Source organism: Salvelinus fontinalis, chromosome 4 (genome assembly GCF_029448725.1).
Source record: "Salvelinus fontinalis isolate EN_2023a chromosome 4, ASM2944872v1, whole genome shotgun sequence".
In the NCBI taxonomy this organism is placed as follows: Eukaryota; Metazoa; Chordata; class Actinopteri; order Salmoniformes; family Salmonidae; genus Salvelinus; species Salvelinus fontinalis.
In genome coordinates, this window is record NC_074668.1 from 1947420 (window position 1) to 2008367 (window position 60948).

Here is a 60948-nt window from a genome sequence, read left to right on the forward strand (position 1 = left end):
GCCAACACCACGCACCAGGCTTCCAGTGCGTCTCCAGAGCCCTGTTCCTCCTCCACGCACTCTCCCTGTGGTGCGTGTCTCCAGCCCAGTGCCTCCAGTTCCGGCACCACGCACCAAGCCTCCTGAGCGTCTCCAGAGCCCTGTACGCACTGTTCCTTCTCCCCGCACTTGCCCTGAGGTGCGTGACCTCAGCCCGGTACCACCAGTGCCGGTACCACGCACCAGGCCTATAGTGCGCATCGAGAGTCCAGTGTGCCCTGTTCCTGCTCCCCGCACTAGCCTTGAGGTGCGTGTCTCCAGTCCGGTACCACCAGTTCCGGCACCACGCACCAGGCCTACTGTGCGCCTCAGCAGGTCAGAGTCGGCCGTCTGCCCAACGCCGCCTGCACTGCTCGTCCGCCCAGCACCGTCTGTACTGCCTGCCTGCCCAACGCCGCCTGCACTGCTCGTCTGCCCAGCGCCGTCTGAGCTGCCTGCCTGCCCAGCGCCATCTGAGCCATCCGTCTGCCCAGCGCCATCTGAGCCATCCGTCTGCCCAGCGCCATCTGAGCCATCCGTCTGCCCAGCGCCATCTGAGCCATCCGTCTGTCCCAGCGCCATCTGAGCCATCCGTCTGCCCAGCGTCATCTGAGCCGCCCGTCTGCCCAGCGTCATCTGAGCCGCCCATCTGTCCCGAGCCGTCAGAGCCGCCCGTCTGTCCCGAGCCATCAGAGCCGCCCGTCTGTCCCGAGCCATCAGAGCCGCCCGTCTGTCCCGAGCCGTCAGAGCCGTCAGTCAGTCAGGAGCCGCTAGAGCCGTCAGTCAGTCAGGAGCCGCTAGAGCCATCCGCAAGTCAGGAGCCGCTAGAGCCGTCATTCAGTCAGGAGCTGCCAGAGCCGCATTCCAGTCATGAGCTGCCTTCCAGTCATGAGCTGCCTTCCAGTCATGAGCTGCCCGCCAGTCATGAGCTGCCCGCCAGTCATGAGCTGCCCGCCAGTCATGAGCTGCCCGCCAGTCATGAGCTGCCCTCCAGTCATGGGCTGCCCTCCAGTCATGGGCTGCCCTCCAGTCATGGGCTGCCCTCCAGTCATGGGCTGCCCTCCAGTCATGAGCTGCCCTTCAGTCACGAGCTGCCCTTCAGTCACGAGCTGCCCTTCAGTCACGAGCTGCCCTTCAGTCACGAGCTGCCCTCCAATCACGAGCTGCCCGCCAGTCATGAGCTGCCCTCCAGCCATGAGCTGCCCTCCAGTCATGAGCTGCCCTCCAGTCATGAGCTGCCCCTCAGCCCGGAGCTGCCATTAGTCCGGAGCGACCATTCAGTCCAGAGCTGCCTCTCTGTCCGGAGCTGCCCTTCAGTCCGGAGCTGCCCCTCTGTCCTGAGCTACCCCTCTGTCCTGAGCTACCCCTCTGTCCTGAGCTACCCCTCTGTCCTGAGCTACCTCTCTGTCCTGAGCTACCTCTCTGTCCTGAGCTACCTCTCTGTCCTGAGCTACCTCTCTGTCCTGAGCTGTCTCCTCTATCTAGGGGGGACCTTGGTGAAGGTTCCTAGACCAGGGTCGGGGGCGAGGGTCGCCACTCAAAGGACGCTAAGGAGGGGGACAAAGACAATGGTGGAGTGGTGTCCTCGTCCTGCGCCGGAGCCGCCACCGCGGACAGATGCCCACCAGACCCTCCTCTTGAGTTTTAGGGGTGCGTTCAGAGTCCGCACCTCAGGAGGGGGGTACTGTAACGTCCTGACCAGAGTTCTTATGTGTTGTGCTTGTTTTAGTGTTGGTCAGGACGTGAGCTGGGTGGGAATTCTATATTGTGTGTCTAGTTTGTCTGTTTCTGTGTTCAGCCTAATGTGGTTCTCAATGAGAGGCAGCTGTCAATCGTTGTCCCTGATTGAGAATCATATATAGGTGGCTTGTTTTGTGTTGGGGATTGTGGGTGGTTGTCTTCTGTCTTTGTGTTCTGCACCAGATAGGACTGTTTCGGTTTTCACATTTCTTGTTTTGTTGTTTGTAGTGTTCACATCTTCTTTATTAAATTATGTTGAACACTACATTTTGGTTCTCTCCTTCATCCCAGGAAGAAAACCGTTACGGGGGGGGGGTGGTATACACCCTGGTAACTATTTGAACAGAAAATGCATTGAGATACTGATCTTTCTTTACCAGGCCACTCATGACAGGAATACCGGCAATAAAAAGTTGTTTATAAATGTATGTTCTAACAGGGATGATGTGTGAAGTTGATAGGCTGGAATATGAGCCTTAGTCTCAGAGTAAGCATTGAGTTCAGTCATTCTACATTCGGGTTGGATAATTTATCAAATGTTTTAGTTGTGATTGGGATGCAGTGAGAGAGAACTGCTGAAGCACGATGAGGGGTGGGGCCCAGAGAGTCTCCAGACACTTATCTCTAAGTGGCATCGTGAGGGGAGGTAGTTTGTTTGGGGGAATCACTGGATGACAGCTTGGGACAACCATGAAAGTTTTTTTATTTGACCCTGTATTCAGAGTTTTTATGTTACATCTCATCAATGAGTGGTGCTAAGTTATTAAACATGTACTTTGTTTCTCTTTTCTTTTCAAGTCAATATGTTTTCAGGTTTCGTGGAACATGAGGGTGTTCATTGTTCCAGAGGAGGGAATGATGTATATTGACTAACTGATTTGAGAATGTGTTGGTATGTTTATAACTGTAGAAAATGCATTAGAGTATAGTGTGTTATGGGGTAGATGTAATGGTAGAGTATAGTGTGTTATGGGTTAGATGTAATGATAGAGTATAGTGTGTTATGGGTTAGATGTAATGATAGAGTATAGTGTGTTATGGGTTAGATGTAATGATAGAGTATAGTGTGTTAAGGGTTAGATGTAATGATAGAGTACAGTGTGTTATGGGTTAGATGTAATGATAGAGGAGTATAGTGTGTTATGGGTTAGATGTAATGATAGAGTATAGTGTGTTATGGGTTAGATGTAATGATAGAGTATAGTGTGTTATGGGTTAGATGTAATGGTAGAGTATAGTGTGTTATGGGTTAGATGTAATGGTAGAGTATAGTGTGTTATGGGTTAGATGTAATGGTAGAGTATAGTGTGTTATGGGTTAGATGTAATGATAGAGTATAGTGTGTTATGGGTTAGATGTAATGATAGAGGAGTATAGTGTGTTATGGGGTAGATGTAATGATAGAGGAGTATCATTCCCAGAGACTGTATATTGCTACAGGAAATAGCTCATAGAAGAGGGAGAGCAGCTAACTGTACACAATATGGGTATTTAGTTGAACATTACACACACCTAGATCATGGTGAGAGTAGAAGAGATACCAGTGGCATTTCAGACACGATGGTTAACCTTCAGGACACCTGTGAGTTTTGTTAGGTTGGATATTATTCCCAACTCATTCATTTTTCTACAATTTCTAACAGCCGGTGAACATTTGACAGATTACATGCAGGAGGTATACTCACGGTAGCTGTAGGGACAGTAACTGAAGGAGCTGTAGGGACAGTAACTGAAGGAGCTGTAGGGACAGTAACTGAAGGAGCTGTAGGGACAGTAACTGAAGGAGCAATAGGAACAGTAACTGAAGGAGCTGTAGGGACAGTAACTGAAGGAGCTGTAGGGACAGTAACTGAAGGAGCAGTAGAGACAGTAACTGAAGGAGCAGTAGAGACAGTAACTGAAGGAGCTGTAGGGACAGTAAATGAAGGAGCTGTAGGAACAGTAACTGAAGGAGTTGTAGGGACAGTAACTGAAGGAGCTGTAGGGACAGTAACTGAAGGAGCTGTAGGGACAGTAACTGAAGGAGCTGTAGGGACAGTAACTGAAGGAGCTGTAGGAACAGTAACTGAAGGAGCTGTAGGGACAGTAACTGAAGGAGCTGTAGGGACAGTAACTGAAGGAGCTGTAGGGACTGTAACTGAAGGAGCAGTAGGGACAGTAACTGAAGGAGCAGTAGAGACAGTAACTGAAGGAGCAGTAGAGACAGTAACTGAAGGAGCTGTAGGGACAGTAACTGAAGGGGCTGTAGGGACTGTAACTGAAGGAGCTGTAGGGACAGTAACTGAAGGAGCAGTAGGGACAGTAACTAAAGGAGCTGTAGGGACAGAAACTGAAGGAGCTGTAGGGACAGTAACTGAAGGTGCTGTAGGGACAGTAAATGAAGGAGCTGTAGGAACAGTAACTGAAGGAGTTGTAGGGACAGTAACTGAAGGAGCTGTAGGGACAGTAACTGAAGGAGCTGTAGGGACAGTAACTGAAGGAGCTGTAGGGACAGTAACTGAAGGAGCTATAGGAACAGTAACTGAAGGAGCTGTAGGGACAGTAACTGAAGGAGCGGTAAGGAAAGTAACTAAAGGATCAGTAGAGACAGTAACTGAAGGAGCAGTAGGGACAGTAACTGAAGGAGCTGTAGGGACAGTAAATGAAGGAGCTGTAGGAACAGTAACTGAAGGAGTTGTAGGGACAGTAACTAAATGAGCTGTAGGGACAGTAACTGAAGGAGCAGTAGAGACAGTAACTGAAGGAGCAGTAGAGACAGTAACTGAAGGAGCTGTAGGGACAGTAACTGAAGGAGCTGTAGGGACTGTAACTGAAGGAGCAGTAGGGACAGTAACTGAAGGAGCAGTAGAGACAGTAACTGAAGGAGCAGTAGAGACAGTAACTGAAGGAGCTGTAGGGACAGTAACTGAAGGGGCTGTAGGGACTGTAACTGAAGGAGCTGTAGGGACAGTAACTGAAGGAGCAGTAGGGACAGTAACTGAAGGAGCTGTAGGGACAGTAACTGAAGGAGCAGTAGGGACAGTAACTGAAGGAGCTGTAGGGACAGTAACTGAAGGAGCTGTAGGGACAGTAACTGAAGGAGCTGTAGGGACAGTAACTGAAGGAGCTGTAGGGACAGTAACTGAAGGAGCTGTAGGGACAGTAACTGAAGGAGCTGTAAGGGATAGTAACTGAAGGTGCTGTAGGGACAGTAACTGAAGGAGCTGTAGGGACAGTAACTAAAAGAGCTGTTGGGACAGTAACTAAAAGAGCTGTAGGGACAGTAACTGAAGGAGCTGTAGGGACAGTAACTAAAAGAGCTGTAGGGACAGTAACTAAAAGAGCTGTAGGGACAGTAACTGAAGGAGCTGTAGGGACAGTAACTAAAAGAGCTGTAGGGACAGTAACTGAAGGAGCTGTAGGGACAGTAGCTGAAGGATATGTAGGGACAGTAACTGAAGGAGCTGTGGGGACAGTAACTGAAGGAGCAGTAGGGACAGTAACTGAAGGAGCTGTAGGGACAGTAACTGAAGGAGCCGTAGGGACAATAGCTGAAGGAGCTGTGGGGACAGTAATTGAAGGAGCTGTAGGGACAGTAACTGAAGGAGCTGTAGGGACAGTAACAGAAGGAGCTGTATGGACAGTAACTGAAGGAGCTGTAGGCACAGTAACTGAAGGAGCTGTAGGGACGGTAACTGAAGGAGCAATAGGGACAGTAACTGAAGGAGCTGTAGGGACAGTAGCTGAAGGAGCTGTAGGGACAGTAACTGAAGGAGCTGTAGGGACAGTAACAGAAGGAGCTGTATGGACAGTAACTGAAGGAGCTGTAGGCACAGTAACTGAAGGAGCTGTAGGGATGGGATCTGAAGGAGCAATAGGGACAGTAACTGAAGGAGCTGTGGGGACAGTAATTGAAGGAGCTGTAGGGACAGTAACTGAAGGAGCTGTAGGGACAGTAACAGAAGGAGCTGTATGGACAGTAACTGAACGAGCTGTAGGCACAGTAACTGAAGGAGCTGTAGGGACGGTAACTGAAGGAGCAATAGGGACAGTAACTGAAGGAGCTGTAGGGACAGTAACTGAAGGAGCCGTAGGGACAATAGCTGAAGGAGCTGTGGGGACAGTAATTGAAGGAGCTGTAGGGACAGTAACTGAAGGAGCTGTAGGGACAGTAACAGAAGGAGCTGTATGGACAGTAACTGAAGGAGCTGTAGGCACAGTAACTGAAGGAGCTGTAGGGACGGTAACTGAAGGAGCAATAGGGACAGTAACTGAAGGAGCTGTAGGGACAGTAGCTGAAGGAGCTGTAGGGACAGTAACTGAAGGAGCTGTAGGGACAGTAACAGAAGGAGCTGTAGGCACAGTAACTGAAGGAGCTGTAGGCACAGTAACTGAAGGAGCTGTAGGGATGGGATCTGAAGGAGCAATAGGGACAGTAACTGAAGGAGCTGTAGGGACAGTAACTGAAGGAGCAATAGGGACAGTAACTGAAGGAGTTGTAGGGACAGTAACTGAAGGAGCTGTAGGGGCAGTAACTGAAGGAGTTGTAGGGACAGTAACTGAAGGAGCTGTAGGGACAGTAACTGAAGGAGCTGTAGGGACAGTAACTGAAGGAGCAGTAGGGACAGTAACTGAAGGAGCTGTAGGGACAGTAACTGAAGGAGCTGTAGGGACAGTAACTGAAGGAGCTGTAGGGACAGTAACTGAAGGAGCTGTAGGGACAGTAACTGAAGGAGCAGTAGGGACAGTAACTGAAGGAGCTGTAGGGACAGTAACTGAAGGAGCTGTAGGGACAGTAACTGAAGGAGCTGTAGGGACAGTAACTGAAGGAGCTGTAGGGACAGTAACTGAAGGTGCAGTAGGGACAGTAACTGAAGGAGCTGTAGGGACAGTAACTGAAGGAGCTGTAGGGACAGTAACTGAAGGAGCTGTAGGGATAGTAACAGAAGGAGCAGTAGGGACAGTAACTGAAGGAGCTATAGGAGCAGTACTAGTAGCGTAGGATGCGTTAGTTTGAGAGACACACTACTCCGTACAGTACCTGCAGTGGTTAAGATCGTAGTGTCTATGTAGCAGGGGGAGGGGGTGTTAGGACAGCATTGGTTTGAGAGACACACTAGAAACACTCTTCATGTCTCTCCCTGGGGGGGGGGGGGGGGGGGCATAGTTCTCACGTGAAGTGAAGTCCAGCTGCATAATGGGTGAGTGAAGACACCATGACACAGGAAGTGGAGAGAGAGAGAGACTAGATTCCACTAAGACGTACAGATGGGTTGGGTCTAGGAACTACTATAAACATCATAGTGAAGACACCATGACACAGGAAGTGGAGAGAGAGAGAGACTAGATTCCACTAAGACATACAGATGGGTTGGGTCTGGGAACTACTATAAACATCATAGCTGGTTTGGGGTTAGCAGCTTTATGGGTTAATGCATCATATGATAGAGGATAGAGGGGTAATTGTACTGTGAACAACATGTTGAAGGCATTGATGTGAAAGCATATACAGTGCTGAGTTACCTCAAGAGGATGTAACGTGGATTAGGGATACACACTTGCATATCAGGTGACGTGCATATCAGGTGAAATGGAGGAGATGGGGAACAAAGTGAAAGTGACATGACTTGGGAACACCTCTCGGAAGCTGGGGCCTAAAGGGGAAGACTGGGTGAAAGCATGAGGAAGCTTTTTAGAGCTTTCATTTCAGTGGAACCCAGCAGGAAAGTATCCTGGAGGCATAGAGTCAGGTGAAGAGAGAGTGGGAATTGTCATGGTCTCAGACTTTGGTTTTCATGCATATATAATAATGCATAGCTTATCACATTGTTAATACTGTTATGTTTTATGTATTTTTGTTGCTTTCCAAGTCTTGTGCTATCACTCTCCTAGGAACCACAAGGGGAAAGTGGAGAAACTAAAAGCTGCTCCATCTGCCATTGAAGGAGACAGCAGATTCAGCTGGAATGGCATTTTGTTGTGTGATCATAATTCAGAGGCCATAAGTCTCTGAATTTGTACACCTCACAGTGACTGTCTGTCCATTGTTTGTTCAGTTGTTTGTTTAATTCATGTTTTCTAATCATTATATTTTTTTATTCAGGTTTATTATCATTGTTTATACATTTATTAGTAATTTCCAAGTTTATATCCGTGGGGCGACGCACAATTGGCATAGCGTCGTCCGGGTTAGGGAGGGTTTGGCCGGTAGGGATATCCTTGTCTCAGTATGTAAAAAATGTAAAATGTAATAAAAATGTATGCACTCTACTGTAAGTCGCTCTGGATAAGAGCGTCTGCTAAATGACTAAAATGTAATGTAATGTAATGTATATGAATTGAACATTAGGATGCTACAGTTTGAACATTGAGATATTAAAGACATGATAGATTAGACACATAGTATATTAAGGAGTAAAAGAGACTGGGTCTCTGTAGAAAGACAGATAGCTGTGGAATGTGTTGGGGGACGAGAGGAGAGCAAAGTGTGAAACAGGGGAGACAGATGGACATCTGTGGATTAGAGGAAGGAGGGGTTGAGTTCAGGAGGTGAGGACAGGTCACCTGAAGGGAGTAATAAAGGTTTGGTATCCTGTTACCCTTTTTACTCTCTTCCTGTAGAACCATAAGATGAAAGGATTGAAGAGAAGGAGGAGGGTCTTAAGTGGGATATAAATATCTGGATGGGACAAATGTTGGGTTGTCTGAATTACAGCTGTACAGAACCTCTGGGAAGAACTAAACTTGGTTAAAGCTTCTCTAGTGTCCGTGGGTTATTTACTCTGAAAAATAAGAACCTAACAATACGTACTGAGATCATTTAAGATAAACTAATTAACTTGGTATTGGAATCGTATTTGAACAGAATCCATTGGCATCACATTGGCATCACATTGGCATCACATTGGCATCACATTGGTATCACATTGGCATCACATTGGCATCACATTGGCATCACATTTCCATTTAGCTCCAACTTGATACATTCCTGTTCCAATTCACTCAATGGTGGTTGAGATGGGAAGTTCTGCACTTCTCTTCTTCTTGTTGGTTCTGTAGAAAGAGATGGTCTGTGTTAAAGTCAACAGAAGTGTGTGTGTGTGCTCGTGTGTGTGTGTGTTGTATTTACCTTTGTAACTTGGCAATGACTTTGTTGATCCATCGTGCATCTGGAGTCACACAGACGATGGCTTTGTCCTTCTTGGTAACGCTGATGAATGAAGGGAGGGATATATATTACAGCGTCACCATGGTTACATATCATACACTGCAGAATAAAACCTATCAGAAAATGTCAATATGAACGTACACATATTTAGCAGATGTTATTACGGCTGTAGTGAAATGGTTGTGTTCCCAGCTCCAACAGTGCAGTAATATCTAACAATACACACACATCTGAGTCAAAGAATGGAATGAAGAAATCTATAAATATTAGGACGAGCAAAGTCTGAGTACTGTATATGTAAATGTATGTATAGATACAGTACCAGTCAAAAGTTTGGACACCTACTCATTTCAGGGTTTTTCTTTATTTTTACTATTTTCTACATTGTAGAATAATAGTGAAGACATCAAAACTATGAAATAACACATGTGGAATCATGTTGTAATCCAAAAAAGTGCTAAACAAATCAAAATATATTTTATATTTGAGATTGTTCAAAGTAGCCACCCTTTGCCTTGATGATAGCTTTACACACTCTTGGCATTCCTTCCACCTCATGGCTGGTTTTTGCTCTGAAATGCATTGACAACTCTAGGAACTTTATATAGACAGGTGTGAGATGTTCCAAATCATGTCTAATCAATTGAATTTACCACAGGAGGACTCCAATCAAGTTGTAGAAGCATCTCAACGATAATCAATGGAAACAGGATGAATCTAAACTCAATTTAGAGTCTCATAGCAAAGCGTCTGAATACTTATGTAAATAAGGTGTTTCTGTTTTTTAGTTTTAATACATTTGCTAAAATGTCTAAAAACCTGTTTTTGCTTTGTTATTATGGAGTATTGTGTGTAAATTGATGAGGACAGTTTTTTATTTAATCCATTTTAGAAAAAGGCTGTAAACATAATAAAATGTTGAAAAAGTCAAGGGGTCTGAATACTTTCTGAATGCACTGTATGTATATGTATACATGTGTGATTGAATGTATAGTCATTGTGGACAGTATGTGGATAGAATATATAGTATATATGTAGAATAGGTAGGATATAATAGTATATGTACAGCAATAGTTGAATAGGATAGCCTTGACTAGAAAAATGGATAAATCGAGTGATCCTACTGCGCTGGCCAATCGGATAGCTCAAATCACTGTGCCTACGACTTCCACGACTCTTGCCACAGAAAAGTTTGATACCAGCCTATGTAAGATTTCATAACTTTTAAAACCATGACCAGGGAGAAATGATCAAAGCAAACAGCTGCTGTTATTTTATGAGTGAGTTCATGTTTAAGTTTTCATTCTGCTCTGTCACTGTTTTTTAATTCAACACTATTACATAATATAAAACATGTTTCTCTCTACTTCCACTCACACTGTAATGAATGAGTAGCCAAGACAACTGTTCAAGACAACTGGAAACTGAAAAAAACGAGACCCGACTAGGAAGAATCGTTTTGAACGCTCATCCGACTTGTATTACGCATACTGTGATAATGTATTAGGTATATTGTGATAATATATTACACATACTGTGATCATGTATTAGGCATGCTGTGATCATGTATTAGGCAGACCAGGTAATGTATTAGGTATACTGTGATATGTATTAGACATACTGTGATAATGTATTAGGCATGCTATGATAATGTATTAGACATACTGTGATATGTATTAGACATACTGTGATAATGTATTAGGCATGCTGTGATAATGTATTAGGCAGATCAGGTAATGTATTATGAATGCTGTGATAATGTATTAGACATACTGTGATATGTATTAGACATACTGTGATAATGTATAAGGCATGCTATGATAATTTATTAGGCAGACCGGGTAATGTATTATGAATGCTGTGATAATGTATTAGGCAGACCAGGTAATGTATTATGAATGCTGTGATAATGTATTAGACAGACCAGGTAATGTATTGGGGCTACTGTACAAACCTCATTCATAGAGAACAGTTTTTATTAGGTTAATGTAACTAAGTCATGTTTTTAAAAAAAATGATATTTTAGAACTAGATGTTGGTTTGCTTGTTGACTGTGAAAGTGTTCTTGACTGGTTGTTAGGTGGTGTTAGTTGACTCACATGATCTCTGTTTGACGACAGTGGGCACCTGGAGGTAGGATCTCTATCCTGTGGAACAGCCTAGGAGAGATGAAAGCAGAGGACGTCCGGATGCAGAGACACTTCTGACATGCAGCACAGCCGTTCATGGGGAATGCTGCTGGGATGGAGACCGTGAAAATTACATACAATAACAATATAGTATTGTTCACATTTGGGGTTAAAGGTTAAGGTTTACGGGATAGAGGTAACACCTTTTTATCATCACTAAAAGTTGCACTTTGAAACATGTGAATGTTACAAAAACAAAACTGATTCTAGATCAGCACTCTTAGGGCTCTATTCAGTCTGTATCATCGCTGAAGTGTTACAGATCAAATCAAAGTTTATTAGTAGACCTTACAGTGAAATGCTTACTTATAGGCTTGAACCAATAGTGCAAAAAATGTATTAGGTGAACAATAGGTAGGTAAAGAACTAAAAACACCAGTAAAAAGACAGTGATTGCGTGACAGCAATGTAACGGTAATATCTGATTGAGCCGACATGCAGCGTTTACCGTGAATGCAGTTTCCGCTAAGGAACATTACCTTTAAATTTCACTCACGCTGCAACGCAGAACTTCTGCCATACGGATTGAATACTGACCCTACTCTGAGACACTTAAAACTGCAATGGATTGATTGTGATAATTGCAATTAAATTGTAAAAAAAAAAATTGATAATAGGTTTGGTTTGTCGATAGTTCAAGAGTCAAGTTGAACAGATTCATATATATATATAGATAAAGATGCAATATCTCACCTTGAAGAGCCACGAACCAGCAGAGAGTCAGGGAGACCAACAGGTAGTGTGGCTTGAAAGGCATCTTGAGTCTGTGTTGGCTGTGGTCGGCTGGTGTCTACTGAAACTGAATGATGTTGTCTCTGGGTTTATATTGCTGCAAAAAAGGAAGTGTGGGGGAATCCCTCGTCTTCACACAAAATGAGGATCAGACTTTTGGAGTTTATAAAAATTTCTATATATATTCACTATTTTAACTTTATCCTTCATTTATAGCCTAGTGATTCGTTATATTGAAATTAAACATGCCATATTGAAAATCTGTCTTGTTACAATTGTAAAGAGGATTTTAGGGATAATATAATCAAATAATACTTTAGCAATCTAGTCAAAACATGGTAAATGCTGGGTAGAACAAGTACAAATTCAGTGGTTAAGATTGGAAAGTGTTTAAAAACTGAATTTCTCATAGACATACGATCTTAGACCTGCTACATTAGGTTATGAGAATGAAGAACACATTGGGAGGGATCTTAGACCTGCTACGTTAGATTATGAGAATGAAGAACACATCGGGAGGGATCTTAGACCTGCTACGTTAGGTTATGAGAACGAAGAACACATCAGGAGGGATCTTACACCTGCTACGTTAGGTTATGAGAATGAAGAACACATCAGGAGGGATCTTAGACCTGCTACGTTAGGTTATGAGAATGAAGAACACATCGGTGAGGGATCTTAGACCTGCTACGTTAGGTTATGAGAATGAAGAACACATCAGGAGGGATCTTAGACCTGCTACGTTAGGTTATGGGAATGAAGAACACATCGGGAGGGATCTTAGACCTGCTACGTTAGGTTATGAGAATGAAGAACACATCGGGAGGGATCTTAGACCTGCTACGTTAGGTTATGAGAATGAAGAACACATCGGGAGGGATCTTAGACCTGCTACGTTAGGTTATGAGAATGAAGAACACACCGGGAGGGATCTTAGACCTGCTACGTTAGGTTATGGGAATGAAGAACACATCGGGAGGGATCTTAGACCTGCTACGTTAGGTTATGAGAATGAAGAACACATCAGGAGGGATCTTAGACCTGCTACGTTAGGTTATGAGAATGAAGAACACATCAGGAGGGATCTTAGACCTGCTACGTTAGGTTATGAGAATGAAGAACACATCGGGAGGGATCTTAGACCTGCTATGTTAGGTTATGAGAATGAAGAACACATCAGGAGGGATCTTAGACCATTCCTCTATAACAGAGACTTTCCAGATCCTTGATATCGCTTGTCTTACTGGAAGATCCACTTGTGGCCAAGTTTCAGACTCCTGGAGAAGGGAATCAGGTTTTCGGCTAAAATGGCCTGGTACTTGGCAAATTTGATGTCGTTGACCGTAACAAGGGCCCCAGGACAAAACAAAAATGAGCTTTTTGGTCTTCATTTAAGGTTAAGGTTAGGGTTAGGTTTAAAAATCAAATTTTTCAGAAGATGAATTGTAGAAATAGGCAGAGTTTATGACTTTGTGGACAACAACAAAAAGAACAAGCAAAATAGTCCCATAACATCAAAGATCCACCACCATATTTTACAGTTGGTATGAGGCTCCTTTTTAATGGCATCCAACAAATGTAAACACCTGCAGGTTGTTAAACGGAAACGGGCGCGATCGGAACCTATACCATGTTCAGATGACATGAAAATAAAGCTACTATGTTTCTTCTCATCTTTATCAAGGGTGTCAATAATTGTGGACCTTTATCAAGGGTGTCAATAATTGTGGACCTTTAACAAGGGTGTCAATAATTGTGGACCTGACTTTATACACTGCATATGCAACAACATCTCCTAGGGAGTTAATACAGTACTATTATTACCCTGTCGTATCTTTTCCCTGTCAGAATCATTCTGCCACACATTTATCAAGGCTGATAGCTTCATATCACTTGTGTTCTTTTCCCTATCAGAATCATTCTGCCACACATTTATCAAGGCTGATAGCTTCATATCACTTGTGTTCTTTTCGGTCCCTCTCCTTGTTCGGGCGGCGTTCGGCGGTCGACATCACCGGCCTTCTAGCCATCGCCGATCCACTTTTCATTTTCCGTTTGTTTTGTCTTTGTTTTACACACCTGGTTTCCATCCTCCAATTACTTGTTCATTATTTAACCCTCTGTTCCCCCATGGTTGTTAGTGAGTGATTGTTCGTATGTATACGGTCCGTTATCTTGGGCTAGTTTATTGTGTTGTATTTATTGATTCTTTGAGTAAATTACGTTTTTTACTCATATCTGCTGTCCTGCGCCTGACTCCTCCACACCAGCTACACACAGGAACTATTACAATATATTAACAGGCCGAATACATCAATACAGTACTATTATTACCCTGTTGTATCTTTATTTTTTCAGAATCATTCTGCAACACATTTATCAAGGCTGATAGGAAAAAGAACACAAGTGATATGAAGCTATCAGAATCATTCTGCAACACATTTATCAAGGCTGATAGCTTCATATCACTTGTGTTCTTTTTCCTATCAGAATCACTCTGCCACACATTTATCAAGGCTGATAGCTTCATATCACTTGTGTTCTTTTTCCTATCAGAATCATTCTGCAACACATTTATCAAGGCTGATAGCTTCATATCACTTGTGTTTAATTTAGATTCATTTCACTTGATCGGGTGCAAGGAACCCAGAATAAGGAACTGAAAATTCCAACAAGCATTAGGAAGCCAGACAATGTTTTTTCCATTAGCAGACTGATGGAAAGAGCTCTCTATTGGCAGTGGACTGCCCGGTGAAGATCACATCTAATTTTACATTGTGGTCATTTATCAGACGCTCTTCTCCAGAGTGACTTACATATAAGGCTTGTTCCCATTGGCAGTTTGAAATGACTCAAATCCACATTTTTTTCATATCCGACTCTATTCTGTTATTTTTCCTGCAGTCTGAACAGCAAAAAGCACATGGAATTGGACATTTCAAGTCACATTTCAAACCACCTTCATCGGTGGTTTAAAGTCAGATACAAATCTGATTCCTGGCCATGAGACTTGTGTCTGAACGGTCAAATCTGATTTATTTGCCCTCAAGTGGTTTTTAGGCTGTTGTTTGGCATATCTTGTTGCTTCCTAGCTACTCTGTTGACAGTTTGACAAGATCATGAGAGAGCTAACTAGCTTGTTAGTTGTTTACAAACAAATGAGTGAATGTGGTAGAAAAGTAAACAGCTAGCTAGTTGACTGCTGTGGCTAGCTAGTTGACTGTTGTGGCTAGCTAGTTGACTGCTGTGGCTAGCTAGTTGACTGCTGTGGCTAGCTAGCTGACTGCTGTGACTAGCTAGTTGACTGTTGTGGCTAGCTAGCTGACTGCTGTGACTAGCTAGTTGACTGTTGTGACTAGCTAGTTGACTGTTGTGGCTAGCTAGCTGACTGTTGTGGCTAGCTAGCTGACTGCTGTGGCTAGCTAGTTGACTGTTGTGGCTAGCTAGCTGACTGCTGTGACTAGCTAGTTGACTGTTGTGGCTAGCTAGCTGACTGCTGTGGCTAGCTAGTTGACTGTTGTGGCTAGCTAGTTGGCTGTTGTGGTTAGCTAGTTGACTGTTGTGGCTAGCTAGTTGACTGCTGTGGCTAGCTAGTTGACTGCTGTGGCTAGCTAGTTGACTGCTGTGGCTAGCTAGTTGACTGCTGTGGCTAGCTATTTGTCTGCTGTGGCTAGCTAGCTGACTGCTGTGGCTAGCTAGTTGACTGCTGTGGCTGAAAAATAATTTGTTTTGAAAGTTGGATCAACTTATCCTTTGAGGCTTTAAAGGTGTTCTGACACTATGATTTTGAACATTCAAAGTATGTGGGAAACATCCCTGGCAGGCATTGTTGTCATCTTAGCTTGCTACATAACTTCTGAGTGAGAGGAAGTAGGAGCACCAATCAGCCTACACCACCGCACATACACCCATTGTTACTATGACAACCAGCCATGTCATCAAATGAATGCTGTCTGAACACACACCCATCGTTACTATGACAACTAGCCATGTCATCAAATGAATGCTGTCTGAACACAAACCCATCGTTACTATGACAACTAGCCATGTCATCAAATGAATGCTGTCTGAACACACACCCATAGTTACTATGACAATTAGCCATGTCATCAAATGAATGCTGTCTGAACACAAACCCATCGTTACTATGACAACTAGCCATGTCATCAAATGAATGCTGTCTGAACACAAACCCATCGTTACTATGACAACTAGCCATGTCATCAAATGAATGCTGTCTGAACACAAACCCATCGTTACTATGACAACTAGCCATGTCATCAAATGAATGCTGTCTGAACACAAACCCATCGTTACTATGACAACTAGCCATGTCATCAAATGAATGCTGTCTGAACACAAACCCATCGTTACTATGACAACTAGCCATGTCATCAAATCAATGCTGTCTGAACACATACTAATCCGATGTGGTCACTTGTAACTTGCTGTTTGGACAGTGAGAAATTCCAAAACGGATTTGAAAAACATAACTGATTTGAGCATTAAGGCCTGCAGTGTGAGCAAGGTTTTAGTGCATTCAACTAGGCCTAAATTTAGCAGGGAGAACAACGACTTCCAGTAGTCCATTTTCAAAAAAGCAGAATTAGTGGCAGGAAGAAAAAAACACTGAATTAATTAGTCTCCTTGGAATTCCCATTCATCAAAAATAGCAAGATGTTTCAAATTTCGTCAGACTTGTTTGTGGTAAGCATGTATCTCTTCTTATTATCATCTAATAACAATTCTTTTTCATTTTTATTTTTATTTAACCTTTATTTAACCAGGTAGACCAGTTGAGAACAAGTTCTCATTTACAACTGCGACCTGGCCAAGATAAAGCAAAGTTGTGCGACAAAAACAACAACACAGAGTTACACAATAAACAAACGTACAGTCATGGGTTGAATATCATGGGTTGAATATCATGGGTTGAATAACATGGGTAGAATAACATGGGTAGAATAACATGGGGTTGAATAACATATGTCTTATAATAAAGGCTATTATGGTCAGATAAAATAGGATTAGATGAAGGCTAATACAAGTTTATAACAAAGTAATAATGTAATTTTAGCTGTGTTAGTATTACTATATTACCATACTTTAATATTCCCAGACTGACAGTGAGTCTAGTAGATAGGAGGCCTATTATATCAGTACCATCATTATAATACAGGTTTTATGGCTTTGCAGAACCAAAAAACTCCAAATCAACCAAAGGAGGAAGAAAGCACAGCATTTCACTTTCTGGATTTCACTTTCCCCTCTGAACCAGAATAGAAAGTTAGGCAATATAATGAAACTGAACACCGTGTGTAGACAACATGCAGCCAGCCCATGTCTGTGCCACCTTCTATGATCTGAGTATGATGAGCATGGTGGGTCAGTGGAAACCTGGGGTGTTTTCACTACCACTCAAACCCACACGGAAACCAGCAGAAGCAAACAGAAGGAAAAGGGGAGGGGACCAACCTGAATTTGTCCAAAAGAAACTTGAATTTTTATTGAAAAGCATGTTTTTGTTCCAAGTTAATGGTTTCCGTTACAAACTGTTTGCTACGGTTTTGTTCTGAATGAATAGACCTCTGGGTGTTAAGACCAGGGTCTCCCAATCCTGGTTCTGGAGACCCAAAGGGGAGCACTCACAAACCTGATTCAAATCAAAGGTTTGATGATGACTTGATTAGTTGAATCAAGTCTGAGTGCTCGCGCAAACAGCACTAACTGTTATATAGACATTATAACACTGTTATATAGACATTATAACACTGTTATATAGACATTATAACACTGTTATATAGACATTATAACACTGTTATATAGACATTATAACACTGTTATATAGACATTATAACACTGTCATTTAGCAGACATTTTTATCCAGAGGGACTTACAGGAGCAGATTAGGGTGAAGTGCTTTGCTCAATGGCACATCGAAAGATTTTTCACCTAGTCTGCTCGGGGATTTGAACCAGAGACCTTTAACACTCACTGGCCCAACACTCTTAACCACTAGGCCGCCCATAGTGACAAGAGGAAGTTCAGAGTATAAATTATGTGTGTGTTAAATGGCTGCAGACCAGAGGCAGCAGGCCTTTTCAGTTAACCTACTAATATCACTATCCTGGGCACTGCCTCTGTTTGATGAGTTGAGCAAAATGCATTTTTTTTGTTGTGACCATCAGTATGACTTTGAAACCAAACTGAAGTGCATTTTGTGGGGTGGTATTAGTGATGGTGAGGCTCATCTGTGGTGTCAATTCCGGTTCAAGAGGCGCCCGGGTGCAAGATGGCCCCCGCGAGCAAGATGAAACATCATTGCACTAGCAAACACTTGAGTGGAGAGAGAAGAACTGTGGTAAATGGAGCAGAGGATGGTGCCGTGAGCTGCAGGCCAGCGTGGTGCACGCAAATTAAACTTGAGAGATTTTGAGTGTGACTTTTAGCGAATGTTCATATTTTGTGGTAGCTAGGCTCAGCAAGAGAAGATTCTGAATATGGAAAAGCTTAATGGATTAAAGAATTAAAAGCCATGTCCCTGTTGTTTATGCTAGGTTGAGGGGAGTCATCACTGGTGTCCCTATATCTATGTCCACAGATGATATTAAAGAACATGTGAAGGGAGGCAGAGTGACTGAGACCAAAAGGTTGATCAGCAGGAAAGAGGGTTAAAGAAGTGAAAGCCTATCAGTGCTGCTGAGGTTTGAGAAGGTTTTGCCTGGAAAAGTACAGATAGGATTCCTTCATTTCAATGTTAGAGAATGTGTCCCATATGCACTGCAGTGTATTAAATGCCAAATAATGGGACATATAGCTGCTCAGTGTAAAGGAAAGATAATATATGTGTGGAGGGGAACATGATTACGGTGAATGTGGAAGCAATGTGAAGGACAAGTGCTGTAACTGTGTTTGTGGGGGGGGGCATAATGCAGCATTTGGTGGATGCCAGGTACAGAGAGAGGCTAGAGAGGCTCAGTTATATAGATTTAGTCATGATGTATCGTATGTAGAGGCTGTAAAACAGATTGGTGGAATTGCAGTGTGGACTGATGGAGCTTCCATGGCTGCTCCTGTAGTAAGAGGACCTACTGTCAGACTGATGGAGCTTCCATGGCTGCTCCTGTAGTAAGAGGACCTACTGTCAGACTGATGGAGCTTCCATGGCTGCTCCTGTAGTAAGTGAACCTACTGTCAGTAGTAGGGATTTATTTGGTTTTTATTTTATTTTCATGATTATACAGAATTGGGCATATCATGATTGATAGCACTTTCTAGCACAGTAGGTGACGTCATGCACTTAAACGATTGTTTGCGGACCGCCATGACATCATAGAAGAAGAAGCAGAAGAAAGAAGAAGAAGAGAGAAGAAACCACATCAGCCCCTCGAAAGTGAGGCAGCTTGCATTTCTGAATGCAAATCTCTCATAAAAGCAAAATATAGTCAGCATTACTGTGTGCTGCTGGTTATAACATGGTAATAAAGAAGAGAGAGAAAAGAGGGACCAGTTTAATGTTTTAGTGGGATGCTGGTTTTAACATGGTAATAAAGAAGAGAGAGAAAAGAGGGACCAGTTTAATGTTTTAAGAGGGATGCTGGTTATAACATGGTAATAAAGAAGAGAGAGAAAAGAGGGACCAGTTTAATGTTTTAGGTGGGATGCTGGTTATAACATGACAATAAAGAAGAGAGAGAAAAGAGGGACCAGTTTAATGTTTTAATGGGATGCTGCAGTTTTGCACATTGTTATTTATTTCTCTTTGATATGGTGCAATATTCTATTATTATGTTGTTCAGATTGTATTCGTTTTGAATTGTTACATTTATATGCACTTTGTTTATATACATTAAAAAGTTATACTTTAAATGCACATGTTTAATAGCATTCTTTATCATAACAAACCAATGCATTTTTAAATACATTGTAGTTAAGGTAGAGTATGATTTCATTTTATAATTTAATTAGAATTGTTTTCACACCAATCATAGTCAAACTATCGCAAACTGTTTGAATTGAAAAAATAATATTTTTTTTATTATTAAAGAGCAGTTTGGGAGCCAAAAAGAGCCGGACTGCCCACAACAACAGCCCCCTAAATCATATGTCTGACTTTCTGATTTGTAAATTCACTGCAGTTCCCAACATTGACCAGCAGGTGGAAATGATACTCTCTTCTCAGACAGTCAATGACCACCAGTCAGCTACATTTATTTTGTTACGAGGGGATGGAAAAGCATTGAGACTATTTGTCATGGATGCAATTTCACTAATTTACTCATGTGAATGAGTCAAAAGAGATAAGAGAAGCTAATATTGATAGGCACTGTTAAATCTTTACAGCTCAGGATAATATGACTATAATTAAAGAACATCACTACCATCTGCTGGCTGGATCGGTCTTCTGATTTGAACCCTGTTCTACACACTGCTAACCTTATGTCTAACCTTAAACCTAAATTAAGATCAGAAATGTATATTTTTGTTTTCATGACATTTTACGATAGGCCTATAGACAATTTAGACTTTGTGACTGGGTTTTCTAATAACCAGAGAGGTTGGGGGGAGGAGTTTACTCCAAGTACCTGTGTAAATGTGAAAGTGAAAGTGCTGTCTCAGTAAAGACCTGAGGTGTAGATTGTTCTGTAAAAACGTGTAGATATGCACATATAGTGACTATTAGAGTGGTTATGGATTTAAATCAACTATATTGAATGTGAAGTGGAGGACGTGAAGACCAGTAAAGGTAAGAGGAGATGTCAGTATATTTAACTTTCCAAACTAGACACAACGGCCTTGTCGTTGTTTCGACGCCTGTTCAGCAATCTGGTGCTCATGAATGTGCTGCGTCAAAGGACACTTTGATAATGAATAAAGTTGACTTCATAGCTTTTATTGGTAAGGTTATCAATACGACTCGGGTTTGTGGAAAGCAGAAATGCCAGGTTGAAGGTTATTGTGCCGTAACAGATGTTACTGTTGAAGTGGTTGTTGACATGCTGAACAATCCTAAGGGTGGAGTATTTAAACATGATATAGATCGATCAAGTTGAATGGGGGAGGGGTGGTAGAAGGATTTATTTGGTTTTTATTTTCATGATTATACAGAATTGGGCATGTCATGATTGATAGTTCTTTCTAGCACAGTAGGTGACGTCATGCACTTAAACGATTGTTTGCGGACCGCCATAACATCATAGAAGAAGTTAATTCTGCCAGAAATAGAACAATGAAGGAGACATTTCACTGGATTTATAATGTGAATCATCCGCTTGGGGTTTCCACTCACTAACAGATATGTTAGTCAGAGGAAGCCCACTGGCGAGCAGTGGGACAAGATGGAACGACACGGATTTTGGCCGACATTCTGCACATTTTCTCATCGATTAAACTAAATGTTTCCCAAAACTAGAATCTGTTATGAACAGAGTGGACTAAGTTTTGTAGACTTGACCCTTTGCAAAGGTTTTTCAAAAACGCGCTGATTAGAAGTAGTGCACAGGAGAATTGAGTTAATGCACATGCGCACTTCACAACGTAGGCTTTCCCTAACGGAAACATGCAGATAGATGCTAGAACGAGCCAACGTCTGCTGTTTGGATGCTGTTTGACGAGAGAGCATCTGGGGATGCAGCACAAAGGAATCCCTCAGCAGATGCCATAATGGAGGTCCGATCCTATTTGGAGGATCCCCTCCTCCAACGATCTGCAGATCCTCTGAGTTGGTGGAAGAACAAGGTCTCTGTCTACCCACCGCTTACTAAAGTCATGACAGGGAGACTCTGCATAGTGGCCACATCCGTTCCCTCTGAGAGGGTCTTCTCGAAAACAGGACAAATAATTACTGAGAGAAGAAACCGCATCAGCCCCTCGAAAGTGAGGCAGCTTGCATTTCTGAATGCAAACCTCTCATAAAAGCTAAATATGGTCAGCATTACTTTGTGCTGCTGGTTATAACATGGTGATAAAGAAGAGAGAGAATAGAGGGACCAGTTTAATGTTTTAAGTGGGATGCTGGTTATAACATGGTAATAAAGAAGACAGAGAGAAAAGAGGGACCAGTTTAATGTTTTAAGTGGGATGCTGGTTATAACATGGTAATAAAGAAGAGAGAGAAAAGAGGGACCAGTTTAATGTTTTAAGTGGGATGCTGGTTATAACATGGTAATAAAGAAGAGAGAGAAAAGAGGGACCAGTTTAATGTTTTAGTGGGATGCTGGTTATAACATGGTAATAAAGAAGAGAGAGAAAAGAGGGACCAGTTTAATGTTTTAAGTGGGATGCTGGTTATAACATGGTAATAAAGAAGAGAGAGAAAAGAGGGACCAGTTTAATGTTTTAAGTGGGATGCTGGTTATAACATGGTAATAAAGAAGAGAGAGAAAAGATGGACCAGTTTAATGTTTTAGTGGGATGCTGGTTATAACATGGTAATAAAGAAGAGAGAGAAAAGAGGGACCAGTTTAATGTTTTAAGTGGGATGCTGGTTATAACATGACAATAAAGAAGAGAGAGAAAAGAGGGACCAGTTTAATGTTTTAAGTGGGATGCTGGTTATAACATGGTAATAAAGAAGAGAGAGAAAAGAGGAACCAGTTTAATGTTGGATGCTGGTTATAACATGGTAATAAAGAAGAGAGAGAAAAGAGGAACCAGTTTAATGTTTTAAGTGGGATGCTGGTTATAACATGGCAATAAAGAAGAGAGAGAAAAGAGGGACCAGTTTAATGTTTTAAGTGGGATGCTGGTTATAACATGGCAATAAAGAAGAGAGAGAAAAGAGGGACCAGTTTAATGTTTTAAGTGGGATGCTGGTTATAACATGGTAATAAAGAAGAGAGAGAAAAGAGGGACCAGTTTAATGTTTTAGTGGGATGCTGGTTATAACATGGTAATAAAGAAGAGAGAGAAAAGAGGGACCAGTTTAATGTTTTAAGTGGGATGCTGGTTATAACATGGTAATAAAGAAGAGAGAGAAAAGAGGGACCAGTTTAATGTTTTAAGTGGGATGCTGGTTATAACATGGTAATAAAGAAGAGAGAGAAAAGAGGGACCAGTTTAATGTTTTAGTGGGATGCTGGTTATAACATGGTAATAAAGAAGAGAGAGAAAAGAGGGACCAGTTTAATGTTTTAAGTGGGATGCTGGTTATAACATGACAATAAAGAAGAGAGAGAAAAGAGGGACCAGTTTAATGTTTTAAGTGGGATGCTGGTTATAACATGGTAATAAAGAAGAGAGAGAAAAGAGGAACCAGTTTAATGTTGGATGCTGGTTATAACATGGTAATAAAGAAGAGAGAGAAAAGAGGAACCAGTTTAATGTTTTAAGTGGGATGCTGGTTATAACATGGCAATAAAGAAGAGAGAGAAAAGAGGGACCAGTTTAATGTTTTAAGTGGGATGCTGGTTATAACATGTCAATAAAGAAGAGAGAGAAAAGAGGGACCAGTTTAATGTTTTAGTGGGATGCTGGTTATAACATGGTAATAAAGAAGAGAGAGAAAAGAGGGACCGGTTTAATGTTTTAGTGGGATGCTGGTTATAACATGGTAATAAAGAAGAGAGAGAAAAGAGGGACCAGTTTAATGTTTTAGTGGGATGCTGGTTATAACATGGCAATAAAGAAGAGAGAGAAAAGAGGGACCAGTTTAATGTTAAAAGTGGGATGCTGGTTATAACATGTCAATAAAGAAGAGAGAGAAAAGTAGGACCAGTTTAATGTTTAAGTGGGATGCTGGTTATAACATGGTAATAAAGAAGAGAGAGAAAAGAGGGACCAGTTTAATGTTTTAAGTGGGATGCTGGTTATAACATGGTAATAAAGAAGAGAGAGAAAAGAGGGACCAGTTTAATGTTTTAGTGGGATGCTGGTTATAACATGGTAATAAAGAAGAGAGAGAAAAAAGGGACCAGTTTAATGTTTTAGTGGGATGCTGGTTTTAACATGGTAATAAAGAAGAGAGAGAAAAGAGGGACCAGTTTAATGTTTTAGTGGGATGCTGGTTATAACATGGTAATAAAGAAGAAAGAGAAAAGAGGGACCAGTTTAATGTTTTAGTGGGATGCTGGTTATAACATGGTAATAAAGAAGAGAGAGAAAAGAGGGACCAGTTTAATGTTTTAGTGGGATGCTGGTTATAACATGGTAATAAAGAAGAAAGAGAAAAGAGGGACCAGTTTAATGTTTTAAGTGGGATGCTGGTTATAACATGGTAATAAAGGAGAGAGAGAAAAGAGGGACCAGTTTAATGTTTTAGTGGGATGCTGCAGTTTTGCACATTGTTATTTATTTCTCTTTGATATGGTGCAATATTCTATTGTTATGTTGTTCAGATTGTATTCGTTTTGAATTGTTACATTTATATGCACTTTGTTTATATACATTAAAAAGTTATACTTTAAATGCACATGTTTAATAGCATTCTTTATCATAAAAATCCAATGCATTTTTAAATACATTGTGGTTAAGGTAGAGAATGATTTCATTTAATAATTTAATTAGAATTGTTTTCACACCAATCATAGTCAAACTATTGCAAACTGTTTGACTTGAAAAAATACAAAACATATTTTTATTAAAGAGCAGTTTGGGAGCCAAAAAGAGCCGGACTGCCCACAACAACAGCCCCCTAAATCATATGTCTGACTTTCTGATTTGTAAATTCACCACAGTTCCCAACATTGACCAGCAGGTGGCAATGATACTCTCTTCTCAGACAGTAAATGACCACCAGTCAGCTACATTTATTTTGTTAGGAGGAGATGGAAAAGCATTGAGACTATTTGTCATGGAAGCAATTTCACTCATTTACTCATGTGAATGGGTCCAAAGAGATAAGAGAAGCTAATATTGATAGGAACTGTTAAATCTTTACAGCTCAGGATAATATGACTATAATTAAAGAACATCACTACCATCTGCTGGCTGGATCGGTCTTCTGATTTGAACCCTGTTCTACACACTGCTAACCTTATGTCTAACCTTAAAACTAAATTAAGATCAGAAATATATATTTTTGTTTTCATGACATTTTACGATAGGCCTGTAGACAATTTAGACGTTATGACTGGGTTTTCTAATAACCAGAGAGGCTGGGGGGAGGAGTTTACTCCAAGTGCCTGTGTAAAGGTGAAAGTGAAAGTTGTGTCTCAGTATAGACCTGAGGTGTAGATTGTTCTGTAAAAACGTGTAGATAAGCACATATTGTGACTATTATAATGGTTATGGATTTAAATCAACTATTTTGAATGTGAAGTGGAGGACGTGAAGCCCAGTAAAGGTAAGAGAAGATGTCAGTATATTTCACTTTCCAAACTAGACACAACGGCCTTGTCATTGTTTCGACGCCTGTTCAGCAATCTGGTGCTCATGAATGTGCTGCGTCAAAGGACACTTTGATAATGAATAAAGTTGACTTCATAGCTTTTATTGGTAAGGTTATCAATCCGACTCGGGTTTGTGGAAAGCAGAAATGCCAGGTTGAAGGTTATTGTGCCGTTACAGATGTTACTGTTGAAGTGGCACATTTTCTCATCGATTAAACTATTTATCGCAATACCGTTTTTTTGTTCCCAAAACTAGAATATGTTATGAACAGAGTGGACAAAGTTTTGTAGACTTTACCCTTTGCAAAGGTTTTTCAAAAACGCGCTGATTAGAAGGAGTGCACAGGAGAATTGAGTTAATACACATGCGCACTTCACAACGTAGGCTTTTCCTAACGGAAACATGCAGATAGATGCTAGAACGCGCCAACGTCTGCTGTTTGGATGCTGTTTGACGAGAGAGCATCTGGGGATGCAGCACGAAGGAATCCCTCAGCAGATGCCATAATGGAGGTCTGATCCTATTTGGAGGATGCCCCTCCAACGATCTGCAGATCCTCTGAGCTGGTGGAAGAACAAGGTCTCTGTCTACCCACCGCTTACTAAAGTCATGACAGGGAGACACTGCATAGTGGCCACATCCCTTCCCTCTGAGAGGGTCTTCTCGAAAACAGAACAAATAATTACTGGGAGAAGAAACCGCATCAGCCACTCGAAAGTGAGGCATCTTGCATTTATGAATGCAAATCTCTCATAAAAGTTAAATATAGTCAGCATTACTGTGTGCTGCTGGTTATAACATGGTAATAAAAAAGAGAGAGAAAAGAGGGACCAGTTTAATGTTTTAAGTGGGATGCTGGTTATAACATGGTAATAAAAAAGAGAGAGAAAAGAGGGACCAGTTTAATGTTTTAAGTGGGATGCTGTTTATAACATGGCAATAAAGAAGAGAGAGAAAAGAGGGACCAGTTTAAAGTTTTAAGTGTGATGCTGGTTATAACATGGTAATAAAGAAGAGAGAGAAAAGAGGGACCAGTTTAATGTTTTAAGGGGGATGCTGGTTATAACATGGTAATAAAGAAGAGAGAGAAAAGAGGGACCAGTTTAATGTTTTAAGTGGGATGCTGGTTATAACATGGTAATAAAGAAGAGAGAGAAAAGAGGGACCAGTTTAATGTTTTAGTGGGATGCTGGTTATAACATGGTAATAAAGAAGAGAGAGAAAAGAGGGACCAGTTTAATGTTTTAAGTGGGATGCTGGTTATAACATGGTAATAAAGAAGAGAGAGAAAAGAGGGACCAGTTTAATGTTTTAGTGTGATGCTGGTTATAACATGTCAATAAGGAAGAGAGAGAAAAGAGGGACCAGTTTAATGTTTTAGTGGGATGCTGGTTATAACATGGTAATAAAGAAGAGAGAGAAAAGAGGGACCAGTTTAATGTTTTAAGTGGGATGCTGGTTATAACATGGTAATAAAGGAGAGAGAGAAAAGAGGGACCAGTTTAATGTTTTATGTGGGATGCTGCAGTTTTGCACATTGTTATTTATTTCTCTTTGATATGGTGCAATATTCTATTATTATGTTGTTCAGATTGTGTTCGTTTTGAATTGTTACATTTATATGCACTTTGTTTATATACATTACAAAGTTATACTTTAAATGCACATGTTTAATAGCATTCTTTATCATAAAAATCCAATGCATTTTTAAATACATTGTGGTTAAGGTAGAGAATGATTTCATTTAATAATTTAATTAGAATTGATTTCATACCAATCATAGTCAAACTATTGCAAACTGTTTGACTTGAAAAAATACAAAACATATTTTTATTAAAGAGCAGTTTGGGAGCCAAAAAGAGCCGGACTGCCCACAACAACAGCCCCCTAAATCACGTCTTGACTTTCTGATTTGTAAATTCACCGCAGTTCCCAACATTGACCAGCAGGTCTCTTCTCAGACAGTAAATGACCACCAGTCAGCTACATTTATTTTGTTAGGAGGGGATGGAAAAGCAATGAGACTATTTGTCATGGAAGCAATTTCACTCATTTACTCATGTGAATGGGTCCAAAGAGATAAGAGAAGCTAATATTGATAGGCACTGTTAAATCTTTACAGCTCAGGATAATATGACTATAATTAAAGAACATCACTACCATCTGCTGGCTGGATCGGTCTTCTGATTTGAACCCTATTCTACACACTGCTAACCTTATGCCTAACCTTAAACCTAAATTAAGATCAGAAATGTACATTTTTGTTTTCATGACATTTTACGATAGGCCTATAGACAATTTAGACTTTTTGACTGGGTTTTCTAATAACCAGAGAGACTGAAGGGAGGAGTTTACTCCAAGTGCCTCTGCAAAGGTGAAGGTGAAAGTTGTGTCTCAGTATAGACCTGAGGTGTAGATAGTAAAAACGTGTAGAAATGCACATATAGTGAATATTAGAGTGGTTATGGATTTAAATAAACTATTTTAAATGTGAAGTGGAGGACGTGAAGACCAGTAAAGGTAAGAGGAGATCTCAGTATATTTCACTTTCCAAACTAGACACAACAGTCCTGTTTTAAAACAATGAGGACTGGAGAAAGAGGAAGTGATGTTTGTATCTGTGTGATTGAGCAACAGAGAGAATTTGATGAATGGTAATGATGTAAATATGAATGTTTTCTCTTTTTATTGCAGTTAAAATGGCAGAGTCCAGAGTTCATAGTAAGTCACCATGCTATAATTAATGATGAACTTTTCTTTCATGTATCTGGGAGACCAGAACTAAACTAACTATTGAAAATGAAATGTGTTTGTGGTTTTATTTGTCTCTATGTGTAAATGTGTGTCTGGATGAAATGTGTTTGTAACATGAGGAGTGGCAGGTAGACTAGTGGTCAGAGCGTTGGGCCAGTAACCGAAAGGTTGCTAGATTGAATCTCCGAGCTGACAAGGTAAAAATCTGTCGTTCTGAACAAGCCAGTTAACTCACTGTTCCTAGACTGTCATTGTAAATAAGAATTTGTTCTGAACTGACTTGCCTCGTAAATAAATAAAATATGTATCCAGAGCAATTAGGATTAAGTGCCTTGCTCAAGGGCATATCAACAAATGTTTTCCTAGTTTCCTCAGGGATTCAAACCAGCGACGTTTCGGTTACTGGCCCAATGCTCTTAAGTGTTAGGCTACCTGCCAAACATGTCTGACTAATGGGAAAATACACTGCCTCTAATTTTATAATTTATTTTAGATATTCCTGTATCTGTACATGATAGTATACATTTGAGGGTATTGTTATGTGGGTGTTAGGGTTAGGGCATGGGGGTAACAGGGCTGGGGTGTGTGGGTCATTGAGTTTAGGTGTGTGGGTAAGTGGACTGAGGTATATAGATATTGAGGGTATTGTCATGTGGGTGTTGGGGTTAGGGCATGTGTAACGGATGTGAAATGGCTAGCTAGTTAGCGGGTACGCGCTAGTAGCATTTCAATCAGTTACGTCACTTGCTCTGAGACTTAAGTAGTGTTGCCCCTTGCTTTGCAAGGGCCGCGGCTTTTGTGGAGCGATGGGTAACGACCGTGCTTCGTGGGCAACCGTTGTTGATGTGTGCAGAGGGTCCCTGGTTCGCGCCCGTGTCCGGGCGAGGGGACGCCGTAAAGTTATACTGTTACATTGATGCTGTTGACCCGGATCACTGGTTGCTGCGGAAAAGGAGGAGGTTGAAAGGGGGGTGAGTGTAACGGATGTGAAATGGCTAGCTAGTTAGCGGGTACGCGCTAGTAGCATTTCAATCAGTTACGTCACTTGCTCTGAGACTTAAGTAGTGTTGCCCCTTGCTTTGCAAGGGCCGTGGCTTTTGTGGAGCGATGGGTAACGCTGCTTCGTGGGTGACTGTTGTCGATGTGTGCAGAGGGTCCCTGGTTCGCGCCCGTGTCGGGGCGAGGGGACGGTTTAAAGTTATACTGTTACACATGGGGGTAACAGGGCTGGGGTGTGTGGGTCATTGAGTTTAGGTGTGTGGGTAAGTGGACTGAGGTATATAGATATTGAGGTTGAGGAATAGGGATAAATATCTGTTCATGTTATTATAGGCAGAACACTCTGTCACAACTGTGACCAAGAATAAAACATACTTTTAAATAAATAAATAAATAATCAAAATGGATGACATGTTAGGCTTACTAGTGGCATAAGATTAGCATAGTGGCATGTCTGGGAAAGATGTGGGAACAAATGGGATAATATCATTCTAGATTGTAGCATCACATTCTTCTATGACATATATACTTTCCTTCAAATGAATATGTCTGTCTGGGATTGTGGGGGTTGTATTTAGAATTGACATGGTCCTGGTTGTTGGATGTCTATTGTAGTTTTTAATTCAGCTGTGTTTATACATGTACTGAGAGGATTTGTGTTCCTGACACAGATGATGTCATTAAACATGAAATGTTCTCTCTTTCTGAACAGATCAGTTTAAACTCACCTCAGAAGACTATGTTTTTTCTGATGTTGGTGAAGAGGTCACCCTTCCCTGTCACCTCTCACCTGATAACAGTGCTGTTGCATCGACGATCAGGTGGTTTAAAGAGACAGAGTGTATTTACCTGTATCAGAATGGCCAGGTGACAGAGAGGAGTGGCTATGAGGGCAGACTGAGTCTGATCACCCAGGAGCTGGAGAGAGGCAACGTGTCTCTGAGGCTGACAGACTTCAGAAGGCCAGATAGAGTAGTCTACATATGTCAGGTCATCCATGGAGAACAGAAGATGGAGGCTGCAGTGGGTTTATGGGAGAGAGAAGGTAAGTGTTCTAGAACTCCAGTAATGTTTCTAAACACATAAACAACAACAATAACAACCAGTCTCTTTCCCTGTACAGAACACTTGTACTTTCTCATGTAGGTAGGAGTCCATAGTAGGAGTTACAGATGAATAGACTAGATTCATTCTGAATATCAACTAGTTACAATGCATATTACCATCACTCTGAACTTTGAGCTGGTCCTAAAGCATTAGAACCATTCCAACATTACTGTCACGTCCCTTGATTGTCATTAGTAATGAATGTGATGAACACTCATACCCCTCTGATGTATATCACATCACTATGGTATATGAGAGGATAATGTGACAGATGGTGATTTGAAGGTAATGATAATAACTAATACATTCTGTTTTACATGATCATTATTCATGACTCTCCATCTTGGATAATGGATGATCAGTACGGGGTGAGTAATTTCTTATTTGTCTGTTTTGTTTATTGAAAGAACAGACCAGAGTGTTAATCTGATACTATAAAAACTACAGGCCTTGTGAACAGCAGTGTGTCTTCTTCAAGGCTACAAATTAAATCAGTTTCTTTACATTTATCAAAACTCTCCCCAAATGTTCTCAAGGTAGGTTGGATTAAGATGTATAGATGTTCTTCAAATTATCCAGAATTTTCATATCATAGATCTCCCACAATATATCTGCCATAGAGGTCAACATTTCACATAGTCCTCCAACAATATACAGTTGAAGTCAGAAGTTTACATACACTTATGTTGGAGTCATTAAAACTTGTTTGTCAACCACTCCACACATTTCTTGTTAACAAACTATATTTTTGGCAAGTCGGTTAGGACATCTACTTTGTGCATGATTCAAGTAATGTTTCCAACAATTGTTTACAGACAGATTATTTAACTTGTAATTCACTGTATCACAATTCCAGTGGGTCAGAGGTTAACATACACTAAGTTGACTGTGCCCTTAAATAGCTTGGAAAATTCAAGAAACGGATGTCATGGCTTTAGAAGCTTCTGATAGGCTAATTGACATCATTTGAGTCAATTGGAGGTGTACCTGTGGATGGATTTCAAGGCCTACTGTCAAACTCAGTGCCTCTTTGCTTGACATCATGGGAAAATGAAAAGAAATCAGCCAAGACCTCAGAGAAAAAATTGTAGACCTCCACAAGTCTGGTTCATCCTTGGGAGCAATTTCCAAACTCCTGAAGGTACCACGTTCATCTGTACAAACAATAGTACGCAAGTATAAACACCATGGGACCACGCAGCCGTCATACCACTCAGGAAGGAGACGCTTTCTGTCTCCTAGAGATGAACAAACTTTGGTGTGAAAAGTGCAAATCAATCCCAGAACAACAGCAAAGGACCTTGTGAAGATGCTGGAGGAAAGAGGTACAAAAGTATCTATATCCACAGTAAAACGAGTCCTATATCGACATAACCTGAAAGGCCACTTAGCAAGGAAGAAGCCAGTGCTCCAAAACCGCCATAAAAAAACAGACTACGGTTTGCAACTGCACATGGGGACAAAGATTGTACTTTTTGGAGAAATATCCTCTGGTCTGATTAAACAAAAATAGAACTGTTTAGCCTTGATGACCATCGTTATGTTTGGAGGAAAAAGGGGGAGGCTTGCAAGCCGAAGAACATCAACCCCAAACGTGAAGCATTGGGGGTGGCAGCATCATATTGTGGGGGTGCTTTGCTGCTGGAGGGACTGGTGCACTCACAAAATAGATGGCATCATGAGGTAGGTAAATTATGTGGATATATTGAACATCTCAAGACATCAGTCAGGAAGTTAAAGCTTGGTCGCAAACGGGTCTTCCAAATGGACAATGACCCCAAGCATACTTCCAAAGTTGTGGCAAAATGGCTTAAGGACAACAAAGTCAAGGTATTGGAGTGGCCATCAAAAAGCCCTGACCTCAATCCTACAGAATATGTGTGGGCAGAACTGAAAGGGTGTGCGAGCAAGGAGGCCTACAAACCTGACTCAGTTACACCAGCTCTGTCAGCAGGAATGGGCCAAAATTCACCCAACTTATTGTGGGAAGCTTGTGGAAGGCCACCCGAAATGTTTGACCCAAGTTAAACAATTTAAAGGCAATGCACACAAATACTAATTGTGTGTATGTAAACTTCTGACACACTGACATCATAACTGACCTAAAACAGGGCATTTTTTACCAGGATTAAATGTCAGGGATTGTGAAAAACTGAGTTTAAATGTATTTGGCTAAGGTGAATGAAAATTTCCGACTTCAACTGTATCTGCCATAGAGGTCAACATTACACTCCAAAATGAAAATAGAATCAGCTTGAATTTATCTTGATGTCTTATTATGAAGCATTCAGTCATTCTCAGACTGCTCACATAGTAGTGCTGCTTACATCCCTTTCCCTAGATGTACATTAGTAATGAATGTGATGAACAGTCATTCCAATATGATGTATGGTATTTCATTAAATTATGACATGAGACAGAAATTCAATGAACAATATTAACTAATGTATTCTGTTTTACATGATCATTATTCATGACTCTCCATCTTGGATAATGGATGATCAGAAGAGGGTGAGTAATTACTTATTTGTCTGTTTTGTTTATTGACAATCAATAACACAAGACAAAGAACAGACCAGAGTGTTAATCTGATACTATAAAAACTACAGGCCTTGTGAACAGCAGTGTGTCTTCTTCAAGGCTACAAATTAAATCAGTTTCTTTACATTTATCAATTCTCTCCCCAAATGTTCTCAAGGTAAGTTGGATTAAGATGTATAGATGTTCTTCAAATTATCCAGAATTTTCATATCATAGATCTCCCACAATATATCTGCCATATAGCTCAACATTTCACACACCAACATTTAAATAGAATCAGCTTGAATTTATCTTGATGTCTTATTATGAAGCATTCAGTCATTCTCAGACTGCTCACATAGTAGTGCTGCTTACATCCCTTTCCCTAGATGTACATTAGTAATGAATGTGATGAACAGTCATTCCAATATGATGTATGGTATTTCATTAAATTATGTAATGAGACAGAAATTCAATGAACAATAATAACTAATGCATTCTGTTTTACATGATCATTATTCATGACTCTCCATCTTGGATAATGGATGATCAGCATTAGGTGAGTAATTATTTGTCTGTTTTGTTTATTGACAACCAATAACACAAGACAAAGAACAGACCAGAGTGTTAATCTGATACTATAAAAACTACAGGCCTTGTGAACAGCAGTGTGTCTTCTTCAAGGCTACAAATTAAATCAGTTTCTTTACATTTATCAAAACTCTCCCCAAATGTTCTCAAGGTAGGTTGGATTATGATGTCAGATGTTCTTCAGATTCTACTGAATGTATATTCCATAGAACCCTGCCTCCTGACACAATATCCTGTATCTGCCATAGAGCCCAATGCTGGTTATCACTAACAATGAACATAATCATTTGATCAGAGATAGGACAATAACAAAACAACATTATTTATGAAGTTAACCAGATCTCATTGGTGCCCACAGTTCCTACATGAGGGAGGCTTGCGTGACAGGAGAAATCTGATTGGTCCTGTTTGCTCTGTATATAGTGATGTAGTCCACCACACAGAACTCACCTCTCTGTTTTACACCATAGCCTCAGGATCAGAGTACTTACAACATGAGACCCAGGAGGACAAGCTGAAGAGGGAGGCATCAGCTGGTGAGCTTGGTAAGTTTGAGAGAGTCTGGAGGAGAGAGGATTGAATCAGGGAACATGAGTGATGTCATTCAGTTTTTCAGACTAATTCATTTGTAATGTATCAAATAGTCAATAGACCAGTTGATGATTGGTTCAGCTCAGATAACTGTTGACTGGAGGAAATAATTACTAATAATTGTACCACCTCCATCAAATGATAATGTCTTTATAGGCATACTATTGAATGAATAAATAAATTACTTATTCAAACAATGCTAGAACGTGCCAATAGGATCTCGCTAGCTCGTGCCTGGCCATGCCCACCTCCTTCCTTGTTCCGCCCACTATGACTCATTTGTTCACATTGGAAACGACACGCCGTGTTCTAAGGAACGCCGTTTGGGTCTTTGCGTGTCAAAAAGATATACTTCAATAAGCTTCTTGACCAATCAGGACCTGAATATGACACCACGTCACACATAATAATTTAACACGTTCAAATAATGTTATTTGACGTGTATCTTTTTGACACGCAACGACACAAACGGCCTTCCATAGTGCACCTCAATACATGTCAGACATGCTTTTTGTCACGCCCTGGCCTTAGTTATCTTTGTTTTCTACTGAGATATGGAAACATTATTTCAATCTAATGAAAAACATCCTAATCTAAAACAGGGAAACGGTCCATGATCTTTAAATCAGTAAAATAACCTTCAATAAGTCTATGTTAAATCACAAGATAGATTCACACCTAGCTTACTTACAAAACAAGCACTGTGGACCGCACTGTGTCCTCATGTACTGCAGGGATAAGGGGAAAATGTACCTCTCCTGTTCAGCTGCTGGATGTTAGACTCAGCGATCAGACAAACACTCATAGTTATCAGCCTGCTTCTCCCGGGTTGACGCCTTTAGATTCCAGCATTATTCCGTCTCCTGAACGACTGAAATCTGACATGTGTAAACGTTATAAAAGTTACAATAATGACACTCAGCCTAATCGACGGCGCCCAGACTCACACACCCCACGGTAGCTGCTGCTATCGTTAGCTAGCTAACGTTAGTTTGTTCAGTCCAGTCCAACGACGCTTCATGTTCCAGCGATATTTGAAGAAAAGTCAACATCATAACACAACATAATAGCAATAGAAAGGCCTCATTTACTGGAACGGACAAACTGTAAAGTAACAAACGATAACATAGCTAGCTAGATAGACTAATAATAGACAGGTCTAGTTTACTGGAACGGACAAACTGTAAAATAACAAACGATAACATAGCTAGTTAGACAGACTAATAATATACAGGCCTAGTTTACTGGAACGGACAAACTGTAAAGTAACAAATGATAACATAGCTAGCTAGATAGATTAATAACAGAAAGGCCTAGTTTACTGGAACAGACAAACTGTAAAATAACAAACGATAACATAGCTACCTAGATAGATAATAATAGACAGGCTGTTAGGGTTGCGTCAATTCAATCTGGTATAAGGACAAGTATGACAATGAGTCACTAATTGTATGCTATGTACTTTTTATTAACTAAGTAATAAATGGCAAATGCAATTTCCGTATATACGGGTTCAATGTTTCATCACGCAGGATAAGACAGAGAACTGATTTGTTCCTGACAAAGATAGTATATTATACTCATGACAGAGATAGTTCCCACTTCCGAGCCGGCCTGTCAGAGTAGAGACTGGGCATGGTTTAGACTTACCCAGCCTATCGTTGATGTTGGCGCCTTAAGCCAGTCCTGGCCCCTTAGCGCATGTGATGTCCCGACGCTGTTGCTGTGTAGATTACGCTCCTTCACCCCAAAGACTGAGGTCAGACAGCTCTGTAATATTGTCTGAGCTATTCGCACCTGTATACAATGGCCACTGTTCTCGCTCAAGGCTAACCACAGCTTCCCAGCACACTTATCTGGGGCTAACTGTTACTTTCAGCACACACACACACAGACACCCAGTCTCCCAGGCCAACAGTTGCTAATATTCAATCACATGTGTTATAGTATTGGGTTATAGTGCATAATTCAGAATTGGGTTATAGTGCATAATTCAGAACCTCACAGTAGCCACACTTTGTTGCACAATTATAACACACACACACTTCACACTGCTGTTCATATCTTATGCCCTTGTACATTGTTGCATACACAACACATTCTTTCAGGCTGTGGCCCCATGGTTAGGCTGTGAGAACCTGTTACTCTTGAGAACAAAGACAAATTGTCAGGCCTACATGAGTCAGTAGCCTAAACTTTAATTAATGTAAAACCCATCTAGTTTATAGTTATTTTAGCACGCTAAGCCTAACAAAACCCCACAAGGCCTAGTTTACTGGAACGGACATACTGTAAAATAACACACGATAACATAGCTAGCTAGATAGACTAATAATAGACAGGGGAGCGTTACGTGTTAAAGTTACTAGGTAGTTGTACCGTTTAATGTTGACTTTTGCCAGGTATTACCTAACCTACCAGAATGAATCCTACCTTTGAACCACCTGATCCTCCTGGGCTGGTTGTAAAGGTGGTTGCACTTGGCTGGTAAAACTTAAAAAGAGGTCTCATGTTTTTAAGGTTCGACATGATTTAGTCGTTTGTTGGTGATGATGAATGAGATGTTTTTCATATAGCTGTTTTCACATGCACCTTATTTGTGATCGGCCAACATTTGCATATAGTTTACATAGTGTTATTTGACGTGTATCTTTTTGACACGCAAAGACCCAAGAGGCGTTTCATAGTGCACCTCAATACATGTCAGACATGCTTTTAAGTTATGTACCCAGTATGTCCCTCAGGGCCTCTGGCACTGGCCTTTTAACTATCCTGAAGTCTAGGACCAAGAGGCATGGAGAGGCAGCCTTTAGTTATTATGCCCCCAGCCTCTGGAATAGCCTGCCAGAGAACCTGAGGAGGTCTGAAACTGTGGACATATTTAAAAGGGATCTTAAAACACACCTTTTCAGCTTTACTTTTCCTTAACGTGCTTTTTTAGTCTTTTAGTTTAAAATTGTTATTCTTTTGTTTTTGTTTAAATATTTCAGTTTTTATTTTCAGGCAATTGATATGTTATTAACTTAAGGTATGAAATAAGGTATAAGGTATGAAATTAAGTATAAAATAATTGAAATGTTAATGACATCTCCATGGGTCCACCTTGGTGGGTCAAAGGTCATACCTGTTTGCATTTTGGGGAATTTTGATGAGACAGAATGGGCAGCATTGGGATGTCCATAGGCTGTCCAACAAATCATTACTATTTCTCTTTATAGCTGGAACAGGGAGCTGGCTGGATGAAGTGGCGACCCCTGGTGGCCCTCATTGGGCCATCTCCCCTCTTCTCCTTGGGGCAGGGAGCTGGCTGAATGTAGTGGCGACCCCTGGGTTGCCCCAGCCAGTGCAGGGAGCTGGCTGAATGTAGTGGCTCCCCCTGGGTTGCCCCAGCCCGTGCAGGGAGCTGGCTGGATGTACTGTGCCCCCTGGTGGCCGTTGGCGGAAGTAGGCACCCCTCTCCGGGGGTCGGGCCCCCCTCCCTGGGTCAGCCTCAGCTCTCTCCGGCCCCTCCCCCCATATCCCTGGGGAAGTGAGCTGGCTGGATTGGCCCCCGTGCCCAGGGGCCGGTCCACCCAGTCTCTGGAGCGAGACTCTAGACAGAGTCTGAGTAGAGCATTAATATCCCCTGTAAAGGCACACTGGACAGGTGTAATGAAGGCATGTAAAAATGACCATAACAAGCATTCTAATCACCTGTAAATGCACACTGAACAGGTGTAACGGGGAATATACACGGCTGTGACTATAACCGAAGATAATTCTCTTGGGAGGTAATACGGTCGGCATTTCATTGTGAGGTATTTATTCTAAGTCGGGTGAACAAAAGGACTTGAGTTCCATTATGATATCACAATCACACCATGTGTAGTTAATCATGAAACATACACCCCGCCCTTCTTCTTCCCGGCTGTATGTAATAACACACTAAAATGTCTAGGCTAACAATGTAAGAAATAACACTGCAAAGTTTCCTCGGGGCTAGAAGCACGGCTGCCCTCTATATCGGTGCCATTTTATATATTGACTTCGTCCGTCCTTGCTCGCTCATTAACGTCTTAATCGAAATTATGGATTGCCTCTTATCCGCTTGTCGTCCCATTATGCCATAGTTTGTACATCTCCATTGTCAGTAGAAACCACATTTGTTTAAGCAAGTCAGCCATATCAGCTATGTTTTTTAAAAGGCAGTAAATGAGGCTGAATGAACTGTTTCACTGAATGGGGCTCAATGAGAAATAGTTAATGACAAATCACCAGTAACCTTCTCAGACGACGTGGTAATATTGTCTAGATAGAGAACTGTCACGGTCGTTGTATGGAGGAGACCAAGGCGCAGCGTGGTAAACGTACATTCTTCTTTATTGAAAGAACGAACACTGAACAAACAAACAAAATAAACGAACCGTGAAGCTAAAATGGCTAGTGCAGACAGGCAACTAAACATAGAATAAGAACCCACAAACTACCTAAATGGCTACCTAAATATGGTCCCCAATCAGAGACAACGATAAACAGCTGCCACTGATTGGGAACCATACCAGGCCACCATAGACATACATATACCTAGACTTACAAAACCCCCTAGACATACAAAACCCCCTAGACATACAAAAACTAAACAAACCACCCTCGTCACACCCTGACCTAACCAAAATAATTCAGACAATTAACTTAAAAACAAACCGTTGAAATCAAATGCAACTTTAAATATCTACTTGTAAAACATAAGATCAAGCATCACTTGTATATTTTGGACTCAAAATAAAAAACATGACAAAATAAAGCTATAATATTTACATTGAATTAAGTTGCAGAAAAGCCTCCTATTCTAGTGAATTGCTGCAATACTGCACATCTACAGCTGGGTCAGAACATACTGGATTGGGTTTGAGGATGAACAGGGTAAAACACTGTTGCCAGGGGCTACCACATGACACAGCATTGTGCAGAATGTCACAGTAGAAACTTGTTGAAAATAGTCAAACTGAGACTAAATTTAAAGATAATTGACCAAAAAAAGTATATGGCTTCCGGTGTCTTTTTTGAAAATTAAAGTCTTGATTAACTTAAAACCTCTATGCTGACTAGCATAGCCTAGCCTAGCGCCACAGGGATATCATATAATATAATTTCATGAAATCACAAGTCCAATACAGCAAATGAAAGATAAACATCTTGTGACTCCAGCCAACATTTCCGATTTTTAAAATGTTTTATAGCGAAAACACAATATATATTTATGTTAGCTCACCACAATAGCCAAACACACAATGCCATTTTTTTCACCGCCAACATAGCTTTCACAAAACCCACAAATAGAGATAAAATTAATCACTAACCTTTGAACAACTTCATCAGATGACAGTCTTATAACATCATGTTATACAATACATTTATGTTTTGTTCGAAAATGTGCATATTTATAGCTACAAATCTGGGTTTTACAACGCAGCCATAGTCACAAATAACACCAAATTGTCCGGAGAAATTTTACACAGCGACGTAATCTAACCAAAAAACTCATCATAAACTTTGCTGAAAAATACATGTTGTACAGCAAATGAAAGATACACTTGTTCTTAATGCAACCGCTGTGTTAGCTTTAAAAAAATAACTTTAGTACAAAGCACAGCATGCAATAATCTGAGACAGCGCCCAGCCATTCTCCGCCATGTTGGAGCCAACATATTCCACAAAAATACGAAATAACATCATAAATATTCTCTTACCTTTGATGATCTTCCATCAGAATGCAGTGCAAGGAGTCCTAGTTCCACAATAAATCGTTGTTTTGTTTTAGAATGTCAATTTCTTCTGTCGAATTAGCAACTTTGGCTAGCATGGTGGAGCGCACATGTCCATAAAGGCTTGGCGCATGGAACGAAAAATTCCAAAAGTCATAATAAACGTCGATTAAACTGGTCAAACTCAGTTGAAAATCCATCTTTGTGATGTTTTTGTCATATGTATCCAATAACGTTCAAGATGGAGAATTTCGTCGTGTCTACCTATTTCGCGCAGCGAAATACTGCCAATATGGCGGACCTGTCACTCCAAAAGCTCTCATTCTGTCTCACATCAAGCTAGACACCCCATTCAACATTCTACTGCCTGTTGACATCTAGTGGAAGGCGTATGAAGTGCATACAGATCCATAAATAAAAGGCAATTGAATAGGCAAGGCCTTACACAGAGACCCATTTTCAGAATTTTCACTTCCTATTTGGAAGTTTGCTGCCAAATGAGTTCTGTTTTACTCACAGATATAATTCAAACAGTTTTAGAAACTTCAGAGTGTTTTCTATCCAATAGTAATAATAATATGCATATCGTATGATCTAGAACAGAGTACGAGGCCGTTTAATTTGGGCACGTTTTTTTCCCAAAGTCGAAATGGCGCCCCCTATTTCCAAGAGGTTTTAAGGTGCTGACATGGATACTGTCTGTAAGTGCCCAGATTGTAATGGTTTTAACCCAAACTCAGCCTTTACACCCAGCCCTGTCCCCTGCACACCCTAACCCAAACTCAGCCTTTACCCCCAGCCCTGTCCCCTACACACCCTAACCCAAACTCAGCCTTTACCCCCAGCCCTGTCCCCTGTCCCCTGCACACCCTAACCCAAACTCAGCCTTTACCCCCAGCCTTGTCCCCTGTACACCCTAACCCAAACTCAGCCTTTACCCCCAGCCCTGTCCCCTGCACACCCTAACCCAAACTCAGCTTTTACTCCCAGTCCCATATATGGTATGTCTGACTTTCTGATTTGTAAATTCACCACAGATCCCACCATTGACCAGCAGGTGGCAATGAAACTCTCTTCTCAGACAGTAAATGACCACCAGTCAGCTACATTTAGGATGGAAAAGGGGATGGAAAAGCATTGAGACTATTTGTCATGGAAGCAATTTCGCTCATTTACTCATGTGAATGTGTCCAAAGAGATAAGAGAAGCTAATATTGATAGGCACTGTTAAATCTTTACAGCTCAGGATAATATGACTATAATTAAAGAACATCACTACCATCTGCTGGCTGGATCGGTCTTCTGATTTGAATTGAAACAGTTTTTAGAACTTTAGAGATGATTAACTAAAATATGATGATAGAAGACAGCACCATGCTGTATGATAGCATAAACACTCTAATGTTGGTCACTAGTTAACAAAGTCACAAACCCTGACCATTTTTACATTTTACCAGACGCTCTGTAGTGAGTCATTCATTTTCATACTTTTTTAGTAATTGAAACCACATCTCAGGCATTGCAAGCACTATGCTCTACCAACTGAGCTACATTATTAAAATCTGTTTTTAACCCTAAACCACACACTGCTAACCTTATGTCTAACCTTAAACTAAAATTAAGATCAGAAATGTACATTTTTGTTTTCCTGACATGTTAAGATAGGCCTATAGACAATTTAGACTTTGTGACTGGGTTTTCTAATAACCAGAGAGGCTGGGGGACTTTGTGACTGGGTTTTCTAATAACCAGAGAGGCTGGGGGGAGGAGTTTACTCCAAGTGCCTGTGTAAAGGTGAAGTTGAAAGTTGTGTCTCAGTATAGGCCTGAGGTGTAGATTGTTCTGTAAAAACGTGTAGATATGCACATATAGTTACTATTAGAGTGGTTGTGGATTTAAATCAACTATTTTGAATGTGAAGTGGAGGACGTGAAGACCAGTAAAGGTAAGAGGAGATGTCAGTATATTTCACTTTCCAAACTAGACACAACAGTCCTGTTTTAAAACAATGAGGACTGGAGAAAGAGGAAGTGATGTTTGTATCTGTGTGATTGAGCAAAAGAGAGAATTTGGTGAATGGTAATGATGTAAATATGAATGTTTTCTCTTTTTATTGCAGTTAAAATGGCAGAGTCCAGAGTTCATAGTAAGTCACCATGCTATAATTAATGATGAACTTTTCTTTCATGTATCTGGGAGACCAGAATTAAACCAACTATTGTTACAGATGATTTTACCATTATCCATGAACCTTTACTGATGTTTAAATCAGAGATTTTTACTGTAAAACATCACATGTTGTTATTTCAGGGGGAATTGGCCGTGTATAGACCCATAAAGTGAATTAGTATAATAATTGAAGTGATATTTAATGTTTTTAGGTTTGTTTAGTGTCTCTTGCACAATGGTAGACCTGGTTAGTATGAATGTTGAGGCTTGGACACTGGGGTAGACCTGGTTAGTATGAATGCTGAGGCTTGGACACTGGGGTAGACCTGGTTAGTATGAATGTTGAGGCTTGGACACTGGGGTAGACCTGGTTAGTATGAATGTTGAGGCTTGGACACTGGGGTAGACCTGGTTAGTATGAATGTTGAGGCTTGGACACTGGGGTAGACCTGTTTTATATGAGTATGCCCATGGATTTCCCTGGTTTATAATGGGGTGTAGGGATACACAAGGTTCATACAGGTAATGGGGCTGGATGGACGTCTATTGCCCAATCAAATCCTTTCTGGCAACAACGTTTGTGGTAGAAACAAGAGATTGTGGCTGGGTCACATGTGTTATACCACTGTAATATTAGTTTATCTATGAAATGATTAGTGTATACAGGTCAGAGGTCACAGGACTAAAACATGCTGATAACAGGGTTGGGGTGTGCAGTGAATAGCTGGATATAGGTTACTGTTGGTGACTTGGGGAATACAGGCCTAAGGAAAGTGGGTAACAGGGCTGAGATATGAAAGTAACAGTGATGAGGTGTATTGGTAAAGGACCTGCAAAACTGATGACATGCTAGGCTTACTAGTGGCATAAGATTAGCATAGTGGCATGTCTGGGAAAGATGTGGGAACAAATGGGATAATATCATTCTAGATTGTAGCATCACATTCTTCTATGACATATATACTTTCCTTCAAATGAATCTGTCTGCCTGGGATTGTGGGGGTTGTATTTTAGAATTGACATGGTCCTGGTTGTTGTATATCTATTGTAGTTTTTAATTCAGCTGTGTTTATAAATGTACTGAGAGGATTTGTGTTCCTGACACAGATGATGTCATTAAATGTTCTCTCCTTCTGAACAGATCAGTTTAAACTCACCTCAGAAGACTATGTGAGGGCTGATGTTGGTGAAGAGGTCACCCTCCCCTGTCACCTCTCACCTGACACCAGTGCTGTTGCCATGACGATCAAGTGGTTTAAAGAGACAGAGTGTATTTACCTGTATAAGAATGGACAGGTGACAGAGAGGAGTGGCTATGAGGGCAGACTGAGTCTGGTCACCCAGGAGCTGGAGAGAGGCACGTGTCTCTGAGGCTGAGAGACTTCAGGGAGTCAGATACAGGAGACTACATATGTCAGGTCATCCATGGAGAACAGAAGGAGGAGGCTGGAGTGTTTTTATGGGTCAGAGGAGGTAAGTGTTCTAGAAGTCCAGTAATGTTTCTAAACACCTAAACAACAACAATAACAACCAGTCTCTTTCCCTGTACAGAACACTTGTACTTTCTCATGTAGGTAGGAGTTCATAGTAGGAGTTACAGATGAATAGACTAGATTCATTCTGAATATCAACTATTTACAATGCATATTACCATCACTCTGAGCTTTGAGCTGGTCCTAAAGCATTAGAACCATTCCAACATTACTGTCACGTCCCTTGATTGTCATTAGTAATGAATGTGATGAACACTCATACCCCTCTGATGTATATCACATCACTATGGTATTTGAGAGGATCATGTGACAGATGGTGATTTGAAGGTAATGATAATAACTAATACATTCTGTTTTACATGATCATTATTCATGACTCTCCATCTTGGATAATGGATGATCAGCATTTGTTGAGTAATTACTGATGTCTTTTTCTCAATGAGATAAATAACATCTCAATAAGTCTTAAATCATCACGGTATACATCACTCTAAAACTAATGAAATACCGTATGCAAAATAGTTGTAGCAGTTAGTCAATCGGTCAGTCAGACCTTCCAATCCGCCAACAGATCTCCAGCAGAGAACAACTGAGATGTTTAGTCTAAAGGAAGCAGTGAGTGGATCCGATCCTGGTTAAACTTGCGACTAGGCTACAAAGCACACTTTTAAATACAACAAAACAAACGGAGTAAAGACGATTCAGAACTGAGGGTTGAACACATCCTCATTCTCGTCTCCATAACAACCCCACTTTTGAGCAGCTGATGCTATTTAATATGTAATTAAAAGGGAAGCGCCCTATTGGAAGGAGAAGCACTGAGACGGTTCAGACAAATTCAGGGCCGTCATTCTCAGACCGCTTAGATCCCTTTCCCTAGATGTACATTAGTAATGAATGTGATGAACAGTCATATCAATATGATGTATGGTATTTCATTAAATTATGTAATGAGACAGAAATTGAATGAACAATAATAACTAATGCATTCTGTTTTACATGATCATTATTCATGACTCTCCTTCTTGGATAATGGATGATCAGCAAGAAGTGAGTAATGACTTATTTGTCTGTTTTGTTTATTGACAACCAATAACACAAGACAACGAACAGACCAGAGTGTTAATCTGATACTATAAAAACTACAGGCCTTGTGAACAGCAGTGTGTCTTCTTCAAGGCTACAAATTAAACCAGTTTCTTTACATTTATCAATACTCTCCCCAAATGTTCTCAAGGTAGGTTGGATTATGATGTCAGATGTTCTTCAGATTCTACTGAATGTATATTCCATAGAACCCTGCCTCCTGACACAATATCCTGTATCTGCCATAGAGCCCAAAGCTGGTTATCACTAACAATGAACATAATCATTTGATCAGAGATAGGACAATAACTAAACAACATTATTTATGAAGTTAACCAGATCTCATTGGTGCCCACAGTCCCTACATGAGGGAGGCTTGAGTGACAGGAGAAATCTGATTGGTCCTGTTTGTTCTGTATATAGTGATGTAGTCTACTACACAGAACTCACCTCTCTGTTTTACACCATAGGATCAGGATTAGGGTATTTACAACATGCGACCCAGAAGGAGAAGCTGAAGAGAGCGGAATCAGCTGGTGAGCTTGGTAAGTATGAGAGAGTCTGGAGGAGAGAGGATTGAATCAGGGAACATGAGTGATGTCATTCAGTTTTTCAGACTAATTCATTTGTAATGAATCAAATAGTCAATAGACCAGTTGATGATTGGTTCAGCTCAGATAACTGTTGACTGGAGGAAATAATTACTAATAATTGTACCACCTCCATCAAATGATAATGTCTTTATAGGCATACTATTGAATGAATTAATAAATGACTTGTTCAAACAACCAATTAAATATGTTAATTACTCTCTCTCAGAGTTGAAGATGGAAAAAGAATTAAAAGAGATATTAAGACAGGAGATGATGAAACAACTAGAGGAGAAAGACACACAACTGGATGATATGACCCAGGAAGTGAGAGAGAAAGAGAGACTCCTGGAGGAGAAGAACCAGATAATGGGACAGACGGAGAAACTATTAGAAGAGAAAGAAAACCAACTGGAAGAGAAAGACAAGCAACTAAAGGATAGAGACATTCAACTAGAGGCACTGAGAAAGAACCTGCAGGACAAGAACAGCCAAGTAGAGAACTTCAGAGTCCTACTGCAGGAAAAAGACCTTCAACTAGAGGACAGCAACCACAGACTGGGAGAGAAGGACAGACTACTGGAAGAGAAGGACAGACTACTGGAAGAGAAGGACAAACTACTGGAAGAGAGAGAGAACCAACTAAAGGAAAGAGACCTTCAACTAGAGGAGAGAAACTATAGACTGGGGGAGAAGGACAGACTACTGGGAGAGAGAGACAGACTACTGGAAGAGAGAGACAAACTACTGAAGGGAAAAGATAGTGAAATAAAGGAGAAGCAGATTGAACTAGGAGACAAAGACAAAAAAATTAAGGATAAAGACCTTCAACTAGAGGACAGAAACTACAGACTGGGAGAGAAGGACAGACTACTGGAAGAGAGAGACAAACTACTGGAAGAGAGAGACAAACTACTGGAGGGAAAAGCAAATGAACTAAAAGAGAGGAGGCAGGAAGTAGAAGAGAAAGATAACCTACTAGAGGAGAGAGAGAAGCAGTTAAAGGAAAGAGACAAACAGGTGGAGGATGTCAACAATGAAAATGCTGAACTGGGTAAGATTATTCACACCATTAATACATTTAGTCTTCTGTACTTTCCTCAATTCTCAGGTTATTGTCGACTCTCCACTGAGTTGTGAATATTGTTGTCCATCACTTCATACTTTCCCTCTGCATCATATTTCTGTCTAAAGTCTTTAACACAGAATTCAGATCCTAGTCCTCCTTTGTTATTTCAGCTCAACAGATATGTGATGTGAAGACTGAGGTAGAGAGACTGAGAAGAGAGATCTCAGCCCAGATGACTGGTGAGTGAGATATGTGATACTTAACATTTCAATAGAAACCCAGAACTCCCCTTCAGTAGGTCTATGTGCCTTCATGTGTCACTGAGGTAAATGTTCCCATTCTAAATGGTTGTTCTATTATTTTAGAACCTGGAGAGACGTCAGATACAGGTTCCATACTCCCAGTGAGGAGGAGACACAGCAAGGAGGTTCCTCCACTTAGTGAGTTATCACTATTGTCCTGTTGTCTCCTACTGTTTCTAGTCTATAGTGGACCATCCTCCACTTAGTGAGTTATCAATATTGTCCTGTTGTCTCCTACTGTTTCTAGTCTATAGTGGACCATCCTCCACTTAGTGAGTTATCAATATTGTCCTGTTGTCTCCTACTGTTTCTAGTCTATAGTGGACCATCCTCCACTTAGTGAGTTATCAATATTGTCCTGTTGTCTCCTACTGTTTCTAGTCTATAGTGGACCATCCTTCACTTCGTGAGTTATCAATATTGTCCTGTTGTCTCCTACTGTTTCTAGTCTATAGTGGACCATCCTTCACTTAGTGAGTTATCAATATTGTCCTGTTGTCTCCTACTGTTTCTAGTCTATAGTGGACCATCCTTCACTTAGTGAGTTATACATGTTGTCCTGTTGTCTTCTACTGTTTCTAGTCTATAGTGGACCATCCTTCACTTAGTGAGTTATCACTATTGTACTGTTGTCTCCTACTGTTTCTAGTCTATAGTGGACCATCCTTCACTTAGTGAGTTATCAATATTGTCCTGTTGTCTTCTACTGTTTCTAGTCTATAGTGGACCATCCTTCACTTAGTGAGTTATCACTATTGTACTGTTGTCTCCTACTGTTTCTAGTCTATAGTGGACCATCCTTCGCTTAGTGAGTTATCACTATTGTACTGTTGTCTCCTACTGTTTCTAGTCTATAGTGGACCATCCTTCACTTAGTGAGTTATCACTATTGTCCTGTTGTCTCCTACTGTTTCTAGTCTATAGTGGACCATCCTTCGCTTAGTGAGTTATCACTATTGTACTGTTGTCTCCTACTGTTTCTAGTCTATAGTGGACCATCCTTCACTTAGTGAGTTATCAATATTGTCCTGTTGTCTTCTACTGTTTCTAGTCTATAGTGGACCATCCTTCACTTAGTGAGTTATCACTATTGTCCTGTTGTCTCCTACTGTTTCTAGTCTATATTGGACCATCCTTCACTTAGTGAGTTATCACTATTGTCCTGTTGTCTCCTACTGTTTCTAGTCTATAGTGGACCATCCTTCACTTAGTGAGTTATATATGTTGTCTCGAACTGTCATCAATCTTGATATTCTCTATTTTCTCCAATAATCTATATTTCACTCTGTTGTGTAATGTATTTGTAGATTGTTTATACTATGTTTTAATTGTGTCTCTGATGAGTCAGTATGTTGACCAGTTCTCTATGTTGTGTTACAGTGGAAGGAGAGACCTCAGATACAGACCCCACACTTCCACCGAGGAGGAGACACAGCATGAATTTTACTCCTCCAGATAGTGAGTTATGGATGTAGATTATATTATATTTGACTCTGTTGTACATCCTCCAGATAGTGAGTTATGGATGTAGATTATATTATATTTGACTCTGTTGTACATCCTCCAGATAGTGAGTTATGGATGTAGATTATATTATATTTGACTCTGTTGTACATCCTCCAGATAGTGAGTTATGGATGTAGATTATATTATATTTGACTCTGTTGTACATCCTCCAGATAGTGAGTTATGGATGTAGATTATATTATATTTGACTCTGTTGTACATCCTCCAGATAGTGAGTTATGGATGTAGATTATATTATATTTGACTCTGTTGTACATCCTCCAGATAGTGAGTTATGGATGTAGATTATATTATATTTGACTCTGTTGTACATCCTCCAGATAGTGAGTTATGGATGTAGATTATATTATATTTGACTCTGTTGTACATCCTCCAGAGAGTCAGTGTGTTGATCAGTGCTGTGTGTTGTGTTGCAGTGGGAGGAGAGAGCAGCAGTCCAGACTCCCCAGTGTCTCCCAGTGTGTCTGAGCTGAGACTAGTGCTGCTGGGGAGGACTGGGGCTGGGAGGAGTGCAGCAGGAAACACCATCCTGGGCAGAGAGGAGTTTGGGGCCCAGACCAGCCCCTCTGCAGTGACCCAGAGGAGTAAGAGGAGAGAGGGGGACGTGTGTGGGAGACGGCTGGTGCTGGTGGACACTCCAGACTGGTTCTGTCCTGGACTCTCTCTGGAGGAGATGAGACAGGATGTGGGGATATGTGTCCGTCTGTCTGCCCCGGGACCCCACGCCTTCCTCCTGGTCATACCAGTGGAGCCCTCTAAGGGGGAGGAGAGAGGGGTGCTGGAGAGAATAGAGGAGATGTTTGGGGAGGGTTGTTGGGAACACACTGTGATTCTATTCACCCATGATGATGTCCTGAAAGAGCAGAGCATTGAGGAGTTTCTCCAAGCAGGAAGTCAGGACCTCCAGCAGCTTGTAGAGAAAAGTGGGAGCAGGTACCACGTCCTCAACATTAAGGACAGGGCCCATGGCACTCAGGTATCAGAGCTGCTGGATCAGGTAGAGGAGATGGTGGCAGGAAACAGAGAGAGATTCTACAGCAGTCAGACCTACCAGGAGGCAGAGGACCACGTTAGAGAGATGGAGGGAAAGATCCAGAGAGAGAGAGGAGAGAGGAAACAGAGGGAGGAGAGAGACTTGAGAGAGAGGCTGGAGAAGGAGCTGCAGGATTCTCTGAAGGAGAAAGATGGAGAGATCCAGAAGCTCAAGAGAGATATCAGAATTCTCAGAGAACGAATAACAGAACTGGAGAGACAGGTGAAAGAAGAGAGGGATGAGGAGAAGAAAATAGAACTGGAGAGGGAGCTGAAGAGGGAGTCTGATAGGAAGGTGGAGATGGAGAGAAAGATGGAGAGATTGAAAGAGGAGAGAGAGAATGAGAGGAGGGAGATGGAGGAGAGACACAGACAGGAGATAGAGGACATGATGGAGAACTATGAAGGAGAGGCCAAAGTTGATGCAGAGAGAAACCTGATGAAGATAGTCCTACCTGAGTTACAGAGGAACATCATGATCTCACAGACAAAGATGCAGAGGGAGTTCAGCAGACAGATGGAGGAGAAGAATAGACAGATGAAGGAGAAGAATAGACTTATAGAGGAGAAGGATAGAGTGATTGTGGAAAGGGATGGAGACATAGAGGGACTGATAGATAGACTGTGGGAGATGTGCAAATGAGTTATTGTAACTAGCCTGAAGAAGTGCTTGGATACATGGAGAGGTAGAAGAAGAGAGAGGAAGAAGACAGGGAGAACTAATGGAGATCTGAGGAATGTCTGTGCAGATGTAACCTAGTTCACCATTTCACTGAATTAGCCTGACAACGAGGTTAGAGATGAGATGACTTTTTCATGGAGGGATTGGAGAAGTTAGAGAAAATCACATGATATTTATCTGACAATGTAAGAACAATGTGATAGTCTGTCCTGTGATGAGTGTCATGGTGGGAAAACAGGTCAGAATACTGTCTGATCCTGTCTAGAACAACGTGATAGTCTGTCCTGTGATGAGTGTCATGGTGGGAAAACAGGTCAGAATACTGTCTGATCCTGTCTAGAACAACGTGATAGTCTGTCCTGTGATGAGTGTCATGGTGGGAAAACAGGTCAGAATACTGTCTGATCCTGTCTAGAACAACGTGATAGTCTGTCCTGTGATGAGTGTCATGGTGGGAAAACAGGTCAGAATACTGTCTGATCCTGTCTAGAACAACGTGATAGTCTGTCCTGTGATGAGTGTCATGGTGGGAAAACAGGTCAGAATACTGTCTGATCCTGTCTAGAACAACGTGATAGTCTGTCCTGTGATGAGTGTCATGGTGGGAAAACAGGTCAGAATACTGTCTGATCCTGTCTAGAACAACGTGATAGTCTGTCCTGTGATGAGTGTCATGGTGGGAAAACAGGTCAGAATACTGTCTGATCCTGTCTAGAACAACGTGATAGTCTGTCCTGTGATGAGTGTCATGGTGGGAAAACAGGTCAGAATACTGTCTGATCCTGTCTAGAACAACGTGATAGTCTGTCCTGTGATGAGTGTCATGGTGGGAAAACAGGTCAGAATACTGTCTGATCCTGTCTAGAACAACGTGATAGTCTGTCCTGTGATGAGTGTCATGGTGGGAAAACAGGTCAGAATATTGTCTGATCCTGTCTAGAACCACGTGATAGTCTGCCCTGTGATGAGTGTCATGGTGGGAAAACAGGTCAGAATACTGTCTGATCCTGTCTAGAACAATGTGATAGTCTGTCCTGTGATGAGTGTCATGGTGGGAAAACAGGTCAGAATACTGTCTGAACCTGTCTAGAACAATGTGATAGTCTGTCCTGTGATGAGTGTCATGGTGGGAAAACAGGTCAGAATACTGTCTGATCCTGTCTAGGTCAAAATCTGTCGTTCTGCCCCTGAGCAAGTCAGTTGCGGAAGACACATTTCAGTTGAATAAATTCAGTTGGACAACTGACTAGGTATCCCCCCCCCCCTCCCTTTACAGTGTCTAGAGGAGGGGAGGGAGGTCGGTAAAGATCTTGATGAGACGTAAAACAGAATTCCAAACCAACGTAGATTATTGACCTTTGCACTGCAGCCTTTTAGAATGGAGAGGGTTGTGGGGGGTCAGGAGGTCAGTGGGCGGAGTCAGAGACTGAGAACTCTAAAGATCTGAGTGAGACTTTTACTCAGTGTTTGAGGAGGTCTACTATTGAACAGAGAGAACCATGCTGTATCTGAGTGAGACTTTTACTCAGTGTTTGAGGAGGTCTACTATTGAACAGAGAGAACCATGCTGTATCTGAGTGAGACTTTTACTCAGTGTTTGAGGAGGTCTACTATTGAACAGAGAGAACCATACTGTATCTGAGTGAGACTTTTACTCAGTGTTTGAGGAGTTCTACTATTGAACAGAGAGAACCATACTGTATTTACCACACAGTACTTCCTGTTCTTTATCAAAGTGTTTCATGTTGAAACTTTAAATATACACTGAGTGGACAAAACATTAAGAACACCTTCCTAATACTGAGTTACACTCCAAACAACATGGACTCTACACAGTGTCGAAAGCCTTCCACACGGATGCTGTACCATGTTGACTCCAATGCTTCCCACAGTTGTCAAGTTGTCTGGATGTCCTTTGGGTGGTGGACCATTCTTGATACACACAGGAAACCCAGCAGCGTTGCAGTTCTTTACACAAGCCAGTGCTCCATGCACCTGTTACCATACCCCGTTCAAATACATTTATATATTGTATCTTGCCCATTCACCCTTTGAATGGCACACATACACAATTCATGTCTCAACATCCTTATTTAACCTTCCTCCTCCCCTTCATCTACACTGATTGAAGTGGATTTAACAAGTCTCCTCCCCTTCATCCACACTGATTGAAGTGGATTTAACAAGTCTCCTCCCCTTCATCTACACTGATTGAAGTGGATTTAACAAGTCTCCTCCCCTTCATCTACACTGATTGAAGTGGATTTAACCTTCCTCCTCCCCTTCATCTACACTGATTGAAGTGGATTTAACCTTCCTCCTCCCCTTCATCTACACTGATTGAAGTGGATTTAACAAGTCTCCTCCCCTTCATCTACACTGATTGAAGTGGATTTAACAAGTCTCCTCCCCTTCATCCACACTGATTGAAGTGGATTTAACAAGTGACATGAATAAGGGATCATAGCTTTCACTTGGATTCACCTGGTCAGTCTATATCATGGAAAGATCAAGTGGCCTTCATGTTCTGTACACACAGTGTATGTCTACAGTGAATTGATGAGTAATGCATTAGATTATTGTTCTGTTGCTGTGGAGACAACTGTTTTGTGTTGGGGTTAGAGAGGATACCAGTTAGAGACAACTGTTTTGTGTAGTGGTTAGAGAGGATACCAGTTAGAGACAACTGTTTTGTGTAGGGGTTAGAGAGGATACCAGATAGAGACAACTGTTTTGTGTAGTGGTTAGAGAGGATACCAGTTAGAGACAACTGTTTTGTGTAGGGGTTAGAGAGGAGACTAGTTAGAGAGACAACTGTTTTGTGTAGGGGTTAGAGAGGAGACTAGTTAGAGACAACTGTTTTGTGTAGTGGTTAGAGAGGAGACTAGTTAGAGAGACAACTGTTTTGTGTAGGGGTTAGAGAGGATACTAGTTAGAGACAACTGTTTTGTGTTGGGGTTAGAGAGGAGACTAGTTAGAGAGACAACTGTTTTGTGTAGGGGTTAGAGAGGAGACTAGTTAGAGACAACTGTTTTGTGTAGGGGTTAGAGAGGAGACTACTTAGAGACAACTGTTTTGTGTAGGGATTAGAGAGGAGACTAGTTAGAGAGACAACTGTTTTGTGTAGGGGTTAGAGAGGAGACCAGTTAGAGAGACAACTGTTTTGTGTAGGGGTTAGAGAGGAGACCCGTTAGAGACAACTGTTTTGTGTAGGGGTTAGAGAGGAGACTAGTTAGAGAGACAACTGTTTTGTGTAGTGGTTAGAGAGGAGACTAGTTAGAGAGACAACTGTTTTGTGTAGGGGTTAGAGAGGAGACTAGTTAGAGAGAATCCCACTGTATTTTCCTCCACTGTGAGAGAAACATAGGAGTGTTATTATTTTACCACAGTCACACTGTTGTTTTCTATTTGCTGACCTTCATCAATCAAAGTTCATCAGGATCCTGCTGTTGTTGTGATGTAATGTTTCAAGTTGAAACCTTAAACATATCTCTACAGTAGAAAGAGGAGGAAGGGAAGCGCTACTAAGGTACACAATAGTACATGTTGGTAGACAGAAGGTGCTCTTTGGTAAAAGGGGTGAATTGGTCATCAAAAAGAAAGGAGGACCAAGGCACTCTTCATATAATGAATTAAAATGCCTTTATTTGTTATGGCATGTTCAATAGAAACAACGTTTTTTTTAAATCCGACACGTTTCGGCTGCATGGCCAACTAGTAAGCAATACTATACGCATTAAAAAGTGAAATACTGTAGCTATGTTACCATAAAAATACAACTCCAAGCTAGAAGTATCAGAACACTTAGATATGACTGGGAGAAGTGTCAAGAATAAGTACGCAATATATTCCATAGAACACAGCAAACATGAACAACAACAGTCTAAACATAGCTGAGGGCAATTGAGCAAAATGTCCACTAGATGGCAGCAAATGGACCAATCACAACCCTACAGGAAGGGTGAGGAATCCATATCTTCATTTAAACCAGGGTACTTAGTGGCCTGTAGTTTGTAAATCCATATCTTCATTTAAACCAGGGTATTTTAGTGGCCTGTAGTTTGTAAATCCATATCTTCATTTAAACCAGGGTATTTAGTGGCCTGTAGTTTGTAAATCCATATTTTCATTTAAACCAGGGTATTTAGTGGCCTGTAGTTTGTAAATCCATATCTTCATTAATTAAACTAGGGTATTTAGTGGCATGTAGTTTGTAAATCCATATCTTCATTTAAACCAGGGTATTTAGTGGCCTGTAGTTTGTAATCCATGTCTTCATTTAAACCAGGGTATTTAGTGGCCTGTAGTTTGTAAATCCATATCTTCATTTAAACCAGGGTATTTAGTGGCCTGTAGTTTGTAAATCCATATCTTCATTTAAACCAGGGTATTTAGTGGCCTGTAGTTTGTAAATCCATATCTTCATTTAAACCAGGGTATTTAGTGGCCTGTAGTTTGTAAATCCATATCTTCATTTAAACCAGGGTATTTAGTGGCCTGTAGTTTGTAAATCCATATCTTCATTAATTAAACTAGGGTATTTAGTGGCATGTAGTTTGTAAATCCATATCTTCATTTAAACCAGGGTATTTAGTGGCCTGTAGTTTGTAATCCATGTCTTCATTTAAACCAGGGTATTTAGTGGCCTGTAGTTTGTAAATCCATATCTTCATTTAGACCAGGGTATTTAATGGCCTGTAGTTTGTAAATCCATGTCTTCATTTAAACCAGGGTATTTAGTGGCCTGTAGTTTGTAAATCCAAAAACTGTTTAAGACGCTCCCCTTTTCTAATAGAGGCCGGAACATGATCAATACCCATAGCTTGTAGGGAGGCAGGGTTGCCATGGTGTAAGGACTTGTAGTGCCTTGCCATGGGGTAGTCTTCATTGCCTACCCGTTTGGCGTCCTTGTGTTCCGCTAAGCGGTCTTGAAGGCGTCTCTTCATCCTTCCAATGTAGAACACCTTGCACTGTGGACATTCCAATCTATAGATGACATGAGTGGTTTTGCAGTTAATGAAATGCTTGATGTAATACTCCATTTTGGAAGCTGTGTCAACAAAATACTTTTTCTGTGCAATATTTCTGCAATGGTTGCACTAGTTACATTTAAAAGAGCCCTTGGGTTTGTGGTCAAGCCAAGTTTTTGAGAGTCACCCGGAAGATAACTGTGGACTAATTTGTAATTTAGGGTAGGACATCTCTTAATCTCTGGGATATGTGGGACGGTAGCATCCCACCTCGCCAATAGCCAGTGAAATTGCAGGGCGCCAAATTCAAAACAACAGAAATCCCATAATTAAAATTCCTCAAATATACAAGTATTATAAACCATTTTAAAGATAAAATTGTTGTAAATCCAGCCACAGTGTCCGTTTTCAAAAAGGCTTTACGACGAAAGCACACCAGATCTGCACCTAGTCACAGAAAAACACAGCCATTTTTCCAGCCAAAGAGAGGTGTCACAAAAAGCGGAAATAGAGATAAAATGAATCACTAACCTTTGATGATCTTCATCAGATGACACTCATAGGACTTCATGTTACACAATACATGTATGTTTTGTTCGATAAAGTTCATATTTATGTCCAAAAATCTCCGTATACATTGGTGCGTTATGTTCAGTAGTTCCAAAACATTTGGTGATTTTGCAGAGAGCCACATCAATTTACAGAAATACTCATAATAAACATTGCTAAAAGATACAAGTGTTATGCATGGGATTTTAGATCCACTTCTCAATGCAACCGCTGTGTCAGATTTCAAAAAAACTTTACGGAAAAAGCACACCATGCAATAATCTGAGTACAGCGCTCAGACACAAAAACAAGCCATACAGATACGCGCCATGTTGTGGAGTCAACAGAAGTCAGAAATAGCATTATAAATATTCACTTACCTTTGATAATCTTCATCAGAATGCACTCCCAGCAATCCCAGTTCCACAATAAATGTTTGTTTTGTTCGATAAAGTCCATCATTTATGTCCAAATACCTCATTTTTGTTCACGCGTTTAGTTCACAAATCCAAATTCATGAGGCGCGAGCACTAGGTCCAGACGAAAAGTAAAAAAGTTCCGTTACAGTTCGTAGAAACATGTCAAACGATGTATAGCATCGATCGTTAGGATGTTTTATTCATAAATCTTCAATAATGTTCCAACCAGAGAATTTCTTTGTCTTTAGAAATGAAAGGGAACGCAGCTACCTCTCACGGACACGCGCGTAATCAGCTCAATGCAGACACCTGGTTGAAACAGCTCTCTTTCTCTCCCCCTTCATAGTAGAAGCCTCAAACAAGGTTCTAAAGACTGTTGACATCTAGTGGAAGCCTTAGGAAGTGCAATATCACCCCATAGACACTGTATATTTGATAGGCAATGACTTAAAAAACTACAAACCTCAGATTCCCACTTCCTGGTTGGATTTTTTCTCAGGTTTTTGCCTGCCATATGAGTTCTGTTATACTCACAGACATCATTTAAACCGTTTTAGAAACTTCAGAGTGTTTTCTATCGAAATCTACTAATTATATGCATATTCTAGCTTTTAGGCCTGAGTAGCAGGCAGTTTACTCTGGGCACCTTTTTATCCAAGCTACTCAACACTGCCCCCCAGTCCCAAAGAAAGCTTATGACGACTGGTGGCTCAGGAAAGACTTGGCGTAGTAGCGTATCACTTTGGATTATTACCCAATTATTTTGATTTATTATTTTAATGTTCTCTGCTTCAGTGCTGTATTTTGTAACAAAATACACTCTTGGAGGGGATTTGTTTTCACATGGATTTACAGCTTGTTACTTCAGAAGCAAATCTGTTGATATCCAGAAAATAGAAATTAATGTATTATCAGGGAACAATCTTTGTTAAATAAGGAAACTGATATGTTATTAACTTGAGGTATGAAATAAGGTACGAGGTATGAAATTAAGTATAAAATAATTGGAATGTTAATGACATCTCCATGGGTCCACCTTGGGGGGTCAAAGGTCATACCTGTATGCATTTTGGGGTATATTGATGAGACAGAATGGGCAGCATTGGGATGTGTTTTATTATCACATCGTACCATAGATGATAACTACAACAAACTCCCCACAGAACAAGGAGACCCATTTGAAAAGTTTCATAGAGTCGTCATGGATTCAGTGTAAAATCAGTCACAACAACCTATTTTAAAATTGGCCGCCATTCATTTCAATGTGGAAGAACTGAATATATTTCTCAGGGCAGAAATGAATAAATAATTGGTTTAATAAGACTAATAAAGACTGAACATGTGTGTTACTGTGAGGAAAGTGTTAAAAGATGTCCCAGTATATGTATTTAGTAAAATATTACCAGAGCGTCTGCTAAATTACTAAAATGTAAATGTAATAATGGTAGAAATATGACAAAACACCCAAAATAATGTCTGAAGTTAAGACGGACTGAGGAGATCTGGTTTCCTTCTATGAGAAAATATCAGCCATTTAACATGACCTTTATCAATTATGAAGCCTTTATGTGCTTTATGTGCAGAAATGCTTAAAGAAATCACAAAATGTGACGTTAGCTGATGAAGATTATCTCATAGAACAAAGTGTATAACATTTCCTCAGCCTGTATTTACCAAATAACTCATTTTCAGCGATAATAAAAAAAAAAATACAAAAACGCCATTCATTACCCCATAGGCTGTCGAACGAATCATGGCGGAGTTAGTACCTAGAAAAATATGCCGTTACTATTTCTCTCTATAGCTGGAACAGGGAGCTGGCTGAATGTAGTGCCCCCCCCTCACTGTATGTAATAACACACTAAAATGTCTGGGCTAACAATGTAAGAAATAACACTGCAAAGTTTCCTCGGGGCTAGAAGCACGGCTCTCTATCGGCGCCATTTTATATATTGACTACGTCCGTCCTAGCTCGCTCATTTTTGTCTTCATCGAAATTACGGATTGCCTCTTGTCCGCTTGTCGTCCCCTTATGCCATAGTTTGATCAAGTATATTATGGAAGCGCAAATGTGCTTATAATTGGAATGTTTGATAAACTTGGGAATGGAAATCAAAACACAGCGCTGTGAAAACAATGAAGAAGTTTGAGTTTGGGAAACACTGAGATCCTCTGCATCAATGTAGCCTAGTCAGATGTCTATTATTAGTTATAATGTGGAATTACAATGCATCAATGTAGCCTAGTCAGATGTCTATTATTAGAGATAATGTGGAAATACAATGCAACAATGTAGCCTAGTCTTATGTCTATTATTAGTTATAATGTGGAATTACAATGCAACAATGTTGTCACGCCCTGACCTTAGAGAGCCTTTTAATGTCTCTATTTGGTTTGGTCAGGGTGTGATTTGGGGTGGGCATTCTAGGTTTCGTTTTCTATGATTTTGTGTTTCTATGTTTTGGCCGGGTATGGTTCTCAATCAGGGACAGCTGTCTATCGTTGTCTCTGATAGGGAACCATACTTAGGTAGCCCTTTTCCCTCCTTTCTGTGTGGGAAGTTGTCTTTGTTTGTTGGCAATATAGCCTTAAGCTTGTTTTTGTATTGTTTATTGTTTTTGTCTGCGTCATCCAAAATAAAAAGGAATATGTACGCTCACCACGCTGCACCTTGGTCCAGTTCTTTCAACAGCCGTGACAAATGTAGCCTAGTCAGATGTCTATTATTAGGTATAATGTGGAAATACAATGCAACAATGTAACACAACTAAAGGATCTAAAGATACTGTGTGTTTAAAATGCCGAACTTCCACATGTTCAATGCTAAATGGGTCAATATGCTGAAATGGATGACTGTGTCTTTAAAGCATTAATGGAGGTCTAAAGGGACATTGCGTTTAACAATCAAATCTTCAACTGTGTCCTCGTAAATTAAAAGTGAATGATGGAAGATGAAATCCCAAATAAGACCCCACTGGAGAGGACAGAGGAGCATTTGAAATTCACCCTACCCAGCCCGGAAAGGCCAACTTGGAGAGTGTACACACACAATTAATTAAATAAAAGTCCTTCTAGTTGATGGAGGAAATATTGAAGCTGTGAATGAGGGTCTTGAAGCTTTTGATGCTGTTCTCAATGACTTTCAGAATGCTCATGAATCTGTACTAGAGCTAGTCACAGAGGAGGAACAGGAAAATGACTTTCAGAATGCTCATGAATCTGTACTAGAGCTAGTCACAGAGGAGGAACAGGAAAATTACTTTCAGAATACTCATGAATCTGTACTAGAGCTGGTCACAGAGGAGGAACAGGAAAATGACTTTCAGAATGCTCATGAATCTGTACTAGAGCTGGTCACAGAGGAGGAACAGGAAAATAAGAGCATTAACTATTATCAACCAAGAATGAGGACTTATGAACATTTCCTGAAAGAGGTGGAAATATGGAAAAATGCTGAAGTTGAGCCACAAACGCTCATTCAACCACATGACAACATTTCCAATGTGTCAAAAATATCAAGTAAAAGAAAGTATTCTAAGGCTGCATCATCCTCAGTGTCCTCTGCACGCCTGAACGCTGAGGCAGAACGAGCAGCTCTACTCGCTCGCCAAGCATCATTACAGGACAAGCATGCATTGGAACTGGAGAAAGCTCAACTGAATGTTAGAATGGAAAAAATGGAACTGGAAACGGACATAGCAGCATATAATACCAGACTGAAGGTCCTGGAGAGTGTTGAGTCAACTTCTCAATCCCATGCTGTGGCAGCCCACTTACTAAGCCAACAAGATGGAATGAAGTCCTATTTTGAGAACTAGGAACCTGAGGTCTATGAGGAACCTGAACCATCACCTGTTGAGTTTGCCTATGCAGAAAACAGTCATAAACCACACCCCTCAGCAGTCAACAGCAAGGTCTAGCAATCAACACAGAATCAACACTATGGGTATCAGCCATAATACCAGCCATGATAACCTCTACTGTCATGCAGAGGCAGAATGAAATTGCTGACCTCCTTGTACTACAGCACAAACAGGCCACACTCCCTGTTAGGGAGATAACTATGTATGACGGTGATCCTCTAAACTTCAGGTCATTCATGCGTGCATTTGAGCATGGCATAGAAGAGAAGACCAGCAGCCACCAGGATAGGCTCTATTACCTGGAATAGTACACCTCTGGTCAGCAGTCACCAAGATAGGCTCTATTAGCTGGAACAGTACACCTCTGGTCAGCAGTCACCAGGATAGGCTCTATTACCTGGAACAGTACACCTCTGGTCAGTAGTCACCAGGATAGGCTCTATCACCTGGAACAGTACACCTCTGGTCAGCAGTCACCAGGATAGGCTCTATTACCTGGAACAGTACACCTCTGGTCAGCAGTATCCAGGATAGGCTCTATTACCTGGAACAGTACACCTCTGGTCAGCAGTCACCAGGATAGGCTCTATTACCTGGAACAGTACACCTCTGGTCAGCAGCCACCAGGATAGGCTCTATTACCTGGAACAGTACACCTCTGGTCAGCAGTCACCAGGATAGGCTCTATTACCTGGAACAGTACACCTCTGGTCAGCAGTCACCAGGATAGGCTCTATTACCTGGAACAGTACACCTCTGGTCAGCAGTCACCAGGATAGGCTCTATTACCTGGAACAGTACACCTCTGGACAGCAGTCACCAGGATAGGCTCTATTACCTGGAACAGTACACCTTTGGTCAGCAGTCACCAGGATAGGCTCTATTACCTGGAACAGTACACCTCTGGTCAGCAGTCACCAGAATAGGCTCTATTACCTGGAACAGTACGCCTCTGGTCAGCAGTCACCAGGATAGGCTCTATCACCTGGAACAGTACACCTCTGGTCAGCAGTCACCAGGATAGGCTCTATTACCTGGAACAGTACACCTCTGGTCAGCAGTATCCAGGATAGGCTCTATTACCTGGAACAGTACACCTCTGGTCAGCAGTCACCAGGATAGGCTCTATTACCTGGAACAGTACACCTCTGGTCAGCAGCCACCAGGATAGGCTCTATTACCTGGAACAGTACACCTCTGGTCAGCAGTCACCAGGATAGGCTCTATTACCTGGAACAGTACACCTCTGGTCAGCAGTCACCAGGATAGGCTCTATTACCTGGAACAGTACACCTCTGGTCAGCAGTCACCAGGATAGGCTCTATTACCTGGAACAGTACACCTCTGGACAGCAGTCACCAGGATAGGCTCTATTACCTGGAACAGTACACCTCTGGTCAGCAGTCACCAGGATAGGCTCTATTACCTGGAACAGTACACCTCTGGTCAGCAGTCACCAGAATAGGCTCTATTACCTGGAACAGTACGCCTCTGGTCAGCAGTCACCAGGATAGACTCTATTACCTGGAACAGTACACCTCTGGTCAGCAGTCACCAGGATAGGCTCTATTACCTGGAACAGTACACCTCTGGTCAGCAGTCACCAGGATAGGCTCTATTACCTGGAACAGTACACCTCTGGTCAGGATAGGCTCTATTACCTGGAACAGTACACCTCTGGTCAGCAGTCACCAGGATAGGCTCTATTACCTGGAACAGTACACCTCTGGTCAGCA

The 60948-nt window shown here is 41.2% G+C and overlaps 2 protein-coding genes across 3 annotated transcripts; one reads left to right on the forward strand and one right to left on the reverse strand.

Moving 5' to 3' along the window:
• Positions 1-8091: 8091 nt before the first annotated feature.
• Positions 8092-33890, reverse strand: LOC129852991 (C-X-C motif chemokine 13-like). Its single transcript, XM_055918599.1, has 6 exons — positions 33577-33890; positions 29758-29926; positions 11788-11923; positions 11005-11140; positions 8867-8947; positions 8092-8790 (listed from the first exon to the last, which is right to left on the reverse strand). The coding sequence occupies exons 3-6, from the start codon at positions 11849-11851 to the stop codon at positions 8736-8738; spliced, it is 336 nt and encodes a 111-aa protein (XP_055774574.1). The 5' UTR covers positions 11852-11923; positions 29758-29926; positions 33577-33890; the 3' UTR covers positions 8092-8735.
• LOC129852989 (butyrophilin-like protein 1) lies at positions 33105-43103 on the forward strand. Of its 2 annotated transcripts, XM_055918596.1 has the most exons (3): positions 33105-33671; positions 41581-41607; positions 42772-43103. In XM_055918596.1, the coding sequence occupies exons 1-3, from the start codon at positions 33452-33454 to the stop codon at positions 42999-43001; spliced, it is 477 nt and encodes a 158-aa protein (XP_055774571.1). In that variant the 5' UTR covers positions 33105-33451; the 3' UTR covers positions 43002-43103. The 2 variants fall into 2 exon arrangements, with proteins under 2 accessions (XP_055774571.1, XP_055774572.1); XM_055918597.1 differs by lacking the exon at positions 41581-41607.
• Positions 43104-60948: the final 17845 nt, after the last annotated feature.

Excerpts from the sequence above, each read along its gene's own strand:
- LOC129852991 (XM_055918599.1), bottom strand. The coding sequence starts at position 11,851 with ATGCCTTTCAAGCCACACTACCTGTTGGTCTCCCTGACTCTCTGCTGG. Across the intron at positions 8,948-11,004 it reads TGTCGTCAAACAGAGATCAT|CGTTACCAAGAAGGACAAAG; the intron begins GTGAGTCAACTA and ends TTCATTCATCAG. Across the intron at positions 8,791-8,866 it reads GTCATTGCCAAGTTACAAAG|AACCAACAAGAAGAAGAGAA; the intron begins GTAAATACAACA and ends CTCTTTCTACAG.
- LOC129852989 (XM_055918596.1), top strand. The coding sequence starts at position 33,452 with ATGAAGTTAACCAGATCTCATTGGTGCCCACAGTTCCTACATGAGGGA. Across the intron at positions 33,672-41,580 it reads GGCATCAGCTGGTGAGCTTG|TTAAAATGGCAGAGTCCAGA; the intron begins GTAAGTTTGAGA and ends TTTTTATTGCAG. Across the intron at positions 41,608-42,771 it reads GGCAGAGTCCAGAGTTCATA|ATCAGTTTAAACTCACCTCA; the intron begins GTAAGTCACCAT and ends CCTTCTGAACAG.